General features: G+C 41.0%; 1 protein-coding gene across 1 annotated transcript; it reads right to left on the bottom strand.

Annotated features, from left to right (window-relative positions):
* Positions 1-24,334: 24,334 nt before the first annotated feature.
* LOC132601455 (uncharacterized) lies at positions 24,335-62,546 on the bottom strand. Its single transcript, XM_060314535.1, has 6 exons — positions 62,459-62,546; positions 25,928-26,073; positions 25,580-25,846; positions 24,791-25,228; positions 24,449-24,698; positions 24,335-24,390 (listed from the first exon to the last, which is right to left on the bottom strand). The coding sequence occupies exons 1-6, from the start codon at positions 62,544-62,546 to the stop codon at positions 24,335-24,337; spliced, it is 1,245 nt and encodes a 414-aa protein (XP_060170518.1).
* Positions 62,547-72,089: the final 9,543 nt, after the last annotated feature.

Below are 72,089 nucleotides of genomic sequence, written 5' to 3'. Positions count from 1 at the left end.
TAGGTCCAAAAATGGTGAAATAATAAGTGAGGGTAGAATTGGGTCTATTTATAGTAAATCTAGAAAATTCTGGACCGACATAACCTGCAGCGAGGTTTGCAGCGTCGCATAGCTTGCTGTGAGAGCCGCATGCCAAGTCGCAGACTTTACAAAATAATCAAAATTCTTCTGTCACACTATGCTGCACCTTGTGCGTCTCTCAAACATGGGTCTGCATCTTAGAGAGTGTGCTCTGAGAGCCACATATTGCGCCATAATATGACACTTGGTCGAACTTTCGCTGAAAATTAACTCCGATGATCCGACAAGTCTTAGACCTCCCTTGTCACGTCCCAACTAGGGGCCGTGATGGGTACCCGGAGCTACCCTACCGAGCACCACCCATCATACTTTTCATCAAATTCTTCTTAAATATACATTACTCTCAGCACGGAACTCGTCATAATACAATCATTATCATTTCCAAAACATCTACCTTTGTGCACATAAGCCTGCGAGGCCATCAAAAATGATATACAAATATACACGGTAGTAATCACGAGACATCTACTACCCACACATAAGTATCTACGAGCCTCTAACCGGAATACTGGAGTCATAAGGACGGGACAGGTGTCACACCTTAGAAATTTCCCCCGTGAACGTACAACGAATAGACTAACGAAGAATACGAGTATATGGTGTTTTAATAAGAAGGGAACGACGTTTGACGACCCTGAGTAAGATTTCAAAGGTAATTGCAATAAGAGATAGGTTATGCTCCACAACGACTACTTATGGGTTCTGAAAATGTGAGAAAAAGTTGCAGATTTACACTTTGGCCCAGTCAGTCGTAAAATGAAATACGGACCGTAAAGTGGTATACGGCCCGTAAACCACCATGTCGTATTTCAACTTACAAAACTTCAACTTTCTGCCAAATGATCAAATGGTTAAATATGACTTGGAATACGGACCGTAAATCGAAATACGAACCGTAAACTGCGATTGTAAATCACCATGATCCCCAGCATACCTTTCTGGTTTTGTTATGCTTAAATACGACCACAAAATACAGCCTGTAAACTAGGTTTAAGACCACTGTACACTTCAACTATTGTTCATTCCGGATCAGATTTTAAGTCATTAAAATGAGACCCAAGCTCATTAAATTCATTTCATCTCCACGACATTTCTCTCTAGAAACTCTAGAGTACTCTCTACTCTTCATTACAAGAAAATTGAAGGAAATCCATGATCAATAACACCAAATCCATGAGACAAAGTGTATGAAACCTAGCTAAGGTTCATCTATCTCAAGAAAACCCAAAGAAAGTGAAGTAGGGTTTTGATAATAGAGGAGTAATTCCATTCAAGGCTTGTTCAACCATCATCTAAGGTAAGTTTCATGACTAAACCATGTTGTTTAATGTATTGTAAGGTTAAGATACTTGAAATGTAAAAAGACATAAGAAATTTGTCATTCATGAGTGAATAGTGTCATAGTTGGATGGTAGTTGGGTTGAATCATGAATGTTGGAGTGTTGTGATTATGAATACGTTATAAATGATATTTAGGCCATGAAATAAGTATTATATATGAGGAAACCCAATAGTAAGCTATAACCATAAATGTGGAGAAATTGAAGAGAAATGGAGGATTGTGGTCAATGTATATAAATGAAGATTGTTAATTTCAATACTGTGAATGTTGTTGTGAGCGTTTGGGAATTGATATAGAATATGGGAAAAGTAGTATAAACAAAGGAAGTGCTGCCCAAACTTTCCCTAGAAACAGTAGCGCGTTCTTATAGTCGAATTAACTAACGTCAGTGCGAATTCTCTCTTTAGGGTAGAAGACGTGATATCGAAGGAGAACAAGCGAACGATAGCTTAGTTAAATGTCAAAGGTATGTGAGGCTAGTCCTTTATTTCTAATGGCATGAATCTTGTAGCATGATTTTCCTTCCTCTTCGTGAGTTCCTATATTCCAGAAAGCTAAAAGCCTATGTATGTGAGTAACTATATAAGATAAGAGATACGTCATGAGTCCTATAATGAAAATGATGATATCTATTGCTTACACTCACCTTATATGCTACTTCCTTCAAGGTGAGGCAGAATGTCAATAATTGCTCCATAATGAAATCGGGGGATCACAACCTTACGTCACCCCGATAAAGTAAAGCTGTTTTAAGCCTTATGCATGTGTTATGATAAGTATGTTACGATAAGCATATTATAATGAGCATGTATGATGATGATATAACACCACGCCTATTGTCGGGCAGTCACCGCCAAGGCGGGCAGCTATACGATACATCATGGCCAAATGGAATGGGCAGACACCACTAGTGGGCGGCATGAGATCACCCCGGACGCGGGAGGCCTGGACGCAGGCTAATGTTATGATTATCACACCGATCCGATACGGACGGGAAGCTTATATATTACTACACCGCATCTATATGGGCGGGCAGCTTATACATTATGCATACATGATATGATGACCAGTATGAGTAAGACAGCATGACTTAATTCTTTTATACTTGACAGTCAAATATAGATGTTCCATATTGATATTTCCTTTATGTCATTGTTCTATTTCATTGTTTATGCCTCTCATACTCAGTACAATGTTCGTACTGACATCCATTTTCTTTGGACGCTGTGTTCATGCCCACAGGTAGACAGGGAGGAGAGCTCGACCCAGATCCGTAGTAGCTGTCAGCTGATTAAAAGCACTCCTTTGTCCCGGAGGTTCTTGATTATTCTTTTGTGTATTCTCATGTATATGTATTTTTGGGCATGACGGGGTCTTGTCCCGTCCTTATGTTTAGCACTCCAGTAGAGGCTCGTAGATACGCAGTGTGGGTTAGATGGTCTCACGAGATGCTACTATGTATATGTATATATATTATTTTGATGGCCGAGAGGCTTGTGCATATAAACGTATTTTTGTTCTCGAATGAAAATATAATTTTCTTATGTCCTCAGTATAAATTGAAAAAAAGCATTAAATGAGTGAGATGAGTAGTAGAGCGAGTGGTGCTCGGTGGCTAGCCCCGGGTACCCGTCGTGGCCCCTAGCTGGGTCGTGAAAATAGGACCCCGCCATGCCCCAAATATGTACACAAAAGAATATACAAATAGGTTGAACCTCCAGAGTAGTGGGGTGCTCCTGTACAACTGCTGAGTAAGCTCCTAAGCGTCTGTACCGTCTCCCTATCTTCCTGTGAAAATGAGTACAACATCCATAAAGAAAAGGACGTCCGTACGAATAATGTACTTCATATGTAAGGCATATATGGTAACATAATAAGGAAATATAGAAGGCATAAGATGAAAAGATAACTGTAACTACTTGCCTCTTGAGGCGGAATCATGCATGCCCACTTTTACCTTTAAATCCAGATTATAACACATATATACAGATATGAGTAAGCTGTCTGAGTCATATGTCATCACTAGCTCACGTTTGGGTATCCCGCGTCCGGGATAGTCATCTCACGCCGCCCACTAGTGGTGCTGCCCATGCCATATAGACACGGTGTAATCATCCATAAGTCACCCGCCTTAGCTGTTACATCCCGTATTTTCATGTGTTGGAAAGCGTGTGAGTTAAATGATATTAGTAATGGGCACGAGGTTATCCCCCAAGCTTATAAGTGGTTAAAGTGATGGTACGCATGTATCGTAAGGAATTGAAATTTAACCAATCGAAGAAAATAAATTTCGTCGAGGTTCAAAATTTATTTGAATGGAATACGGTCCAAGCTATAATATCCCGTATTTTTGGACTAGAAAATTTAATCGTCCAACATGAGCAAATTTACCCGAGCCCGGAGAATTAGATCATATCAAAGGATGAAAATCAAGAGCTTGGTGTATACGAGGAATGAAGTCCCAAAATTATTTAAGGCAAAAGATGTGACAACGATGATTGAAGATAATATTTTATGTGTGGCAAATGAGATTATGGACTAATGCTATATCTCATGAATATGATAATAAGTATATGAAGTGTGTTAAAAGTGGTTCGTAATTAAGTGAATTGAGATCAAGGAATTAATTATGGGTGTAAATGGGCTAGATGTTTAATTAGTAAAAGACATGGAATGATTGGTAATTTTGTGGTAAATGGCATGTGTATACGTGGCCCATGGAGATTACCCACCTGGTGACTATGTACGTTTGGTACCTTTGGTAATGACACGTTAAAGAATAATAATTCAAGATGGACCCAACGGACACAAATAGGAGTAGCTATCATTTTATTTTATTTGCTCCCACCTGTACTATCTCATTTTGGTTTTCACTTAATTAGTGAAAACATTGAAGGGAGCAGCAGCAAACGCATATAGATATATGCATACACACAATCTGCCATGGATAAATAAAGTTCACATGCGGAAGCAAATTATGGGGTGAGATGACACATAGGTCATAAGCACGCTAGTTTCCTCCGGATATTAGCAAATTAGAAATTTCTTCAAAGTGAAGTAAGGTGGAAGAAGATCATTTTTTCCATATTAGGTAAGAACTATTCTCTCCTAGGTATATTTAAATTCCCTCCAGTCATAGCTAAATTGTGAGATAGGAACTACGGAATTAATTGCGGGAAATCGGATAAATTGTTATTGGTATCATGTGGACTGTTTGGTGGTTGTTATAAATTGTTTGGTATGCTGGAATATCGTGGGATTAGCTGTAGTTGTCATTGTTGTTCTTGTTGTCATACTATATATATATACGAAAATAACAGAGTGTATACAAGTATCGGTATAGGAATATATATTGGGCTGTTGTGGAGGTAATTTAAGAATGGATTTAATTTTAAGGATTTGATATGAATATTTTTATTATTGTGTTGTGGGTATTGCTGTGATAACAGGAGGTTAATTGGAAGTTCGGGTTAGGCGAGTTATATAGAGGAAATGCTGCCCGATTTCCATTAAGTTCTTAGCTAACCAAAATCCTAATCAAGGAAGTATGAATTGAAGAATGGTTCCTATAGGTAATTGGCTACAGCTTTACGAACTAGAAAATATAGTTACTAACGATAGCGTTACTTTTATATTAAATAGGCTAAAGGGGCGACGAAGAGAACGGCTTTGCGATTAATCGTTAACAGGTATGTAAAGCTAACCCTTTCTTTCTTTTTGGCATGATCTTTATGAAACAAATAGACGACGTATATATATATGATTCCAAAGAAGCTCATATTCATAGAGCCACTATGATGGCTAAATTTCTTGATTTCCGGAAGCTATTTCATTATGTCTTGATATGAGTCTATGATTCCAGAAGTTCAATTTTGATATAATCCATAATGACATTCAAAGGGCACTTGAAATGGCTATTGTCTTGATTTTCAAATGATGGTCCATTTTGATTATTCTATTGAGTCTCATATATGATTTAATTTGCATATGGTTGCTCGCTACTCTGCTCGTGCATGCCTCAATATATCTTTCACTGAGTCCCGGGCCAGGACAGGCTTTCGTGCACATTTTCACTGCATTGTTCACCGAGTCCCTTACTAGAGTGCCGGAACACGTTATATATATATATATATATATATATATATATATATATATATATATATATATATATATATATATATATGATAATATGATGATGTGATGATATGATGATATGGTGATGTGATTATGGCGCCAAGGATGACTTTATTCACCGAGTCCCTCACTAGAGGGTCGGGACACGTTATATATATATATATATATATATATATATATATATATATATATATATATATATATATATATGATGACAATATGATTATGTCACCGAGTCCCATAATGGGCCGGGTATGATATATGATATTGACATGCATGATTTATGTTTCAAAAGGCAAGTGTTTTGGTATTCTGGATGTTATCCTTGTCTTCTGTACCCCCCTATTTCAGTTATGATCCTTTTTACTGTATTTCGTGCTTTATATACTCAGTACATATTCCATATTGACCCCCTTTCTCCGAGGGGGCTACGTTTCATGCCTGCAGGTACAGATAGTCGGTTTGGTGATCCTTCAGCATAGGACATCTACTCAGCTGTCTTGGAGAGCTCCGTTGTTCCGCAGTTTAGACCTGTGGTACATATCTTATGATATATATATGTATGTTTATCCAGGGGTACGACGGGGCCATGTCCCGTCATATTTCACTGTTGGAACTCTTAGAGGTCTGTAGACATATGTGTGGGTTGTGTATAAGTTATATTCAGCGGTGTTTATACGATGTGCTATGATATGATGTCCGTCTGTAGTGGCAACCTTGTCGGCTTGCATATGACATGATATTGATGTGTAGTGGCAGCCTTGTCGGCTTGCGTATCATTTTATGATTTGATCAGTTGTGACTCCTCAGGAGACAGTCGATCTGAATATACATATATGATGACATTATGAACCGTTGGAGTTCTTTTGCAAGTTTCCATATTGTTCATAGATTCAGTTTAATTATATTTAACAGGTACGTATACGGGTGTCCAGGTCGGGCACTAGTCATGGCCCACGGGGTTGGGTCGTGACATTAGCGGTGCTGCCCGGCCGTATAGGCGCGGTGTAATCTTACATGTACATAAGCCAATGCATGCGTGGGAGCTCAAATAAAAGCTATCAATCTATCGAAGTGACGTAAGGTCGGGAATCTCCTATTAGGTTATGGAATAATCATGATCATCATGACTCAACTTGAAGGAACTAAAAACATGAGGTGAGACTAACAACAAGAAGCAACATTCATGAAATCATAAAAATAAGAATATCAAACTGATCATAGCATCATTATCATGGAACATATCTCATCTCTATTCATAAGAAGCTCTTAAAAATCATTAACTTCCCTCTTTTATAGTGTAAGAAGATCATGGAAATCTAGAGAAGAAATCACAATATAAGAGTCATGCCTTTGAAAGAAGGGGACTAGGCTCACATACCCTTATGTCTTCTTAATGACTAAGAGTTCTCCTTCCAAGCTCGCGATTCTGCATTCAAGAGAATCCGTACAAAATTAGCTCACTGAGAACATGCTTAAATCCAGACTAAAATGACTTAAAGGCTAACAAAAATTGGGTAGCATTTCCTTTGTTCCCGCAACTTTCTCCATATAATCAACAACTCCCAACTATCATAAACAATGCCCAAGACATCATAATCAATAAACTTGCTTAAGTTAAACATTATTCGATTCTTAAAATGCCCTTCCAATGTCATTCATAAACATAAATATGGCGTACCACCATATTCGTTCACATGTAATGCTTCTTCAACATTCTTCATTCATCACAAGATCATACTCATGGAACATCAAGAATTATGATTCATGTCAAGTTACTATTCAAGAATGCCATTAATTCCACCTTTGAGCTTTATATTCTACTCCTTTCCTTTATTCAAGTAATTCTACATCCAAATACTCTTATTAACATGGATTAAATGTGAAACTCACCTTTTTATCACATAGGAATGGTCCTTGGATGAAAATACTCCATGTGATAAAACCCCAACTTCAATTCCAAAGGGCTTTTTGGCCTCTAGCAACCCTAGAGAGCATCCCTGCACTTGAATTCCTTGGATTAATGATGTTTGATCTTTGATTTGCCTTGGAATTATGTTAGTAGGATGTATAGAATATTCTAGAGCTCTGAAGAAGTGTGGAGGAAATGAGAGAAATGAAAAATAATAACTTGGGTCTAATACATATACTTGCAAAAATCTAACCCGACATCGTTTTATGCGACACTTATACGGTCCGTATAATTTTATACGGTCTGTATAAGTGACCGTATAAGTCCATCAGAGACTGGTCCATTCTAAAACTGTTATACGGACCATAATACGGACCGTATAAAGTTATATGGATAGTATAAATGGTCGTATAACCCACTTTTCTCCCGAACTTGTTCTCGTCAATTCGTTTGATCGTCAATCCTTATGGAACCTTCTTAGCACTTGTTTAATACTTCATTAACAATCTAAACATCCTTACAACTCATTCACAAGACTTTACTAAATAATCTTTAACTCGATGCTTATGAAACCTTTTCCCCAAACGCGACTTATACCTCACTTTCGTTCGATGAACTTTCTTTCTCCGATTCATACACTTCAAAATCTTATCGCATACACTTTAAAACTACCAAATACCGTCGTTAATGTCATAAGAACTTCATGATCACCTTAAGCTAATGTTATTCTACGTACGACACAACGATATGAAATTTCGAGGTGTAACACTCTTCCCCCCTTAAGAACATTCGTCCTCGAATGCTAAGCTCTCGGGGTTTTTACAGAAATTTGGCTAGAGTTTCCCCTAAAATATTACACTACCATCCTCTCACAGTAACCCAAAATAACACTGCCACTCAGGGCTATGATATCACAACACACAATATGGCCACACACGACCAAAAGCATTAAAAGTAAAGCATTGCATTGCATACCTGGGGGCAATGGTGTCTCATAATGAACCTCTTCTGGGAGTGGAGATAAATGCGTATACTTGGACTTCGTACCCTCTTTCATTTGCCAATGCATCTCTTCTACTTCCGCGTTATTTCCTAATATCTTCATCAAGCTTACATCAGTTCTTCCTTCACTACTTCAAAACCCTTTGATAGGGCAGCAAGAAATTCTCATAAAATCTTTCAATAATCTTCCCCAAATCTTGTCGAAATGAAATTTTCGCATTCCAATGATTTAATACCCTCTCATTCTTGCAAGCTTTATACGACCACCGATATATATATTAATTCCAAGCCATCTTATAGGTCTTTTTCATCTTTCTTAAAGGCTTAACGTACACATCCTTAACATACCTTCGGAAGTTAGAAAACGAGATTTATCCGCTTATTTATTCCAAAATGGAGGTTTACTAGAATGACCTATCTTTCCCAAATCTCTCAAAATGTATCGATCTTCAAACACTGGTAGAGAACCAAGCATTTTGAAAAAATTTCATAGATATCTTATATCATTCTTTACAATTGCCACGCCTATTTCAGCTCTACATTCATCCCATTCTTGACTAGTACCACGAAATTGTTTTACACAAGTTTACTCTTTATTTCATTCTTTATCCACACTGCTCGCTTCCAGTTTCTTACATAATTCTATCTTACTGCATTTACTTCGCTATGCGGCCTTAATTTCTTCATGTTTGAGTACTCTAAGCTTGAAATTCTCGTATCACCCATACATTCCCTCTTCTACACGATCATACATATTTGTTCCTTTTCATTGTAGGTCGCTACTGTCAGGTATTCACATGCTTCCAACTAGTTCATTTCCATTTCAATCCTCTCCTATTATAAGCCCCGCACCTTTCCGTTAGCAAACGAATTACTAAATTCTGAGTCAAGCACTCTGCCTTTATGGCTTTCCCTGTACAATGCTTCTTAAATTGTGATGCGACATTGGAACATCGAGTCCATGTAACTTACTTGCGGTGGCTATTTCATTTGACTTCTTGTTTCAGTCCATCAATCCATTCCCCCCATAATCAAAATCTTACTCTCACCGTTTGTATCTCCTTACTATAAATAATTCACATGAGCCCTTATTATATTGAAATACAATTTTATTCTTGTCTACCTTACATTTGAGTCGAAACCGCAATACTCATATAATGTATCTTCTTAGGATCAATACTGCCCTTCCATCATATGCTCATCCTTTAACTCTACCTTGTAATCTACCTTATTGTTGTACGACTGCCGTGTTGGGTCCCTCTGTCACGACCCAGCCCCGTGGGCCGCGACTGGCACCCTACCTGGGTACCCAGACAAAATCACATATTCATTTACCAAATCCGAACGTATTTCAGAATTTCATAAAAGTCATATCAACATAGGTTATATCAAAATATGTCTTAAGCGGTCGCACAAATCAAAATGTCATATCGAATCCAAACGGAGCGGCGGAATAGACATCGCCGGTCATAAGTGCAAATATAAGCATAAGGGTCATTTAGGGCCATCATAACAAACTGACCGCTGTAAGACCATAAAACAAAATCAAACAGACATACATAGGACCCTCGCCCCACATATATGACTACAGGCCTCTACGAATTCAAAACAAAGACATATGGCGAGACAGGGCCCCGCCGTACCCAAATAGTCAAATATACAAAATATATACATAGCAAAAGAAGACTATACCAAAAGTGGACTCCGAGTCAAGAAGGAGTACTCCGAAAGAGCAGAGAGTGAAGCCTACAGTGGAGGATCACCAATGTCTGTACCTGCGGGCATGAAACGCAGCCCCCGAAGAAAGGGGTCAGTACGAAATATGTACTGAGTATGTAAAGCACGGAGTACAGAAATATGAGCCAAAACTGAAAGCAAACCGGATATCAAAGGGAAGTACCAATCAGTATATCAAAATCCGTATCAAATCATATACATATACATAATGCAAATGAAATCATGCAAACGCTCAAGAACGTGGTCGCCACTCCGACGCTGGCGTTACACACAGCATAACACCAGAAGGTTTCGAATCTCCGTACATCCCCGAACACAAACATAAGTGAGCGTATCGCATCACTATCCATATCACAGCATAACTCCAAACGGAACCCGGCCCTATGGCGAGGCCTCGGGAACCGTAACACAGTATACGGCCGAATTATCATAGGGCGCACGAATCATAACCGGCCCGGGAACCGGCGAACGAAGTCATAAGGAGGCACGAGCGGAGTCGTGAGCAAACAAATGCAAATCATATTTCAAAATAGCCTTTCAAAACATAATGATTTCATAAGTCATTTCATAACCCAAAATAATCGAATACTTAGCTGATACGAAGGTTTATTTCACAAAATGTTCCCAAAGTGGTACGTATGGCTCAAAACAAAACTTTACATATCATAATAGTCAAAACATGATTCATAGAGGGAAGTTTCAAGGTCGAAGATCTCATATCGAAGTTTATCCAAAAAGGGAGCCCAATAGGACAAATAGGGCGTCTCGGGGTTAGCGGGCCCACCTCGAGTCAAATTGAGGTGGCGAACATAATTTACGAACATTTAAAGGCCAAAAGATCATACATAATGATTTCAAAGTAACCCGATCACATTTCGATAGGTTTCGAACATTTGGTTGCATTCTAGCCAAAATAGAGCCTTTAGGCTTCAATTGAATTGAATGAATAGTAGTCGTTTTGTAGATCGGGTTTCGAGGAGCAGAAATGCTCCGGAGGTTCCAATTTCACCTAACATACTAAGACATGCCAAACGAAGAAGTGGGAAGCTTTACATACCTTATAGACGTCTTATGCTCTCCCAAAAATCATATCCCGTTTCGTCCGAAATCTGCAAATGGTCAAAGTTACCAATTTGAGATTCTTAGGCTTAAAGTTCCATTAACTTGATTTTTGTCTACCGAAATTTCGGCAGCATTTCCCCTATAAATCTAGCATCCCAGAGACTTAGCTCGGCTCCAAATACACCAACAACAACAACCCAAACATCACAAACAACATAAATCACAATCAAATCATTCTAACTTCAAAGTTCTACCTTACTACACAAGTTGACAATCTTTCATTCAAACTTCACAATTCCAAATCTATATCCACATTATTGTATTCATTCACTCGTTCAAGATTATGCAATCACATCCCAAATATATTCCAAACCATGTACAAAATTTCCCTAAATTCATTACTTTCCATATTTCTTTCTAAACATCAAAACTTACAACGAACATTCTAACTTGCGTCGTTTCATTTCGAATTTACTAACATCAACCATAAGTCATATTTAAAGTCTTTAGTATCATACATATACAATGATATACGCAAATATACAAAAGGTATACACTTTCCCGTAATGATCCGAAATCTTTTCCAACGCCAATTCAATTCCTTAAACGTTCATTTACGACATAAAGGCCACAACGACACATTGAACAAACTAAACAAGATCAAATTCACTACTCCTTCCACACCAATATGGCTCACGGCCAAACACACCCTTCACACACACACACGGCCATGCTCAACACAACACAATTCCATAATCTTCATGCAACTTTAATCACTACCACATATATACCCATTTCATAACATAAAAACAGAGAAATCATACCTTATTCTTGAAATTCCGATTTGCCGCAAACGTCGCTCTTTCGCTTAACTAATTATATCACGTCGGAGAGCGTCTTGCATACTCTATGAATACAAGAAGAACAAGATTTTTAGATTGGAAACAAAGCTAGGAATTTTTTTTTTCTTTCCTTGTTGCTCGGCCGAGAGCTGCTTTTGGAGGCTCTTCAATTTTTTTTTCTTGAACTTTCTAGGGATATACATGGTTAAATACATGCTTAAATGGTCCCATGCAAAGCACATGACCATTAATAATGGGGCTTGGGCCTTGGCCGGCCACCCATAATACTTGGGCCTCAATTTTTGTTAAATTTTTCTTGGCCCAATCCATTGAAGTCTCGTTTTGTAATTCCCGAAACTAATTTTTGAAATTCCAAATTTACCCTCGGCCTTCCCTGATGTCTTAACATTAATGATTTCATAACCAACATAGTCATGTCAACTAGAATCAAAATATTTCCTCATAACACACAAGTCTTAATTATTTCTCGATTTCCAATTATACGAAAACACGGAACATAACATTCTCCCCCCCTTAAGAACATTCGTCCCCGAATGTTAAATTAACCTTATAAAGTCTTATGACCCAGGCGGGGGAGTTCTTTATTATTAGTGGCATACAAAATTATTTTTATCAACCAACATAACAAACTGAAAGGTTTAGATTACCTGTGGACGTCGGGAACAAGTGAGGGTATTTCCTTTTCATCTCGTCCTCCGCCTCCCAAGTCATCTCCTCCCGATTATTGTTGCGCCACAGGACTTTGACGGAGGGCACTTCTTTAGTGCGTAGTCTCCGCACCTGTCGATCCAGAATAGATACAGGCTGCTCGTCATAAGATAACTGCTCCGTGACCTGAATGTCATCAACTGGGAATATCCTGGAAGGATCACCAATACATTTCCGCAACATAGACACATGAAACACCGGGTGTACGGCCTCCAAGTCGGATGGTAAGTCTAGCTCATAGGCGACCTCGCCTATCTTTCGAACGATCTGATACGGCTCAATGTACCGGGGCTCAACTTACCCTTTCTACCGAATCTCATGACACCCTTCATGGGCGACACCTTCAGGAACACCCAGTCGCCAATCTAGAATTCTAACGGTCGACGTCGTCTATCTGCATAAGCTTTCTGTCGACTCTGAGCAGCCAATAATCGTTCTCGAATAAGCTTTACCTTATCTACAGCTTCCTGGATCACATCTGGCCCAATCAGCTTAGTCTCGCCCACGTTAAACCAACCAATAGGAGATCTGCATTTTCTGCCATAAAGGGCTTCATACGGTGCCATCTGAATGCTGGAGTGATAACTATTATTATAGGCAAACTCAATAAGCGGCAAATGATCATCCCAGCTGCCTTTGAAATCAATAACGCAGGCCCGCAACATATCTTCCAGCGTCTGAATAGTGCGCTCGGCCTGCCCGTCGGACTGAGGATGAAAAGCTGTATTGAGGCTCACCTGAGTCCCTAATCCCTCCTGGAATGACCTCCAGAAATTTGTCGTAAACTGGGCACCTTGGTCAGTAATAATAGATATAGGGACTCCGTGAAGTCTGACTATCTCTCTGATGTACAATCTAGCATAGTCCTCAGCCGAATAAGTAGTCCGAACCGGAAGGAAATGGGCTGATTTCGTCAATCTGTCAACAATAACCCAAATAGAATCATACCTGCGTGGAGTGCGCGGTAACCCAACAACGAAATTCATATTAATCATCTCCCATTTCCAGGCTGGAATTTCCATCTCCTGTAATGATCCACCGGGCTTCTGATGCTCGATCTTAACTTGCTGGCAGTTCGGGCACTGACTAACAAACTCAGCAATATCTTTCTTCATGCCGTCCCACCAATACAAACACCTGAGATCCCGATACATTTTAGTGGAACCAGGATGAACAGAATACCGTGCATTATGGGCCTCGCCCATAATCTGCCGCCGTAAGCCCGCAACGTCCGGTACACAGAATCTGCCGTCATATAACAATACTCCTTCAGGCGAGATCTCAAACTCAGTCTTTGCTTTATTAAGGGCCACATCTCTGTACTGAATCAGGAGAGGATCTTCAAACTGGCGCTGCTTTACCTCCTGAATAATAGATGATTCAGCAACTGCACGAACAGAAATCCTAGAATCTCCAGAATCCGCCAAACAAACTCCGAGGCTGGCCAGCTGATGAATATCACGAACCAAATCTCTCTTATCAGATGGTACACCAGCCAGACTGCCTACGGACTTGCGGCTAAGCGCATCAGCTACCACATTGGCTTTCCCCGGATGCTACAGAATATCAACGTCATAATCCTTCAGTAACTCAAGCCATCTTCTCTGCCGCAAATTCAATTCTTTCTGCTTAAAAATATACTGGAGACTCTTATGGTCCGTATAAATATCGACATGGACCCCATATAAATTATGCCGCCAGATCTTCAAAGCATGAATTACTGCGGCCAACTCAAGATCATGAGTGGGATAATTCTTCTCGTGCGGTCTGAGCTGCCGGGAAGCATAGGCTATGACTCGACCGTGCTGCATCAATACACAACCTATGCCAATACCAGAGGCATCACAATAGACAACATACCCGTCGGGTCCCTCTGGAAGAGCCAAAACTGGTGCTGTAACCAATCTCTCTTTCAGCATCTGAAAGCTGCGCTCGCAGGCATCTGTCCACTGGAATTTCGCTGCTTTCTGAGTAAGCCTCGTCAGTGGTGCTGCAATAGAAGAAAAATCCTCCACAAACCTGCGATAATAACCAGCTAACCCCAGAAAACTGCGCACCTCTGTCGGTGTAGTATGCCTGGGCCAATTCTGCAAAGCCTCAATCTTCTGCGTGTCGACCCGAATACCATCTGCGCCGACAATATGGCCCAAGAATGCTACAGAAGTCAACCAGAATTCACATTTAGAGAATTTGGCATATAACTTCTGCTGACGGAGAATACCAAGCACCGTCCTCAAATGATCTGAATGCTCCTCGGCTGATCGCGAGTAAATCAGAATGTCATCAATAAACACAATAACAAACATGTCCAGAAAAGGCCGAAATACCCGATTCATCAGATCCATAAATACCGCTGGAGCATTAGTCAGCCCGAAAGACATAACTCTGAACTCATAGTGCCCGTACCGGGTCCTGAAAGCAGTCTTCGAGATATCTGACTCCCGCACTCGCACCTGATGATAACCTGAGCGCAGATCTATCTTTGAAAAATATTTAGCACCCTGCAGCTGATCAAACAAATCATCAATCCGGGGGAGGGGATATTTATTCTTTATAGTCACCTTATTTAGCTGCCGGTAGTCGATACACATCCGCAGTGACCCATCTTTCTTTCTAACAAACAATACCGGCGCTCCCCAGGGTGATGTGCTGGGTCTGATAAAGTCCTTATCCAACAAATCTTTCAGCTGCTCCTTCAACTCTTTCAACTCAGCCGGTGCCATCCTGTACGGGGGAATAGATATAGGCTGCGTATCTGGCATCAACTCTATAGTAAAATCAATCTCCCGCTCAGGCGGAAGGCCAGGAAGCTCGTCAGGAAATACATCTGGAAACTTACTGACGACCGGAACAGACTGAAGGGTAGGTATCTCCGCTGCAGTATCGTGCACACGAACTAAATGATAGATATAACCCTTCTGGATCATCTTCTTAGCCTTGAGGTATGAAATAAACTTACCCCTCGGCGATGCTGTGGATCCGAACCACTCTATAACCGGTTCCCCTGGAAACTGAAAACGGACTACCTTTTTCTGGCAGTCAACATTAGCATAACAAGAAGACAACCAGTCCATACCCATAATGACGTCAAACTCAAGCATGTCTAACTCTATCAGATCAGCCCTAGTGCAACGATCACAAATAGTCACAGAACAATCCCTATAGATCTGTCTCGCTATAACAAAATCCCCAACTGGCGTAGCTACCTCAAATGGCTCTATAGGCTCAGACACTATCCCAATTTTACTAGCAACGAGCGGGGAAATATATGATAAGGTAGAACCAGGGTCAATCAATGCATATACAGATCTGGAGAAAACCAGTAATGTACCTGTGACGACGTTTGGCGAAGCCTCCTGATCCTGGCGGTTGGCCAAAGCATATATGCGGTTCGAGGGACCGCTAGAACCTGAAGTACCACCGCGGCCTCGACCGCGTCCTGCCGGTGCTGGCATGCCTCGCCCTGCCGGGCGTGCAACAGATGGAGCAGATGATGAACCGGCGGCTGACCCTGTCGGCTGAGCCACACTACCAGAACCGCTGGCCAACGGACAATCTCTCATAAAATGGCCCTGACCACCACACGAAAAACAAGCTCCAGTGGCTCGATAGCACTCCCCAGGATGAGACTTCCCGCAATGAGAACAACGGGGCCTGGGTGGTCTGGCCTGGCTGGGGCCTATGGATACCTGTGAACCTGCCACTCTGGAGCTCTGACCGGCCCCAGACGGTCCCGCACTATCAAATCTCCGGCTGTCTGACTGAGTACTCCGGCCGGACGGAGGTAGTTGTCTGCCTGACTGCTGCTGCTGAGGCTATCTGCCTCGAGAATCCCCGGAATAACCTGCGGACCTAGCCCTCTTGGACGGCCTCCTGTCCCGGTCTCTACCAGAATGATCAGACCTGTGACGATCCTCCATACCCATCGCATAGGCCTGAAGTCAGGCAATGTCCATATCTGTCTGCAATGACACTGCCATACAGCCGTCGATCAAATACCGATCCAATCCCATAACATATCTGTGCATCCGATCGGACATGTCTGCTACCACGGCCGGTGCATATCGGGCCAGAGAATCAAACTCAAGATTATACTCGCGAACACTCCGACCCCTCTGCTGCAAATGTAAGAATCGGTCGGCCCGTGCCCGCCGCAACTCTGGGGCAGAAAGTGGCGGGTGAAAGCAGTCACAAACTGATCCCACGTAGCTGGGGGAGCACCCTCACCCCTAGATAACTCCCAAGTCTCGTACCAGTGAGTGGCAATATCTCGAAGTCTGTGCGAAGCCAGCTCGACCGACTCGGTCTCTCAAGCCCTGACCAAGTCCAGTGAGCGCCGCATCCCCCGAATAAAGTCATGGGGGTCCTCATCGGGCTTAGACCCGAAGAACTCTGGAGGGCCACATAATAAAAACTCCCGAACTCTCAGGCTGTCCCGCCTGTCATCATCATCATCGTCCCTCCGCCCGCGTCTGCGAGCCTGTCCTGCTACCAGTGTAGTCAGCAACTGTACCGCCTCTCTCAGGGTCCTGTCCTCCGCCCCTGGCTGAGGAGCTGGAGTCTCAGGAGCGGGTACTCGGGCCTCTGGAGCTGCTGAAGGTCCTGCTCCAGGCTGTACTAGTGGGGGTGTAGCAGACCCCTCAGAATGAGGCACCACCTCAGGCAAATCATAAACACGAGCCCGGGTAGATCGTTGTGCCTGACTAGTCTCTCCCATCCTCGCTTTGCCCTTCTGGGCCGCCGTTGCGTTCTTCGGAGGCATCACTGCAAACACAAGAACGGGTCAGATCAGAATCATCCTAATAGCACACCTCTATCGCACGATCTAAGATTCCAAAGAAAGTAACATCCTAAATGCCCTGTAGCTTCCTGTGTATAGATGTGGTGCACAACACATCGATAAACAAGACTCTACGAGACACGGCCTGTAGACATTCCGAGGACAAACTGCTCTGATACCACTTTTGTCACGACCCAGCCCCGTGGGCCGCGACTGGCACCCTACCTGGGTACCCAGACCAAATCACATATTCATTTACCAAATCCGAACGTATTTCAGAATTTCATAAAAGTCATATCAACATAGATTATATCAAAATATGTCTTAAGCGGTCGCACAAATCAAAATGTCATATCGAATCCAAACGGAGCAGCGGAATAGACATCGCCGGTCATAAGTGCAAATATAAGCATAAGGGCCATTTAGGGCCATCATAACAAACTGACCGCTGTAAGACCAGAAAACAAAATCAAACAGACATACATAGGACCCTCGCCCCACATATATGACTACAGGCCTCTACGAATTCAAAACAAAGACATATGGCGAGACAGGGCCCTGCCGTACCCAAATAGTCAAATATACAAAATATATACATAGCAAAAGAAGACTATACCAAAAGTGGACTCCGAGTCAAGAAGGAGTACTCCGAAAGAGCAGAGAGTGAAGCCTACAGTGGAGGATCACCAATGTCTGTACCTGCGGGCATGAAACGCAGCCCCCGAAGAAAGGGGTCAGTACGAAATATGTACTGAGTATGTAAAGCACGGAGTACAGAAATATGAGCCAAAACTGAAAGCAAACCGGATATCAAAGGGAAGTACCAATCAGTATATCAAAATCCGTATCAAATCATATACATATACATAATGCAAACGAAATCATGCAAACGCTCAAGAACGTGGTCGCCACTCCGACGCTGGCGTTACACACAGCATAACACCAGAAGGTTTCGAATCTCCGTACATCCCCGAACACAAACATAAGTGAGCGTATCGCATCACTATCCATATCACAGCATAACTCCAAACGGAACCCGGCCCTATGGCGAGGCCTCGGGAACCGTAACACAGCATACAGCCGAATTATCATAGGGCGCATGAATCATAACCGGCCCGGGAACCGGCGAACGAAGTCATAAGGAGGCACGAGCGGAGGCGTGAGCAAACAAATGCAAATCATATTTCAAAATAGCCTTTCAAAACATAATGATGTCATAAGTCATTTCATAACCCAAAATAATCGAATACTTAGCTGATACGAAGGTTTATTTCACAAAATGTTCCCAAAGTGGTACGTATGGCTCAAAACAAAACTTAACATATCATAATAGTCAAAACATGATTCATAGAGGGAAGTTTCAAGGTCGAAGATCTCATATCGAAGTTTATCCAAAAAGGGAGCCCAATAGGACAAATAGGGCGTCTCGGGGTTAGCGGGCCCACCTCGAGTCAAATTGAGGTGGCGAACATAATTTACGAACATTTAAAGGCCAAAAGATCATACATAATGATTTCAAAGTAACCCGATCACATTTCGATAGGTTTCGAACATTTGGTTGCATTCTAGCCAAAATAGAGCCTTTAGGCTTCAATTGAATTGAATGAATAGTAGTCGTTTTGTAGATCGGGTTTCGAGGAGTAGAAATGCTCCGGAGGTTCCAATATTCACCTAACATACTAAGACATGCCAAACGAAAAAGTGGGAAGCTTTACATACCTTATAGATGTCTTATGCTCTCCCAAAAATCAAATCCTGTTTCGTCCGAAATCTGCAAATGGTCAAAGTTACCAATTTGAGATTCTTAGGCTTAAAGTTCCATTAACTTGATTTTTGTCTACCGAAATTTCGGCAGCATTTCCCCTATAAATCTAGCATCCCCGAGACTTAGCTCGGCTCCAAATACACCAACAACAACAACCCAAACATCACAAACAACATAAATCACAATCAAATCATTCTAACTTCAAAGTTCTACCTTACTACACAAGTTGACAATCTTTCATTCAAACTTCACAATTCCAAATCTATATCCACATTATTGTATTCATTCACTCGTTCAAGATTATGCAATCACATCCCAAATATATTCCAAACCATGTACAAAATTTCCCAAAATTCATTACTTTCCATATTTCTTTCTAAACATCAAAACTTACAACGAACGTTCTAACTTGCGTCGTTTCATTCCGAATTTACTAACAGCAACCATAAGTCATATTTAAAGTCTTTAGTATCATACATATACAATGATATACGCAAATATACAAAAGGTATACACTTTCCCGTAATGATCCGAAATCTTTTCTAACGCCAATTCAATTCCTTAAACGTTCATTTACGACATAAAGGCCACAACGACACATTGAACAAACTAAACAAGATCAAATTCACTACTCCTTCCACACCAATATAGCTAACGGCCAAACACACCCTTCACACACACACACGGCCATGCTCAACACAACACAATTCCATAATCTTCATGCAACTTTAATCACTACCACATATATACCCATTTCATAACATAAAAACATAGAAATCATACCTTATTCTTGAAATTCCGATTTGCCGCAAACGTCGCTCTTTCGCTTAACTAATTATATCACGTCGGAGAGCGTCTTGCATACTCTATGAATACAAGAAGAACAAGATTTTTAGATTGGAAACAAAGCTAGGAAATTTTTTTTTTCTTTCCTTGTTGCTTGGCCGAGAGCTGCTTTTGGAGGTTCTTCAATTTTTTTTTTTCTTGAACTTTCTAGGGATATACATGGTTAAATACATGCTTAAATGGTCACATGCAAAGCACATGACCATTAATAATGGGGCTTGGGCCTTGGCCGGCCACCCATAATACTTGGGCCTCAATTTTTGTTAAATTTTTCTTGGCCCAATCCATTGAAGTCTCGTTTTGTAATTCCCGAAACTAATTTCCGAAATTCCAAATTTACCCTTGGCCTTCCCCGATGTCTTAACATTAATGATTTCATAACCAACATAGTCATGTCAACTAGAATCAAAATATTTCCTCATAACACACAAGTCTTAATTATTTCTCGATTTCCAAATATACGAAAACACGGAACATAACACCTTCACCCATCTTCCTTTCCACGGTTCGTATCTTGTATTATCTCATTTTTACGCCCCAAGCGGCTATGTTGCCTCAGAAAATCGAAGACTACCTCTTTGAAGGTCTCTTTGGGTTACCATTTTGTTACAACGACTATCAAACCATGAGGGAATTGCCTTTAGCCCTATGCTCCTTTCCTTAATTCTATTTAAGACCTCTAGATCGTCTTGCATATTAATCATTTCATCGATGTAGCTTATATCCGCTCTATACTCCCTATACCGTATCGTCCACAAACTCGCCCTCTCTTGGCTTACCTTTCCTCAATAATTACTCCCTGGGACCTTTACCGTGTAACTCACCGGGGGTCCAATTCCATTTGTTACTGTCTGGAGATACATACAAAGTCAGTCCATTGATCGTTCATAATCAAACTTTGTTTCTTCTTCCGTCTTACCTCTCATACTTTCCTTAGAAGATTTCATCCATATAACAATCGTTCTAAGCATAGTTCAGAGTACCATTGACTACCCCTCCTCTTTTTTTTTGAACTGCAACTTAAGGTTCAACGCCAATCCTTTCATACTCTTCTTTGATCATGTCACACTGCTATAGGAGCATTGTCCCCCGCCATCTCAACATTTTAATAACAGGGTAACGCTTGGCCCTTTTAAAATTCTTGGGAGACATGTCCTGTAAACTCACTCCTTATGCATAAATGTCCTAATCCTCAATTGGTTCCACATTCCTTGTCATCATTTAATCAGTCACACCTTTCCCACGGTAAGATTCAAAACTTCAACCACTCCATAACACCTATTAACATTCCTACTTAATGTTTGGATATCCACAGGGTGTGGTTCTCTTCCACCCTCTGTTTATCAAGTTTCTGCTCTAGTAGAGATTTTTCCTGTTTACCTCATTTTTGCCCTTCCTTCTCTATTTCCAGTACGTCTCTCTTTCTTCTCTTCTCTTTTTTTCTACTACATGCATCACACATACCGGGCATTCGTCATTTATTGTTCTTTTGTTTCGTTGATCAACCATATTTTGGTTTCGCTTCCCTTCATGTCAGTAATAACAACTTCTGTTATGTAACTGCTCGAGTAAATTCCTAGATAAATAACCCGAACTACAACAAAGGATACAACTACAGTGTCACGCCCCGAACCTGGGCCTGGACGTAACACGGCACCCGGTGCCTGATTGCATGTGACAGAGCGAACTAACTGGTTGGCTGAATCAACTTGTGATACAAAAATATAATTAATTTATAAAATAAAACTAACACATGCTGATTAATTAAACGTCTGACTGAAATGTCATAATGCGGAAATACTTAGACAATCTGAACATATCTGACAGTAGCCAACATGGCTAAACCAAAACAACTGAACGACTGAGTATAACTGTCAACAAGGCTAACATAACAAATATCTGACTGTCTGAACTGTGTCTATGAAGCCTCTAATGAATACAAAAAGGTAATTGTCTAGAAAACTGTGATAATTGCATGACTAATATCGCCCCGAAAGAAACTGGGGCTCACCACAGTAGCTGATACGAACACTCCTAAGTAGCTGGATCGTCAACCTGTATGTCGTTACCTGCATCGCGAGATGCAGGCCCCCAAGCAATAAAAAGGGACATCAGTACATTTGAATTATACTGGTATGTAAAGCAACTGAAGCAATAAAACACTGGAACTGAAATTGAAACTGAACTAAACAGGAAAGCAAGAAGCTGAAGTACACCCTGTTTTGGATGAAGGATCACCTGTAAAACTGTAAATATAACTATGGCCTAAGGCCCAAATAATGTGCACAAAAACTGTGGCCTCAGGCCCAAGCAATACGTATGCATAAACTGTGGCCTAGGGCCTAAAAATACAAATACAGGTGTTCAACATTAACAATTTACAAGACTGAGACTGGCTATAGCTGATAGCATGATAACTGTTTCTGATTATGGGACTCATGCAAATAACGAGTTATACACTAACTGAGACTCATGTGATAACAATGCATAAGTCTATAAAGATTACGTGCTGAGTTCATGATGTTCAAAGTGACAACCATGAACGAATTCTGTAGCTGCAACCCTAGAAAATAACAGTTCTATATCATATCATGAAACTAGGGCTAAACTATATTCTGAGTCAAATTGCTGACAAGTATGAAGAATGAGGCGTAGGGAGAATCATGAATATTCCCTAACGTAGATAGTTAGCCTCACATACCTTAATTCCAGCTTTTGAGCGTAATACAATGTTCGTCAACGCTTTCAACTTTGATCTATATGAATACAAGTCAAAGGGATTTTATATTAGCAATAATATTCATGCTTTGGTTATCTAAGCATTTTATCAAATGCTTAATGGGCATAAAGCTCCACAATCTCCATTAATGGTGTTTCTTCACCCAATTCCCATTCTATTACTTCTAGGTGATTCTACAATCTCAATTAGATGTAATTAACATCATTCTCCATCACCCATATCATTATAACAATCTCAAGTCAACAATTCAAATCCCTACTATAGTTCGTGTAATTCTCTTTACTAAACCCATTTATTATTCTCCCAAGAACTCATCAATTCACTATTATGAATGATTAGAGTGTAGAAACATTACCTTTTTGCCGTTCAATCCTCTTGATTCAAGGGTTTTCACGCCCAAAAATAATGTTTCATTCACAACTCTATTGATTAGAAGGGTTTACTCAAGTTAGAAAGAGATTAGGGACTTGAATTCAACCTAGAATCATGATAAAACTTACCTTGTAGGGTTCTTGAGGCTTGGGACTTGTTCTCCCTGACTTTAGAGTAATTTTTCGTGACTAGGGGTGTTATGAAAATAAACCCCAAGGTTAAATATAACATAAACGCGAAATCCCGACTTTTAACCCAAAACCCGACCTGTTATCCGATGGGTCTGTGACGCACATGCATCGCGCGACATTCTGCAGGTCGATACTCAGAGTTATGCGATCGGCCCGCGACACGGGGCCATCACACGCACCCTGAAAAGCGACGTGTGTCGGTTCTATGCAGTGTTCGGTAAAATGGTCATAACTTCTTGTACGGAGCTCTGTTTGGGCTCCACAATATACCGTTGCAAAGATATTTCAAAGAGCTACAACTTTCATGTTTTAGGTTTTCTCAAATTCCCAACCGATTTTCACGACATTTGACCGTAAGGCAAACATATCAAAAACTTAGCCGATTCTATAGAATTTTAAGTGCCATACTATTAGCCATATTGAGACGATCATATCTCTTGCTCCGATCTCTCATTGGCCTGGTCCATATATCGTTACAAAGGTATTTCTACATACTACAACTTTCATTAAGGTACTTTCCCTAATTCCCAACTAATCAAGGATTTATGGCTGCCCGAAGTAGGCCTATCAACCATTTTCGCAAAATGTTCAAACCTTCATTTTTTCCAATAAAGATCTATTGGCATGAGTCTAACCTTAGTTCTAAGATACATGGTGTAACATTATCTCCCCTACGGGATCATTCGTCCTCGAATGATGGTCTTGGTTATAATCGTGGTTAAATCTGAGACTCTATGGAAGTTTGGCAGCGTTTATTTTGTAACTAAGATACCTAAAACTAACTGACCGAGCCACATGATCACTGAACTGACTGAATGAATACATGATTACTGAACTGAATGTCTAATGAATTGTCTGAATACTGAAAACATGGAGATTATACTATAAGGATCTAAATGAAAAGGTTAGTTACCTTCAGCATTTTCTTCTTGCTCTTCAAAGAGATGGGGATATCTAGACTTCATGTCCTCTTCGGCCTCCCACGTAGCCTCTTCAACTTTCTGATTTCTCCATAGTACTTTCACTGAAGCAATCTCTTTAGTTCTCAACTTGCGGATTTGACGATCAAGAATAGCCACTGGGATCTCTTCATAGGACAAACTATCTTTAACCCCTAGGATTTCTGTAGGAACAACTAGAGACGGGTCTCCCATGAACTTCTTCAGCATAGATACATGAATACTGGGTGTACAACAGCCAAATGTTGTGGAAATTCTAACTCATAAGCCAGTTGCCTGATCCTTTGCAGGATTCTATATGGCCCAATATAGCGGGGGCTAAGCTTCCGCTTCTTCCCAAATCTCATAATGCCTTTCATAGGCGAAACTTTCAGGAACACCCAATCATCAACTTGGAACTCCAAGTCTCTGCGCCGCATGCCCGAATAGGACTTTTGGCGACTCTGAGCCGTCTTCAAATGCTCTTGAATCAACTTGACTTTCTCCATAGCCTGATAGACCAAGTCTGGCCCTAACAACTCTGCTTCACCAACCTCAAACCAACGAATTGGCGACCTACATCTCCGCCCATACAAGGCCTCAAACGGTGCCATATGGATACTAGAGTGGTAACTATTATTATAAGAAAACTCAAAGAGGGGCAAATGGTCATCCCAATTACCTTTGAAATCTAGGACACATGCTCTCAACATGTCCTCAAGAGTCTGAATAGTACGCTCTGCCTGGCCATCTGTCTGAGGATGAAAAGCTGTGCTGAGCTTCACCCTTGTGCCCAATCCTTTCTGAAAGGATTTCCAAAAGTCCGCAGTAAACTGAGCACCATGGTCTGAAATTATGGACAAAGGAGTCCCGTGCAACTGGATGATTTCTTGAATATATAACTTGGCATAATCTTCTGCCGAATCTGTAGTCTTCACTGGAAAAAAGTGAGTTGACTTGGTAAGTCAATCTACAATCACCCAAATCGAATCATGCTTTCGAAAAGAGCGAGGTAAACCTGTTATGAAATCCATGTTTATCATCTCCCATTTCCAAACAGGAATGTCTATGTTCTGAGCTAACCCACCTGGCCTTTGGTGTTCGGCTTTCACTTGCTGGCAATTTAGACACTTAGCCATAAAATTTGCTACATTATTCTTCATGTCATTCCACCAATAAATCTCCTTAAGATCATGATACATCTTTGTGGAACCTGGGTGAATGGAATACCTGGAATTATAGGTTTCAGACATAATCCGATCTCTGAGCCCATCTATGTCTGGAACGCATAATCTGCCTCTGTACCTCAAAGTACCATCATCTTCCCCTTGTTCAAAGGCCGTAGTCTTGTGTTTGTGAATTCCCTCCTTCAGCTGTAATAGGCAGGGATCACTAAACTGTTTTTCTTTCACTTCTGCTACTAAGGAGGATTCAGCCCTGTTCTGAACAACAACTCCACCATCTCCACAGTCTAGAATTCGAACTCCTAGGCTTGCTAAGCGGTGGACTTCCTTTGTCATAGTTTGCTTGTCTGCCTCGACATGAGCTAAACTTCCCATGGAACGCCGACTGAGAGCATCAGCTACATTATTCGCCTTCCCTAGATGATAGAGAATATCCACATCATAGTCCTTAAGCAATTCGAGCCATCTTCTCTGCCTAAGATTCAACTCTCTTTGCTTGAAAATATATTGCAGGCTTTTATGATCGGTGAAAATATCCACATGTACTCCACACAAGTAGTGCCGCCATATCTTGAGTGCAAAAACCACATCTGCTAACTCTAAGTCATGGGTTGGATAATTCTTCTCATGAGTCTTAAGCTGTATAGACGCATAAGCAACAACCTTACCATGCAGCATTCAAACACATCCGAGACCAACTCCCGAAGCATCGCAATAAACAACGAATCCCTCGGTTTCCTCTGGTAGTGTCAAAACTGGAGCAGAACTCGTTCTGCTACTCATCTTACTCATTTAATGTTTTTTTTTTATCAATTTATACTGAAGGCATAAGAAAATTATCTTTTCATTTGAGAACATAAAAATACGTTTATATGCACAAGCCTCTCGGCCATCAAAATAATATATATCCAAATACATAGTAGCATCTCGTGAGACCATCTAACGCACGCTGTGTATCAACGAGCCTCTACTGGAGTACTAAACATAAGGATGGCACAAGACCTCGTCATGCCCAAAAATACATATACATGAGAATACACAAAAGAATAATCATAAGCACCTCCGGAACAATGGAGTGCTCTCAAATTAGCTGACGGCTACTATGAATCTGGGTCAAGCTCTCCTCCCTTCTTACCTGTGGGCATGTAACACAGCGTCCAAACAAAACGGACGTCAGTACAAACATTGTACTGAGTATGAGAGGCATAAACAATGAAATAGAACGATGACATAAAGGAAATATCAATATGGTACATCTATATTTGACTGTCAAGTATAAAAGAACTAAGTCATGCTGTCTTAATCATACTCGTCATCATATCATATATGCATAATGTATAAGCTACCCGCCCATATAGGTGCGGGGTAGTAATATATATAAGTTGCCCGTCCATATCGGATCGGTGTGATAATCATAACATTAGCCTGCGTCCAGGCCTCCCACGTCCGGGGTATCATCTCATGCCGCCCACTAGTGGTGTCTGCCAAAGCCATTTGGCCATGGTGTATCGTATAGCTGCCCGCCTTGGCGGTGACTGCCCGACCAAATAGGCGCGGTGTTATATCATCATCATACATGCTCATCATAATATGCTTATCATAACATACCTATCATAATACATGCATAAGGCTTAAAACAGCTTTACTTTATCGGGGTGACGTAAAGTCGTGATCCCCCGATTTAATTATGGAGCAATTATTGAAATTCTGCCTCACCTTGAAGGAAGTAGCATATAAGGTGAGTGTAAGCAATATATATCATCATTTTCATTATAAGACTCATGACGTATCTCTTATCTTATATAGTTACTCACATACATAGGCTTTTAACTTTCTGGAATATAGGAACTCACAAAGAGGAAGGAAAATCATGCTAGAAGATTCATGCCATTAGAAAGAAAGGACTAGCCTCACATACCTTTGACGTTTAACTAAGCTACCGCTTGCTTGTTCTCCTTTAGTGCGTACGTTCTACCTTCAAGAGAATTTGTATCGATATTAGCTAGCGATTATAAAAACGGCTTAATAGCGCTAGAGAAAATTGGACGACATTTCCTTTCATTTATGCAACCCTTCCTATATTCTATATCAACTCTCAAACGCTCACAACAACATTCACAATATTGTAATCAACAATCATCATTTATATACATTAACCACAATCCACCATTTCTCATCAATCTCCCCACATTTATGGTTATAGCTGTCACGACCCAGTTAGGGGCCGTGACGGGTACCCGGGGTTGACCACCGAGCACCGCTCGTTCTACTACTCATCATACTCATTAATACTCCTTTTTCGTTCATAAACTCATAATCATAAGAAACTCATTTTCATTAAGGAACATAAATACTTTTATATACATAAGCCCTTTGGCTATCAAAAGATAATGTACACATATCTACATATATACAGTAGTGACCTTGTGAGACCATATAACCCACACATACATATCTACGAGCCTCCACTAGAGTACTAGACATATCGACGGGACAAGAACCCGTCGTGCCCAAAATACTTATGCATATATATATACACAAAAGTATAGACTTGATTAGCTCCTCCGGAATAATGGAGTGCTTCTGCAAATCTGCTGATAGCTCCTAAAGATCTGCGTCGTCTCCCTGTCTACCTGTGGGCATGAACACAGCGTCCAAAGAAAATGGACGTCAGTATGAATATTGTACTGAGTATGTGAGTCATGAATGAAACAAACATAATAGAGAAATCATAAGTCATGAGGTTAAGGAAAAAAAAACCTGCGCGACCTCTAAGGATGAATGCATTTCATACATATATCATATATACATAATCGTCGTACATGAACCATCATGGCGTATACATCATCATGTCATATAATTCATCGTCGTAGTACCGTAGCTTCTCATACACATAAAACATTATCCGTATTCGGCCACGTAGGGCTCGACAACATCCGTATTCGGCCACGTGGTGGCTCGACAATATCCGTATTCGGCCACATAGTGGCTCGACAATATCACATACATATCTTCCGTATTCGGCCACGTAGTGGCTCGACCATATCACATGTAACATACAAGGATCAATATATCTCATCATTATCATTGCCATCACATACATCTCATAAGCTTATCGTAACCTTTCATTAATGCACACATTAAAATTTAAAGACAATCTATGAAAAACACATCATATTCGTAGCACGAATTTCGTATAAATATCGTATGATAGTCTTTTATAATCTTTGGGCTTAAGCTCGTCATTTCCATTATCATTTCTATAGCGTATCTCTTACCTTTATCTCACATGAAATCCTTTAAGAACATAGACTTGTATTTTCTCGAAACATTGGTCATAGGACATGCATTGAGGCTTATGAACAATCTACCACACTGTCGGGGTGACGTAAGGTCAAGAGCCCCCGCTTACATTATAGAGCATTCATAGGTAATCCGCCTCACCTTGAAGGAATTAGTATATAAGGTAAGTGTATACATCCAACATTACCAATAGATCGTAGTTAATGTCTTTAGCTTTGTTTAAACATTATACCATGAACTCTAGAATATTTAGTCTTAAGCTTATCATCTCCGTTATCGTGCTCATAACATGTCTCTTATTCTTATCTCACGTGGCTATCCATGAACATAGGCTCTTGGTTCCGGAATATAAGGAAGCCATGGAAATGTAAGGAAACAATATCATATCATGGGATTCATACCTTTGAAAGAAAGGACTAGCCTTACATATCTTTTCCTTTAGCTATTATACCGCTTGATCGTTCCTCTTCAATATTCGCGTCTTTACCTTCAAGAGAATTCGCATCAACGTCAGTTAATCGACTATAAGAACGCGTGACTATTTCTAGGGAAAATTGGGAAGCATTTCTTTCGTTTATACAACCTTTCCGATATTCTATATCGGCTCTCAAATATTCATAACAACATTCTAAGTATGATAGACAACACTCATCATTGGTTTACAATATCCGTATTTCATAATTTGTCTTCAATTTCTCCATAATCATGGCCATGGTCCATTGTTGCATTTTTCTCACATAGGATACTTATTCCATGTTATAAATGTCATTCATAGCATTTTTATAATCACAATTTATCAATGATCATGGCTCAATTTAACTATCATGCAACCATGACACTATTCACTCATTAATGACCCATTTCTTACATCCTTCTATAATCCAAGTGTTTCAACTCTTCTATACCCTAAATAACATGTAAAGGCCATAAAACTTACCTTAGATGTTGTAGGAACAAGCCTTGAGTGGTATTGTTCTTCTTACACCCAAAACCCTAGTTTGCTTCTCTTGAAATCTCTTAACTTGGATGAACCTTGATAGGTCTCATACACTTGATTCACTTAGACTTTTTATATTGATCCTTGATTTCCTTTGTTTTCTTGTAAGTGAATAGTGGAGAGTATTCTAGAGGTTTCTAGAGAGAAATGTCATGGAGATGAAATGAATTTTATGAGCTTAGGTCTCCTTTTAATGACTTAAAATCTGATCCGGAATGAACAGTAGCTGAAGTGTACAGTGGTCATAAACCCAGTTTACGGTCCATATTCCAGTTTACGGGCCGTATTTCATGGTCGTATTTAAGCATATCAAAACCAGAAAGGTAGGTTGAGGATCATGGTGATTTACGATCGCAGTTTACGGGCCGTATTTTAATTTACGGTCCGTATTCCAAGTCGTACTTAACCATTTGAACATTTAGCAGAAAGTTGAAGTTTTGTAAGTTGGAATACGACCTGGCAGTTTACGAGTCGTATACCACTTTACGGTCCGTATTTCATTTTACGACCGACTGGCTAAAATGCAAATCTGTAACTTTTTTTTCTCACATTTTCAAAACCTATGATTGGTCATTATGGAGCATAACCTATATCTTATTACAATTGCCTTTGAGATCTTACTTAGGGTCTTCAAACGTCATTCCCTTCTTATTCAAATATCATATACCCGTAGTCTTCGTTAGTCTACTCGTTGTACGTTCACGGGGAAATTTTTGATATGTATCATTCTTCCCCCCTTTTAGAACATTCGTCCTCGAATGTTAATCACTCGGGATTCTATGAGAATTTCGCCAGAGTTTCCCCTGTAATATGGTACTACCACCCTTCACACCCTACTTCCTTAAAGCTTGCGTAGTATCGGTAGTATTTCTTATCGGTAGTATTTCTAAATGTATTTCATATAGATTACCAGTTGTGGATCAATACTATCCTCAAGGATATACATATATAAAAACTATTAATACCACATATCGTACTTTACCGATTACCGTCGCTACACAGCATAAAACCTCTCAATTCATACTTGTTTAACATGATAAATATTTATTTCTCCTTTCACACATTATCAAAGGTTCAGATATACCTGTGACGGCATCGGGAAATGACTCTGGATCCTGTCGCTCAGCTAAAGCATATATACGGGGCTGAGTGGCAGCTGAAGTAGTTGCTCCCCCTCTGCCTCTACCTCGCCCTGCCTGAACCGGGGAAGTCTGCCCTCCCGAGCGCACCGAAGAAGAACCAGCCGCTGGTACTGCGGGCTGAATGGCGTGCCTACCGCCTCGAAATGGACACTCTCTCATAATGTGACCTAGATGGCCGCAAACATAACAAACATCCGAGCCCAATCGGCATGGTCCCCAATGTAGCTTAGCGCACTGGGTACATTATGGTATAGATGATCTGCTCTGGCCTAAATCACTCCTATACCCAGAGCCCGACTCGGTGAAACTTTGATCCGGTCCGGGATGACTAGAGAAGTCTGACACCTAGCCTGCAACTCGTGGAGGTATACTAGTCACCGACTGACCTGAGTGTCTAGAATACGTCTGCCTCGATCCCCTTGTATGGTCGCTACCAGCACCTATGGATATGGCCCTTTTACTTGGCCCCTGATCCATATCACGCTCGCCCCTTTGTGTATGTCATTGCTCTTCTAGATTTTGAGCAAAGGCTCGAATGCGGGAGATATCCATCCCGTCTTACAATGAAGCCGTTAAGAAATCTTTGAACAAATGTGGCCCTAGGCCACTCACAAACCTATGCACTCTATCTCCTATGTCGGCCACCATAGCCAGGGCATATCTAGCCAATGAATTGAATTTAAGGCTATACTCCCGGGCACTCATATTTCCTTGTTTCAAATTTAAGAACCTATCCGCTCTGGCTCGGCGGACCTCGGGTGGCAAATAGTGACGAATAAATGCATCCACGAATTCTTGTTAAACCGGAGGAGGCACATTCTCTCCTCTTGATAATACCCAGTTATTATGCCATAATACCGCCACATCTCGGAGTCTATAAGACGCCAACTCCACAGATTCAGTCTCGGAGGCATGGACAATCCTCAATGTTCTTAGCATCTCGTCAATAAAACCTTCCGGGCCTTCATCCGGTCTTGACCCAAAAACTCCGGAGGATTTAGGCTCATAAAATCACGGGCTCTGGTACTAGCTGCCCGATCAGTTGGACCCACATTTTACTACTGTGCCTGCGCAGCGACCAATTATGTCAATAAATGAATGTCCTCAGTCACCTGTTGACCCGAAGCAACCGGTGGAGGGATTGGAGCTGGAGCTCCTCCTTGTTCTTCCACATTAGGCGGGGTAGATGAAGTATTAGATGTAGCCTCATTTTGTGACTCGCCCTCTTCCACATTCATTGGCGGCTCTTTTCCCACCCGCCTCTTTGTCGTAGTGTTGCCCTTCTGGGCGGCTGTAAGCTTTCCCTTTAGCGGCATTCTGAAATCACAACATGCTATTAGGGAGGGTAAAATCTTATACATGGCTATATCGCACGATCTCATAGAGGAAAGATGGTCATTTTTCCTAAATGCCCTGTAGCCCCTTGTTTATTGATGTGGCGCGCAACACCCCATAAACAAGACTCTACCAGACACGGCTCGTAGACACTTCCTAGGACTGAACTGCTCTGATACAACTTCTGTCACGACCCAGCTAGGGGCCGTGACGGGTACCCGGGGCTGACCACAGAGCACCTCTCGTTCTACTACTCATCATACTCATTAAGCCTCCTTTTTCGTTCATAAACTCATAATCATAAGAAAATCATTTTCATTAAGGAACATAAATACTTTTATATACATAAGCCCTTTGGCTACCAAAAGATAATGTACACATATCTACATATATACAGTAGTGACCTTGTGAGACCGTATAACCCACACATACGTATCTACGAGCCTCTACTAGAGTACTAACATATGGATGGGACAAGACCCCGTCGTGCCCAAAATACTTATACATATATATATACACAAAAGAATAGACCTGATTAGCACCTCCGGAATAATGGAGTGCTTCTGCAAATTTGTTGATAGCTCCTAAAGGTCTGCGTCGTCTCCCTGTCTACCTGTGGGCATGAACACAGCGTCCAAAGAAAATGGACGTCAGTATGAATATTGTACTGAGTATGTAAGGCATGAATGAAACAAACATAATAGAGAAATCATAAGTCATGAGGTTAAGGAAAAACAAACCTGCGCGACCTTTAAGGATGAATGCATTTCATACATATATCACATATACATAATCGTCGTACATGAACCATCATGGCGTATACATCATCATGTCATATAATTCATCGTCGTAGTACCGTAGCTTCTCATACACATAAAACATTATCCGTATTCGGCCACGTAGGGCTCGACAACATCCGTATTCAGCCACGTGGTGGCTCGACAGTATCCGTATTCGGCCACATAGTGGCTCGACAATATCACATACATATCTTCCGTATTCGGCCACGTAGTGGCTCGACCATATCACATGCATCATACAAGGATCAACATATCTCATTATTGTCATTGCCATCACATACATCTCATAAGCTTATCGTAACCTTTCATTAATGCACACATTAAAATTTAAAGACAATCTATGAAAAACACATCATATTCGTAGCACGAATTTCGTATAAATATCGTATGATAGTCTTTTATAATCTTTGGGCTTAAGCTCGTCATTTCCATTATCATTTCTATAGCGCATCTCTTACCTTTATCTCACATGAAATCCTTTAAGAACATAGACTTGTAGTTTCTCGAAATATTGGTCATAGGACATGCAGTGAGGCTTATGAACAATCTATCACACTGTCGGGGTGACGTAAGGTCAAGATCCCCCGCTTACATTATAGAGCATTCATAGGTAATCCGCCTCACCTTGAAGGAATTAGTATATAAGGTAAGTGTATACATCCAGCATTACCAATAGATCGTAGTTAATGTCTTTAGCTTTGTTTAAACATTATACCATGAACTCTAGAATATTTAGTCTTAAGCTTATCACCTCCGTTATCGTGCTCATAACATGTCTCTTATTCTTATCTCACATGGCTATCCATGAACATAGGCTCTTGGTTCCGGAATATAAGGAAGCCATGGAAATGTAAGGAAACAATATCATATCATGGGATTCATACCTTTGAAAGAAAGGACTAGCCTTACATATCTTTTCCTTTAGCTATTCTACCGCTTGATCGTTCCTCTTCAATATTCGCGTCTTTACCTTCAAGAGAATTCGCATCAACGTCAATTAATCGACTATAAGAACGCGTGACTATTTCTAGGGAAAATTGGGCAGCATTTCCTTCGTTTATACAACTCTTCCCATATTCTATATCGGCTATCAAATATTCATAACAACATTCTCAGTATGATAGACAACACTCATCATTGGTTTACAATATCCGTATTTCATAATTTGTCTTCAATTTCTCCATAATCATGGCCATGGTCCATTGTTGCATTTTTCTCACATAGGATACTTATTCCATGTTCTAAATGTCATTCATAGCATTTTTATAATCACAATTTATCAATGATCATGGCTCAATTTAACTATTATCTAACCATGACACTATTCACTCATTAATGACCCATTTCTTACATCCTTCTATAATCCAAGTGTTTCAACTCTTCTATACCCTAAATAACATGTAAAGGCCATAAAACTTACCTTAGATGTTGTAGGAACAAGCCTTGAGTGGTATTGTTCTTTTTGCACCAAAAACCCTAGTTTGCTTCTCTTGAAATCTCTTAACTTGGATGAACCTTGATGGGTCTCATACACTTGATTCACTTAGATTTTTTATATTGATCCGTGATTTCCTTTGTTTTCTTGTAAGTGAAGAGTGGAGAGTATTCTAGAGGTTTCTAGAGAGAAATGTCATGGAGATGAAATGAATTTTATTAGCTTGGGTCTTTTTTTTAATGACTTAAAATCGTATCTGGAATGAACAGTAGCTGATGTGTAGAGTGGTCATAAACCCAGTTTACGGTCCGTATTCCAGTTTACGGGCCATATTTTGTGGTCGTATTTAAGCATATCAAAACCAGAAAGATAGGCTGAGGATCATGGTGATTTACGATCGCAGTTTACGGGCTGTATTTTAATTTACGGTCCGTATTCCAAGTCGTATTTAACCATTTGAACATTTAGCAGAAAGTTGAAGTTTTGTAAGTTGGAAAACGACCTGGTAGTTTACGAGCCGTATACCACTTTACGGTTCGTATTTCATTTTACGACCGATTGGCTAAAATGCAAATCTGCAACTTTTTTTTTTCACATTTTCAAAACCTATGATTGGTCATTATGGAGCATAACCCATCTCTTATTACAATTGCCTTTGAGATCTTACTTAGGGTCGTGAAACGTCATTCCCTTCTTATTCAAATATCATATACCCGTAGTCTTCGTTAGTCTTTTCGTTGTACGTTCACGGGGAAATTTTTGAGGTGTATCATTCTTCCCCCCTTTTAGAACATTCGTCCTCGAATGTTAATCACTCGGGATTCTATGAGCATTTCGCTAGAGTTTCCCCTGTAATATGGTACTACCACCCTTCACACCCTACTTCCTTAAAGCTTGCGTAGCATCGTCCTCACAATCCCCTTTAAGTCTTATCGGCAGTATTTCTAAAGTTATTTCATATAGATTACCAGTTGTGGATCAACACTATCCTGAAGGATATACATATATAAAAACTGTTAATACCACATATCGTACTTTACCGATTACCGTCGCTACACAGCATAAAACCTCTCAATTCATACTTGTTTAATATGATAAATATTTATTTCTCCTTTCACACATTATCAAAGGTTCAGATATACCTGTGACGGCATCGGGAAATGACTCTGCATCCTGTCGCTCAGCTAAAGCATATATACGGGGCTGAGTGGCAGCTGAAGTAGTTGCTCCCCCTCTGCCTCTACCTCGCCCTGCCTGAACCGGGAAAGTCTACCCTCCCGAGCGCATCGAAGAAGAACCAGCCGCTGATACTGCGGGCTGAACCGCGTGCCTACCACCTCGAAATGGACAATCTCTCATAATGTGACCTGGCTGGCCGCAAACATAACAAACATCCGAGCCCAATTGGCATGGTCCCCAATGTAGCTTAGCGCACTGGGTACATTGTGGTATAGATGATCTCCTCTGGCCTAAATCACTCCTATACCGTGAGCCCGACTCGGTGAAACTTTGATCCGGTCTGGGATGACTAGAGAAGTCGGACCCCTGGCCTGCAACTCGTGGAGGTATACTAGTCACCGACTGACCTGAGTGTCTAGAATACTTCTGCCTCGATCCCCTTGTATGGTCGCTACCAGCACCTATGGATATGGCCCTCTTACTTGGCCCCTGATCCATATCACGCTCGCCCCTTTGTGGATGTCGTTGCTCTTCTAGATTTTGAGCATGGGCTTGAATGCGGGAGATATCCATCTCGTCTTGCAATGAAGCCGTTAAGCAATCTTTGAACAAATGTGGCCCTAGGCCACTCACAAACCTATGCACTCTATCTCCCATGTGGGCCACCATAGCCAGGGCATATCTAGCCAATGAATTGAATTTAAGGCTATACTCTCGGGCACTCATATTTCCTTGTTTCAAATTTAAGAACCTATCCGCTCTGGCTCGGCGGACCTCGGGTGGCAAATAGTGACGAATAAATGCATCCACGAATTCTTGTTAAACCGGAGGAGGCGCATTCTCTCCTCTTGATAATACCCAGTTATTATACCATAATACCGCCACATCTCGGAGTCTATAAGACGCCAACTCCACAGATTCAGTCTCGGAGGCATGGACAATCCTCAATGTTCTTAGCATCTCATCAATAAAACCTTGCGGGCCTTCATCTGGTTTTGACCCAAAAACTCCGGAGGATTTAGGCTCAAAAAATCACGGGCTCTGGTACTAGCTGCCCGATCACTTGGACCCACATTTTGCCGCTGTGCCTGCGCGGCGATCAATTATGTCAATAAATGAATGTCCTCGGTCACCTGTTGACCCGAAGCAACCGGTGGAGGGATTGGAGCTGGAGCTCCTCCTTGTTTTTCCACATTAGGCGGGGTAGAGGAAGTATTAGATGTAGCCTCATTTTGTGACTCGCCCTCTTCCACATTCATTGGCGGCTCTTTTCCCACCCGCCTCTTTGTCGTAGTGTTGCCCTTCTGGGCGGCTGTAAGCTTTCCCTTTAGCGGCATTCTGAAATCACAACATGCTATTAGGGAGGGTAAAATCTTATACATGGCTCTATCGCACGATCTCATAGAGGAAAGATGGTCATTTTTCCTAAATGCCCTGTAGCCCCTTGTTTATTGATGTGGCGCGCAACACCCCATAAACAAGACTCTACCAGACACGGCTCGTAGACACTTCGTAGGACTGAACTGCTCTGATACCACTTCTGTCACGACCCAGCTAGGGGCCGTGACGGGTACCCGGGGCTGACCACACAGCACCGCTCGTTCTACTACTCATCATAAGCCTCTTTTTTCGTTCATAAACTCATAATCATAAGAAAATCATTTTTATTAAGGAACATAAATACTTTTATATACATAAGCCCATTGGCTATCAAAAGATAATGTACACATATCTACATATATATAGTAGTGACCTTGTGAGACCATATAACCTACACATACGTATCTATGAGCCTCTACTAGAGTACTAAACATATGGATGGGACAAGACCCCGTCGTGCCAAAAATACTTATACATATATATATACACAAAAGTATAGACCTGATTAGCACTTCCGGAATGATGGAGTGCTTCTGCAAATCTGCTGATAGCTCCTAAAGGTCTGCGCCGTCTCCCTGTCTACCTGTGGGCATGAACACAGCGTCCAAAGAAAATGGACGTCAGTATGTAAGGCATGAATGAAACAAACATAATAGAGAAATCATAAATCATGAGGTTAAGGCAAAACCTGCGCGACCTTTAAGGATGAATGCATTTCATACATATATCACATATACATAATCGTCGTACATGTACCATCATAGCGTATACATCATCATGTCATGTAATTCATCGTCGTAGTACCGTAGCTTCTCATACACATAAAACATTATCCGTATTCAGCCACGTAGGGCTCGAAAACATCCGTATTCGGCCACGTGGTGGCTCGACAGTATCCGTATTCGGCCACATAGTGGCTTGACAATATCACATACATATCTTCCGTATTCAGCCACATAGTGGCTCGACCATATCACATGCATCATACAAGGATCAATATATCTCATCATTATCATTGCCATCACATACATCTCATAAGCTTATCGTAACCTTTCATTAATGCACACATTAAAATTTAAAGACAATCTATGAAAATCATATCATATTCGTAGCACGAATTTCGTATAAATATCGTTTGATAGTCTTTTATAATCTTTGGGCTTAAGCTCGTCATTTCCATTATCATTTCTATAGCATATCTCTTACCTTTATCTCACATGAAATCCTTTAAGAACATAGACTTGTAGTTTCTCGAAACATTGGTCATAGGACATGCATTGAGGCTTATGAACAATCAATCACACTGTCGGGGTGACGTAAGGTCAAGAGCCCCCTCTTACATTATAGAGCATTCATAGGTACTCCGCCTCACCTTGAAGGAATTAGTATATAAGGTAAGTGTATACATCCAGCATTACCAATAGATCGTATTTAATGTCTTTAGCTTTGTTTAAACATTATACCATGAACTCTAGAATATTTAGTCTTAAGCTTATCATCTCCGTTATCGTGCTCATAACATGTCTCTTATTCTTATCTCACGTGGCTATCCATGAACATAGGCTCTTGGTTCCGGAATATAAGGAAGCCATGGAAATGTAGGGAAACAATATCATATCATAGGATTCATGCCTTGGAAAGAAAGGACTAGCCTTACATACCTTTTCCTTTAGCTATTCTACCGCTTGATCGTTCCTCTTCAATATTCGCGTCTTTACCTTCAAGAGAATTCACATCAACGTCAGTTAATCGACTATAAGAACGCGTGACTATTTCTAGGGAAAATTGGGCAGCATTTCCTTCGTTTATACAACTCTTCCCATATTCTATATCGGCTCTCAAATATTCATAACAACATTCTCAGTATGATAGACAACACTCATCATTGGTTTACAATATCCGTATTTCATAATTTGTCTTCAATTTCTCCATAATCATGGCCATGGTCCATTGTTGCATATTTCTCACATAGGATACTTATTCCATGTTCTAAATGTCATTCATAGCATTTTTATAATCACAATTTATCAATGATCATGGCTCAATTTAACTATCATCCAACCATGACACTATTCACTCATTAATGACCCATTTCTTACATCCTTCTATAATCCAAGTGTTTCAAATCTTCTATACCCTAAATAACATGTAAAGGCCATAAAACTTACCTTAGATGTTGTAGGAACAAGCCTTGAGTGTTATTGTTCTTCTTGCACCCAAAACCCTAGTTTGCTTCTCTTGAAATCTCTTAACTTGGATGAACCTTGATGGGTCTCATACACTTAATTCACTTAGATTTTTGATATTGATCCGTGATTTCCTTTGTTTTCTTGTAAGTGAAGAGTGGAGAGTATTCTAGAGGTTTCTAGAGAGAAATGTCATGGAGATGAAATGAATTTTATGAGCTTGGGTCTCCTTTTAATGACTTAAAATCTGATCCGGAATGAACAGTAGCTGAAGTGTACAGTGGTCATAAACCCAGTTTACGGTCCGTATTCCAGTTTACGGGCCGTATTTCGTGGTCGTATTTAAGCATATCAAAACCAGAAAGATAGGCTGAGGATAATGGTGATTTACGATCGCAGTTTACGGGCCGTATTTTAATTTACGGTCCGTATTCCAAGTCGTATTTAACCATTTGAACATTTAGCAGAAAGTTGAAGTTTTGTAAGTTAGAATACAACCTAGCAGTTTACGGGCCGTATACCACTTTACGGTCCATATTTCATTTTACGACCGACTGACTAAAATGTAAATCTGCAACTTTCTTTCTTTTTTTTCTTTTTTTTTTCTTGTTTTTTTCACATTTTCAAAACCTATGATTGGTCATTTTGGAGCATAACCTATCTCTTATTACAATTGCCTTTGAGATCTTACTTATGGTCGTCAAACGTCATTCCCTTCTTATTCAAACCTCATATACCCGTAGTCTTCGTTAGTCTATTCGTTGTACGTTCACGGGGAAATTTCCGAGGTGTAACAATAGCTTACTATCGTGTTTCCTCATATATAATACTTATTTCATGGTCTAAATGTCATTTATAACGTATTCATAATCATAACACTCCAATATTCATTATCCAACCCAACTACCATCCAACCATGGCACTATTCACTCATGAATAACCCATTTCCTATGTCTTTCTACAATTCAACTATTTTAACATTCCAATACCTTAAACAACATGGTTTAGTCATGAAAATTACCTTAGATGATAGTTGAACAAGCTTTGAATGGAATTACCCCTTTAGCACCAAAAACCTACTTCACTTCCTTTGGGTTTTCTTGAGACAGATGAACTTTAGCTAGGTTTTACACACTTTGTCTCATGGATTTGGTGTTATTGATCATAGATTTCCTTTGATTTTCTTGTAATGAAGAGTAGAGAGTACTTTAGAGGTTTCTAGAGAGAAATGTCTTGGAGACGAAATGAATTTAATGAGCTTGGGTCTCCTTTTAATGACTTAAAATGTGATCCGGAATGAAGAGTAGCTGAGGTGTACAGTGGTCGTAAACCCAGTTTACGGTCCTTATTCCAGTTTACGGGCGGTATTTCGTGGTCGTATTTAAGCATATCAAAAACCAGAAAGGTAAGCTGGAGGTCATGGTGATTTACGGTCACAGTTTACGGTCCGCATTTCGATTTACGGTCCGTATTCCAAGTCGTATTTAATCATTTGAATATTTAGCAGAAAGTTGAAGTTTTGTATGTTGAAATACGACATGGTGTTTTACGGGCCGTATACCACTTTACGGTCCGTATTTCATTTTACGACCGACTGGCCAAAAACGCAAATTTGCAACTTTTCACATTCTCAAAACCTATTATTAGTCATTGTGGGGCATAACCTCTCTCTTATTGCAATTACCTTGGAAATCTTACTCAAGGTCGTCAATCGCCGTTCCCTTCTTATTAAAACACCATATACTCGTATTCTTCGTTAGTCTATTCGTTGTGCGTTCACGGGGAAATTTCCGAGGTGTAACACTCTTCCCCCCTTTTGGAACATTCGGCCTTGAATGTTAAGTCATCGGGGATTCTAGAAAAAATTTGCCAGAGCTTCCCCTGTAATATGGCACTACTATCCTGTTATCTCAACCCATAATATCATTGCCTCACAGGGCTTCATCACAATAGCGACATATCTATGGCCACACACGACCAAAAGCATGAAAAGTAAGCATATATATACCTTATATCATTGACGCTTCTTCTTGAATTTCTTATGGGGTTTGAAATAAATGCGGGTACTTGAACTTCATACTCTCTTCCGCTTCCCAAGTTATTTCTTCCCAGTTATTGTTTTGCCACAAAACTTTAACTGAAGCTACCTCTTTATTTTGGAGTCTTCGCATTTGCCCGTATAGAATAGCAATAGGCACTTCTTCATAGGTTAGCTTTCTGTTACTTGCACATCATCTATCGGGACAATCTTTGTGCGATCTCCAACACACTTGCGGAGCATCAAAACATGGAAGACTGGGTGGACTAGTTCGAGCTCCGGAGGCAAGTCCAATTCATAGGCGACATGACCCACCTTGCGGATAATTTTATAGGGTCCAATATATGTAGGACTTAACTTCCCTCTCTTACCAAATCTCATCACCCCTTTCATTGGCGACACTTTCAAAAATACCCAATCATCAACCTGAAATTCCAAGTCTCGTCATCGATTGTCTGCATAAGACTTTTGGCGACTTTGGGCTGTTAGTAATCGATCTCGGATCACCTTAACTTTTTCAACCGCTTGCTGGATCAATTCAGGGCCTACTAGTTGCGCTTCTCCTATTTCGAACCATCCGATTGGGGATCTACATTTCCTCCCATATAGAGCTTCATATGGAGCCATTTGAATACTAGAATGGTAACTATTATTATATGCAAATTCAATAGCGGTAAATGATTGTCCCAACTTCGACCGAAATCCAGTACACATGCTCGTAGCATATCTTCCAGGGTCTGAATAGTACACTCGGCTTGTCTATCGGTCTGCGGATGAAAGGCCGTGCTAAGCTTCACTTGAGTGCCTAGACCTTCTTGAAAGGACTTCCAAAACTTTGTTGTAAACTGTGCTCCTCTATCTGTGATAATGGATAATGGTATACCATGGAGGCGCACGATTTCCTTGAGGTACAACCTCGCATAATCTTCAGCTGAGTATGTAGTCCTTACTGGAAGAAAATGGGCTGCTTTCGTCAATCTATCCACGATCACCCATATAGAATCATATTTGCCGCGGGAACGAGGTAATCCCACAATGAAATCCACGTTGATTACTTCCCATTTCCAAGTAGGGATCTCCGTTGCTTGCAATAAGCCTCCTGGCTTTTGGTGTTCAACTTTTACTTGTTGGCAATTTCGACACTGTGCTACAAATTCCGCTATGTCTCTTTTCATGCCATCCCACCAATATATTAACTTAAGATCATGATACATTTTGGTGGTACCTGGTTGAATAGAATACCGGGAACAATGTGCTTCTTCTATAATTCGTCGGCACAATTCTTCTACATTCGGCACACATAGCCTGCCTCGGTGTCTAAGAATCCCATCCATAGAAACTTCAAATGAAGACTTCTCTTTTCTATAAGATGTGTCTCTGTAACGACACAATTGAGGATCTTCATATTGTCGTTCTTTCACTTCCATGTCCAAGGACGAAATTGTGGGTTCATTAATACTAATCCCCACATTACCCGAATCGATTACACGTACTCCAAGGTTAGCTAGTTGGCGGAGCTCATGCACCATCTCTTTCTTTTCCTGAGGGACTTCACATGAACTGCCCGTTGGTCGTCGGCTAAGCGCATCGGCTACTACATTCGCTTTTCCAGGGTGGTACAAAATGTTCACATCATAATCCTTTAACAATTCCAACCACCGCCTCTGTCGCAGGTTCAACTCCTTTTTCTTGAAAATGTATTGAAGACTTTTGAGATCTGTATAGATATCAACATGCACACCATACAGATAATGCCTCCATATTTTGAAGGCATGAATAACCGCAACCAATTCGAGATCATGAGTTGGATAATTCTTTTCATGTTTCCGTAATTGTCTCGAAGCATATGCAATAACTTTACCATGCTGCATCAATTCGCATCCTAGTCCGACACCGGAAGCGTCACAATACACAACATAGCCATCCGATCCTTCTGGGAGTGTTAAGACCAGAGCTGAGGTCAATCTGCCTTTCAATTCTTGGAAACTGCGCTCACAAGCATCATTCCACTGAAATTTGGCTGACTTCTGGGTTAGCTTCGTCAATGGGGCTGATATAGATGAAAAGCCCACTACGAATCTTCTATAATAACCTGCCAAACCCAGAAAACTACGAACTTCTGTAGGCGTTGCATGCCTTGGCCAAGTCTTCACAGCTTCAATTTTCTGAGTGTCGACTCAAATGCCATCATCTGAAATAATATGGCCCAGAAATGTTACAGAATTTAGCCAAAACTCGCACTTTGAAAATTTTGCATATAATACTCGGGCTCGAAGAATGCCAAGAAAAATTCGAAAATGATCTGTATGTTCTGATTATGTGCGAGAGAACCCCAGAATATCATCAATAAATATTGTTACACCTCAGAAATTTTCCGCGAGCCTACAATGAATAGACCAATGAACGGTATGAGTGTACGATATTCTACTAAGTAGGAAATCACTAATTATGAATTTTTGGAAATAAGAAAGTTGCGAAATTTTATTCCAGCCCAGTGGTCGTAAAGTGATTTACGGCCCGTAAAGTGATTTATGGACCGTAAAGTGCCATCGTCCTTCAACATTTCAAAAATTTCGACTTTCTGTTAAATGTTGAAATGGTAAAATACGACCCAGAATACGGACCGTAAATCGAAATACGACTCGTAAACTGAGTCGTAAACTGCCATGATCTCTAGCCAACCTTTCTGTTTCTGATATGCTTAAATACGACCGTGGAGGACGGACCGTAAAACAGTATACAGTCCGTAAACTGTGGCTTACGACCACTGTACACCCCGACTGTTGTTCATTAAAAATCAGATTTTGAGTATTAAAAAGGGACCCTAACCTCATTTTATTTCATTTCTCATCTCCACAATTCAAGAACACTCTAGAATATTCTCCAAACACTTCATCCAATAGAATCAAAGGAACATCAAGATCAACAACATTAAATCCATGAAGCCAAGTGTATGAAACTCAAGTGAAGTTCATCCAAACCAAGAAATCTCAAAGGAGGTGAAGTAGGGTTTGGTGAAAGAGGAAGGAATTCCACTCTAGACTTATTCCACCATCATCCAAGGTAAGTTTCATGACCATTTTATTTTGTTTAAGGTATTGGAAGGTTAAGATACCCGAATTGTAGAAGAACATAGCAAATGGGTCTTTCAAGAGTGAATAGTGTCATGAGTGAGTGGTAGTTGAATTGAATCATGAATGTTAGTATAGTTGATCATGAGCTTTACGCATGTACTATAATAATATGAGCATGTCATGATAATATTACATCGCGCCTAGTTGGCTGGGCAGTCACCCCTAAGGCGGGCAGCTATACGGATACAACATGACCATTTGGCATGGGCAGACACCAATAGTGGGCGGCATGAGATGGTACCCCGGACGCGGGAGGCCTGTTATTGATTATTACACTGTTCCATTTTGGATGGGCAGCTTACGTATTATGCATATATGATATGATGATGAGTATGATTAAGACAACATGCATTACTTCTCTTATGATTGTCATTCAGATCCAGATGTTTCATATTGATGTTCTCATTATATTATTGTTGTCTTCCTTCGTTGTTTATGCCTCTCATGCTCAGTACAATATTCGTACTGACGTCAGTTTTCTTTGGACGCTGTGTTTCATGCCCACATGTAGACAGGGAGGTGAGCTTGATGCAGATTCTTAGTAGCTGTCAGCTGATTGAGAGCACTCCATTATTCAGAGGTGCTTGTGATTCTCCTTTTGGTATATATGAATATTTTGGGCACGACAGAGTCTTGTTCCATCTATATATATACAGTCTGTCAGTAGAGGCTCGTAGATACGCACTGTGGATTAGATGTTCTCACAAAATGTTATTATATGTATATATTATTTTGATGGCTGAGAGGCAAATGTATATAAAGCATTTATATTTCTATCTAAAATATGCTTTCCCTATAATTCGCGTATGAAGTAGATAAAAGGGCCTTAAGTGAGTAAGATGAGTGGTAGAGTGAGTGGTGCTCGGTGGCTAGCCCCGGGTACCCGTCGCGGCTCCTAGCTGGGTCGTGACAAAAGTTGTATCAGAGCAGTTCGTCCTAGGAAGTGTCTACGAGCCGTGTCTAGTAGAGTCTTGTTTATGGTGTGTTGCGCGCCACGCTAATAAACAAGAGGCTACAGGGCATTTAGGAAAAATGAGCATCCTTCTTCTTATGAAATCGTGTGATAGAGCCATGCGTAAGATTTTATCCTCCCTAATAGTGTGTTGTGGTTTCAGAATGCCGCCAAAGGGAAGCGCTACAGCTTCCCAGAAGGGCAAAGTTACGACAAAAATACGGGCGGAAAGAAAGCCTCTGATGAATGTAGAAGAGGGCGAATCACAAAATGAGGCCCCGCCCTATGTTGAAGAGCAAGGAGGAGCCTCGGCTCCGATTCCTCCAGCGGGTGCTTCTGGTCAACAAGTGACTGAGGCCATACATTTATTGACCCAATTGGCTGCCGCCCAGGCACAACGACAGAATGCGGGCTCGAGTGATCGTTCAGCTAGCACGAGAGCTCGTGATTTTATTACCTTAAATCCTCCGGAATTCTTTGGGTCGAAACCGGATGAAGATCCACAAAACTTCATTGATGAGATGTTGAGGACCTTAAAGATTATTCATGCCTCCGAGACCGAATCCGTGGAGTTGGCTTCTTATAGACTCCGCGATGTGGCGGTATTTTGGTACAACAACTGGGTAGCATCAAGGGGAGAGAACGCGCCTCCTCCGGTTTGGTAAGAATTTGTGGATGCTTTTATTCGTCATTATTTGCCACCCGAGGTTCGCCGAGCTAGAGAGAACAGGTTCTTGAATCTAAAGCAAGGAAGCATGAGTGCTCGGGAATATAGCTTGCAATTTAATTCTTTGTCCAGGTATGCCCCGACTATAGTGGCCAACATGGGGGATCGAGTGCATAGGTTTGTGAGTGGTGTGAGACCACATTTATTCAAATATTGCTTGACAGCCTCATTGCAGGACGGGATGGACATTTCCCGTATACAAGCCCATGCTCAGAATTTGGAGGGACGACAGCCACCGCAAAGGAGTGATCGTGATACTGACAGGAGACAAGGTAAGAGGGATAGATCTATGGCAGCTAGCAGTGAGTAGAGAGGGGGACCGAGACAGACGTATTCTAGGCATTCAGGCCAGTCAGCGACTAGTGCGCCTTCCAGATTTCCACCTAGGAGGTTTGACTATTCTTTCCGGTCAGGACAGGGCCAGAGTTCGAGGGCCTCGGATTTTCAATCCAGTGGGGATTTTAGTCAGAGGGGACCCCCAGTACCGCGGTGCAGCTAGTGCGGTAGACTACATTTCGGACAGTGTCGTCGAGGTTTGGACGCCTGCTATGCCTGCGGTAAAGTTGGCCATATGATGAGAGATTGTCCCTCGATAAGAGATAGAGCCGGGACTCAGCCCACAGGTTCAGCAGCGGGTTCTTCTTCGGTACGCCCGACAACACCGATTCCTCAAACTTCAGCAGGTAGAGGTAGTGGCAGAGGGGGCACATTTACTTCAGGTGTCGTTCAGCCCCGCGTATATGCTTTAGCCGGGCGACAGGACCTTGAGTCTTCCCAGATGTCGTCACAGGTACATTAACTATATTTTACCGTGTTGTATATGATTTGATCGATCCGGGTTCTACGTTATCTTATGTTACTCCGTATGTTGCTGAGTGTATTGGGGTGAAACCCGAGCCAATTAGACCTTTTGAGGTATTCACTCCGGTTGGTGATCCGGTAATAGCGAGGAAAGTGTACAAAAATTGTGTAGTTATCATATGTAATCGCCGAACAAAAGCTGATTTGATTGAGCTGGAAATGCTTGATTTTGACGTAATTATGGGTATGGATTAGTTGGCCTCATGCTATGCTAATGTCGATTGTCGGATGAAGATGGTTCGATTTCAATTCCCGGGAGAGCCTGTGCTTGAGTGGAAGGGTAATACAGCTTCTCCAAAAGGTAGGTTTATTTCCTACCTTAAGACAAGGAAGATGATAGCCAAGGGATACATTTACCATCTAGTTCGAGTTCATGATACCGAGGCAGAGCCACCAACTTTTCAATCAGTTCTGGTAGTGAATGAATTTCCAGATGTGTTTCCAGACGAACTTCCAGGTATTCCTCCAGAAAGAGAGATTGATTTTGCCATCGATGTGTTGCCGGACACCCAGCCTATTTCTGTTCCTCCTTATCGAATGGCTCCGGCAGAATTGAAAGAGCTAAAGGCGCAGTTGAAAGACTTACTCGAGAAGGTTTCATTAGGCCTAGTTCATCACCGTGGGGAGCACCGGTATTATTCGTAAGGAAGAAAGACGATTCTCTACGAATGTGTATCGATTACAGGCAGTTGAACAAGGTGACGGTGAAGAACAAATATCCTCTTCCAAGGATTGATGACTTATTCGATCAATTGCAAGGTGCCAAATGGTTTTCTAAAGTATATTTACGATTAGGTTATCATCAGGGGAGAGTTAGAGAAGCGGACATTCCCAAAACAGCTTTCAGGACGAGATATGGCCACTATGAATTCCGAGTGATGTCGTTTGGGTTGACTAACGCTCCGGCAGTTTTCACGAATCTAATGAACAATGTGTTCAGGCCACTCTTGGACTTGTTTATGATAGTATTTATTGATGATATTCTGGTATATTCTCGCACAGAATCGGATCATGCAGACCATTTAAGAATTGTTCTTGGCATTCTTCGAGCTCGGGAATTATATGCGAAATTTTCAAAGTACGAGTTCTGGCTAAATTTCGTGACATTTCTGGGCCATGTTATTTCGGATGATGGCATTCGTGTCGACACTCAGAAGATTGAAGCTGTGAAGACTTGGCCAAGGCCTACGACACCCACGGAAGTTCCTAGTTTTCTGGGTTTAGCTGGCTATTATAGAAGATTCGTAGAGGGCTTTTCATCTATTTCAGCTCCATTGACGAAGCTAACCCAGAAGTCGGCGAAATTTCAGTGGAATGACACTTGCGAGTGTATTTTTCAAGAGTTGAAAGACAGATTGACTTCAGCTCCAGTGTTAACACTTCCCGAAGGGCTGGATGGCTATGTCGTGTATTGTGATGCCTCCGGTGTGGGACTAGGATGTGTATTAATGCAACATGGGAAGGTTATTGCATATGCTTCGAGATAGTTGCGGAGACATGAACAGAATTATCCAACTCATGATCTCGAATTGGCCGAGGTTATTCATACGTTGAAGATATGGAGACATTATTTGTATGGTGTGCACGTTGATATCTATACGGACCACAAAATCCTCCAATATATTTTTAAGCAAAAGGAGTTGAACCTGCGACAGAGGCGGTGGTTAGAATTGTTGAAAGACTATGACGTGAATATTTTGTACCATCCCAGAAAAGCAAACGTAGTAGTCGACACGCTCAGCCGCCGATCAATGGGCAGTCTATGTGAAATCCCTCCGGGAAAGAAAGATATGGTTCATCAGCTCCACCAACTAGCTAATCTTGGAGTACGTGTAATGGATTCGGGTGATGCAGGAATTAGCATCAATGATCCCACAGTTTCATCTTTGAATATAGAAGTGAAAGAACGACAATATGAAGATCCACAAATGTGTCATTACAGCAATGTCTCTCGTGAAAATGAGAAGTCTCCATTCGAAGCCTCCGTAGATGGAGTCCTTAGATATCGAGGCAGGCTATGTGTGTCGGATGTAGTAGAATTACACCAACGGATTCTAGAGGAAGCACACTATTCTCGGTACTCTATTCATCCAGGTGCAACCAAGATGTATCATGATCTCAAACTGCTATATTGGTGGGATGGCATGAAACGAGACATAGCAGAATTTGTAGCCCAATGCTTAAATTGCCAGCAAGTGAAAGCAGAACATCAGAAGCCAGGGGGATTATTGCAAGCAATGGAAATTCCTAAGTGGAAATGGGAAATCATTAATATGGATTTTATTGTGGATTACCCCGTTCATGGGGGAAATATAATGATTCTATATGGGTGATCGTGGACAGACTCACAACAGCAGCTCATTCCTCCCAGTTAGAACCACGTATTCGGCAGAAGATTATGCCAGGTTGTATTTAAAAGAAATCGTGCGACTCCATGGAATTCCACTAGCCATTATTACAGACAGAGGGGCACAGTTTACAACCAAGTTTTGGCAGTCTTTTCAAGAAGGTCTAGGTACTCAAGTTAAGCTTAGCACGGCATTTCATCCACAGACCGATGGACAAGCCGAACGCACTATTCAGACTTTGGAGGATATGCTACGAGCATGTGTGTTGGATTTTGGCGGTAGTTGGGATGAGCATTTACCTGTTATTGAATTTGCCTATAACAATAGCTACCATTCCGGTATTCAAATGGCTCCATATGAAGCTTTGTATGGAAGGAAATGCAGATCCCCGATTGGATAGTTTAAAATAGGAGAAACACAATTGATAGGCCCCGAATTGATTCAGCAAGCGGTAGAAAAAGTTAAGGTGATCCGAGATTGATTGCTAACAGCCCAGAGCCGCCAAAAGTGTTATGCAGATAATCGCCAACGAGATCTGGAATTTTAGGTCAATGATTGGGTATTCTTGAAAGTATCGCCAATGAAAGGGGTAATGAGATTCGGTAAAAAGGGGAAGTTGAGCCCACGATATATTGGACCTTATGAAATTATCCGTAAGGTGGGTCGTGTAGCCTACGAATTGGACTTGCCTTCAGAGCTTGAGTCAGTGCACCAAGTTATTCATGTATCGATGCTCCGCAAGTGTATTGGAGACCCTACAAGAATAGGTTCGGTTCATGATGTCCAAGTGACAGAACATCTGACATATGAAGAAGTGCCTGTTGCCATTTTAGATAGACAGGTGCGAAGACTTCGAAATAAAGACGTAGCATCGATCAAAGTTTTATGGCGAAACAACAATTTGGAAGAAATTACTTGGGAAACGGAGGAGAATATGAAAGCCAAATATCCGCATTTATTCCAATCGACAGAAGGGGTTCATGATGATACGCCGAGACTATAAGGTATGTATGCTTACTTTTTATGTTCTTGGTCGTGTGTGGCCATAGATGTGTTGATATTGTGATGTAGCCCTGTGAGGCGATGATATTGTGGGCCGTTGTGACAGGTTGGTAGCGCCAGATTACAGAGGAAACTCTGGAAAAAATTTCGTAGAATCCCAAGTGTTTAACATTCGAGGACGAATGTTCCAAAAAGGGGGGGAGAATGTTACACCTCGGAAATTTTTCGCGAGCCTACAATGAATAGACCAATGAAGGGTATGAGTGTGTGATGTTTTACTAAGTAGGGAATGACTAATTATGAATTTTTGGAAATAAGAAAGTTGCGGAATTTTATTCCAGCCTAGTGGTCGCAAAGTGATTTACGGCCCGTAAAGTGATTTACGAACCGTAAAGTGCCATCGTCCTTCAACATTTCAAAAATTTTGACTTCCTGTTAAATGTTGAAATGGTAAAATACGACCCAGAATATGGACCGTAAATCGAAATACGGCCCGTAAACTGAGTCGTAAACTGCCACGATCTCCAGCCAACCTTTCTATTTCTGATATGCTTAAATACGACCGTGGAGGACGGACCGTAAAACAGTATGCGGTGGTCCGTAAACTGTGGTTTACGACCACTGTACACCCCGACTGTTGTTCATTAAAAATCAGATTTTGATTATTAAAAAGGGACCCTAACCTCATTTTATTTCATTTCTCATTTCCACAATTCAAGAACACTCTAGAATATTCTCCAAAAACTTCATCCAAGAGAATCAAAGGAACATCAAGATCAACAACATTAAATCCATGAAGCCGAGTGTATGAAACTCAAGTGAAGTTCATCCAAACTAAGAAATCTCAAAGGAGGTGAAGTAGGGTTTGGTGAAAGAGGAAGGAATTCCACTCTATACTTATTGCACCATCATCCAAGGTAAGTTTTATGACCATTTTATGTTGTTTAAGGTATTGGAAAGTTAAGATACCCGAATTGTAGAAGAACATAGGAAATGGGTCTTTCAAGAGTGAATAGTGTCATAAGTGAGTGGTAGTTGAATTGAATCATGAATGTTAGTATGTTGTGAGTATGAATATGTTATAAATTACATGTAGACCATGAGATAAGTGTGATACATGGGAAAATATGATAGCGAACCCAAAACCATAAATGTGGGGAAAAATGAAGAGAAATGGTGGATCATGGCCATTGTATATGAATGATAATTGTGATTTGCTATATTATGATTGTTATTGTGGGTGATTGGGAGTTGATATGTAATACGGGAAAAGTAGTATAAACAAAGGAAATGCTGCCCAATTTTCTCGAGAAATAGTAGTGCGTTCTTATAGTTGGTTAACTAACGATCGTACGAATCCTCTTTTTGAAGGTAGAGGCGTGACATTTAAGGAGAATAAGCAAACGCTAAATTACTTAAACGACAAAGGTTTGTGAGGCTAGTCCCTTCCTTCTAATGGCATGAATCCTATAACATAAATTCCTTTCCTCTTCATGAGTTCATGTATTCCGAAGAAAGCTAAAAAGCCTATATCTATAAATGTCTATATGAGATAAGAGATATAATACTAAGATGCCATAATGATGAAGATGCTATTGATTACCCACACTCACCTTATGTGCTAATTCCTTCAAGGTGAGGCAGAATGTCAATAATTGCTCCATAATGAAATCGGGGGATCACGACCTTACGTCACTCCGATAAAGTATAGTTGATCTTGAGCTTTACGCATGTACTATAATAATATGAGCATGTCATGATAATATTACACCGCGCCTAGTTGGTCGGGCAGTCACCGCTAAGGCGGGCAGCTATACGGATACACCATGACCATTTGGCATGGGTAGACACCACTAGTGGGCGGCATTAGATCGTACCCCAGACGACAGAGGCCTGGACGCGGGCTATTGTTATTGATTATTACACCGTTCCATTATGGACGGGCAGCTTACATATTATGCATTTATTATATGATGATGAGTATGAGTAAGACAGCATGCATTACTTCTCTTATGATTGTCATTCAGATCCAGATGTTTCATATTGATGTTCTCATTATATTATTGGTGTCTTCCTTCATTGTTTATGCCTCTCATACTCAGTACAATATTCGTACTGACGTCCGTTTTCTTTGGACGCTATGTTTCATGCCCACATGTAGACAGGGAGGTGAGCTTGATCCAGATTCTTAGTAGCTGTCACCTGATTGAGAGCACTCCATTGTTCGGAGGTGCTTTTGGTATATATGCATATTTTGGGCACGACGGAGTCTTGTTCCATCTATATATATACAGTCTGCCAGTAGAGGCTCGTAGATACGGAGTGTGGGTTAGATGGTCTCACAAGATGTTATTATATGTATATATTATTTTGATGGCCAAGAGGCAAATGTATATAAAGCATTTATATTTCTATATAAAATATGCTTTCCCTATAATTCGCGTATGAAGTTGATAAAAGGTCCTTAAGTGAGTAAGATGAGTGGTAGAGTGAGTGGTGCTTAGTGGCTAGCCCCGGGTACCCGTCGCGGCCCCTAGCTGGGTCGTGACAAATACTATCACAAATAAATCCTAGAGAGGCCTGAATACATTGTTCATCAGATTCATGAACACAGCCGGAGCATTAGTCAATCCAAATGACATCACTCGGAATTCATAGTGGCCATATCTCGTTCTGAAGGCCGTTTTGGGAATATCCGCTTCTCTAACTCTCACTTGATGGTAACTTGACCTCAAATCTATTTTAGAAAACCACTTGGCACCTTGCAATTGGTCAAATAAATCATCAATCCTTGGAAGAGGATACTTGTTCTTTATCGTCACTTTGTTCAATTGCCTGTAGTCAATACACATCCGTAGAGATCCGTCTTTCTTTCTCACGAACAAAACCAGTGCTCCCCACGGTGATGAACTGGGTCTAATAAATCCTTTTTCGAGCAAATCTTTAAACTGTGCCTTTAACTCTTTCAATTCTGTCGAAGCCATTCGATACGGAGGAATAGAAATAGGCTTGGTGTCTGGCAACACATCAATGGTGAAGCCAATCTCTCTTTCTGGAGGAAAACCTGGAAGTTCGTTTGGAAACACGTCTGGGAATTCATTTACTACCGGGACTGATTGGAAAGTTGGTGTCCTTGACTCGGTGTCATGAACCCGAACTAAATGATAACTATAGCCCTTGGCTATCATCTTCCTCGCTTTAAGGTAGGAAATAAACCTACCTTTCGGTGATGCTGCATTACCCTTCCATTCAAGCACGGGCTCTCCCGGAAATTGGAATCGAACCACTTTCAATCGGCAATCAATATTAGCATAGCACGAGGCCAACCAATCCATGCCCATAATTACATCGAAATCAAACATTTCCAACTCAATCAAATCAGCTGTGGTCTGGCAATCACATATCACAACTACATAATTTTTATACACTTGCTTTGCTATCTCGGGATCACCAACCGGAGTAGATACCTCAAAAGGTTTGATTGGCTCGGGTTTCACCCCAATACAATCGGAAACATATGGAGTAATATAAGAAAGAGTACAACCCGAATCTATCAATGCATACACATCTCGGGAAAATATAAATAATGTACCTGTAACTACATCTAGGGAGGACTCAAGATCCTGCCGTCCTGCTAAGGCATATACACAGGGCTGAGTAGCACCTGAAGTAGACGCTGCCCCTCTACCTCTACCCCGACCTTCTGGCATCTGAGGAGTCTTCCCTACCGGGCGCACTGAAGAAGAGTCAGCTACTGAACTTGTAGGCTGAACTCCAACTCTACCACTCATCGACGGGCAATCTCTCATCATGTGCCCAACCTGGCCACAAGTATAACAAGCATCCAAACCCTGGCGACACTGTCCGGAATGTAATCTACCGCACTAGCTGCATCGCGGTACTGGGGTCTCCTCTTGCTATAATCTTCCCTAAACTGGGAATCTGAGGTCCTCGAACTCTGGCCCTGTCCTGGACAGAAGGAGCGATCAAACCTCCTACCTGTAAATCGAGGGGGCGCACTGGTCACTGACTGGCCTGAGTGCCTAGAATATGTCTGCCTTAATCGCCCTCTATAATCACTGCCTGCTCCCATAGATCTGGCCCTCTAACTTTGCCTCCTATCATTATCACGGTCACTTCTCTGTGGCTGTTGTCGCCCCTCTAAATTCTGAGCATGAGCCTGTGTTCGGGAAATATCCATCCCGTCTTGCAAGGAAGCTGTCAAACAATCTCTAAATAAATGTGGCCCTAGGCCACTCACAAATCAATGTACCCGATCTCCCTTGTCGGCCACCATAGCTAGGGCATATCTAGCCAAAGAATTAAATTACATGCTATACTCCCGGGCACTCATATTTCCTTGCCTCAAATTTAGAAATCTATCCACTCTAGCTCGGCGGACCTCGAGTGGCAAATAGTGTCGAATAAAAGCATCCACGAATTCTTGCCAAACCGGAGGAGGCACATTCTCTCCTCTTGATAATACCCAGTTATTATACCATAAAATTGCCACATCTCGGAGTCTATAAGATGCCAACTCCACGGATTTAGTTTCAGAGGCATGGACAATTCTCAATGTCCTCAACATCACATCTATGAAACCTTGCGGGTCCTCATTAGGCTTTGACCCGAAGAACTCCGAAGGATTTAGACTCATAAAATCACGGGCTTTGGTACTTGCTGCCCGATCACTTGAACTCGCATTTTGTCGTTGTGCCTGTGCGGCGACCAATTGGGTCAATAGATGTATGGCCTCGGTCATTTGTTGACCCGAAGCAACCGGTGGAGGAATTGGAGCTGGAGCCCCTCCTTGTCCTTCCAAATTAGGCGGGGTAGAAGAAGTAATAGACAAGGCCTCATTATGTGATTCTCCTTCTTCTATATTCATCAGAGGCTCTCTTTCTACCCGCCTCTTTGCCGTAGTCTTGCCCTTCTGGGCGGCTGTAGCTTTTCCCTTTGGCGGCATTCTGAAATCACAATACACTATTAGGGAGGATAAAATATTATGTATGGCTCTATCGCACGATCTCATAAGAAGAAAGATGGTCATTTTTCCTAAATGCCCTGTAGCCTCTTGTTTATTGGCATGGCGCGCAACACACTATAAATAAGACTCTACTAGACACGGCTCGTAGACACTTCCTAGGACTGAACTGCTCTGATACCACTTTTGTCACGACCCAGCTAGGGGCCGGGACGGGTACCCGGGCCTAGCCACCGAATACCACTCGTTCTGCTACTCAACTTACTCATTTAATGCTTCTTTTTTTTATCAATTTATACTCAAGGCATAAGAAAATTATCTTTTCATTTGAGAACATAAAATACGTTTATATGCACAAGCCTCTCGGCCATCAAAATAATATATATACATATACATAGTAGCATCTCGTGAGACCATCTAACCCACGCTGCGTATCTACGAGCCTCTACTGGAGTGCTAAACATAAGGATGGGACAAGACCCCGTCATGCCCAAAAATACATATACATGAGAATACACAAAAGAATAATCATAAGCACCTCCGGAACAATGGAGTGCTCTCAAATCAGCTGACGGCTACTACGAATCTGGGTCAAGCTCTCCTCCCTGCCTACCTGTGGGCATGAACATAGCATCCAAAGAAAACGGACGTCAGTACGAACATTGTACTGAGTATGAGAGGCATAAACAATGAAATAGAACAATGACATAAAGGAAATATCAATATGGAACATCTATATTTGACTGTCAAGTATAAAAGAACTAAGGCATGCTGTCTTACTCATACTCGTCATCATAACATATATGCATAATGTATAAGCTGCCAGCCCATATAGGTGCGGTGTAGTAATATATATAAGCTGCCCGTCCATATTGGATCGGTGTGATAATCATAACATTAGCCTGTGTCCAGGCCTCCCGCGTCCGAGGTATCATCTCATGCCGCCCACTAGTGGTGTCTGCCCATGCCATTTGGCCATGGTGTATCGTATAGCTGCCCGCCTTGGCGGTGACTGCCCGGCCAAATAGCCGCGGTGTTATATCATCATCATACATGCTCATCATAATATGCTTATCGTAACATACTTATCATAAGACATGCATAAGGCTTGACACAACTTTACTTTATCGGGGTGACGTAGGGTCGTGATCCCCCGATTTCATTATGGAGCGGTTATTGACATCCTGCCTCACCTTGACGGGAGTAGCATATAAGGTGAGTGTAAGCAATGAATAACATCATCATCATTATGGGATCATCATATCATGTCTCTTATCTTATATAGCTATTCATAAGCATAGGCTTTTAGCTTTCTGGAATATACCAACTCACGAAGAGGAAGGAAAATCATGCTAGAAGATTCATGCCGTTAGAAAGAAAGGACTAGCCTCACCTACCTTTGACGTTTAACTAAGCTACCTCTTGCTTGTTCTGCTTTAGTGCGTACGTTCTACCTTCAAGAGAATTTGTATCGAGATTAGCTAGCGATTATAAAAACGGCTTACTAGCGCTAGAGAAAATTGGACGACATTTCCTTTCGTTTATGCAACCCTTCCCATATTCTATATCAACTCTCAAACGCTCACAACAACATTCACAATATTGTAATCAACAATCATCATTTATATACATTGACCACAATCCACCATTTCTCTTCAATTTCCCCACATTTATAGTTATAGCTTACTATCGTGTTTCCTCATATATAATACATATTTCATGGTCTAAATTTCATTTATGACGTATTCATAATCACAACAATCCAACATTCATTATCCAACCCAACTACCATCCAACCATGGCACTATTCACTCATGAATGACCCATTTCCTATGTCTTTCTACAATTCAAGTATTTTAACCTTCCAATACCTTAAACAACATGGTTTAGTCATGAAACTTACCTTAGATGATAGTTGAACAAGCTTTGAAGGGAATTACTCCTTTAGCACCAAAACCCTACTTCACTTCCTTTGGGTTTTCTTGAGAGAGATGAACTTTAGCTAGGTTTTACATACTTTTTCTCATGGATTTTGTGTTATTGATCATCGATTTCCTTTTATTGTCTTGTAATAAAGAGTAGAGAGTACTCTAGAGGTTTCTAGAGAGAAATGTGGTGGAGATGAAATGAATTTAATGAGCTTGGGTCTCCTTTTAATGACTTAAAATGTGATCTGGAATGAACATAGCTGAGGTGTACAGTGGTCGTAAACCCAGTTTACGGTCCGTATTCCAGTTTACGGGCGGTATTTCGTGGTCGTATTTAAGCACATCAAAAACCAGAAAGGTATGCTGGAGGTCATGGTGATTTACGATCACAGTTTACGGTCCGTATTTCGATTTACGATCCGTATTCCAAGTCGTATTTAATCATTTGAATATTTAGCAAAAAGTTGAAGTTTTGTAAGTGGAAATACGACATGGTGGTTTACGGGCCGTATACCACTTTATGGTCCATATTTCATTTTATGACCGACTGGCCAAAAATGCAAATTTGCAACTTTTCACATTCTCAAAACCTATAATTAGTCATTGTGCGGCATAACCTATCTCTTATTGCAATTACCTTGGAAATCTTACTCAAGGTCGTCAAACGTCATTCCCTTCTTATTAAAACACCATATACTCGTATTCTTCGTTAGTCTATTCGTTGTGCATTCATGGGGAAAATTCTGAGGTGTAACAGAAACTCTGCTCACATACATCTGACCATTGGAATTTGACTTTCTTCTGAGTCAACTAAGTCAACGGAGCTGAGATAGAGGAAAATATCTCAACAAAACGCCTATAATAACCTGCTAGACCCAAGAAATGGTGGGTCTGGACCAGTTCTTAATAGCGTCAATTTTCTGAAGGTCCACCTTAACACCTTCACCTGAAATCACATGGCCTAGGAATGCCACTGACTTAACCCAAAACTCGCACTTTGAGAATTTTGCATAAAGCTCGCGATCCTTGAATGTCTGTAACACTATTCTGAGATGCTCTGCATGATCTGTCTCACTACGGGAATACACCAATATGTCATCAATAAACACAATGATGAATAAATTGAGATAAGGCTTGAAGACTCTGTTCATAAGATCCATGAAAGCTGCTGGTGCATTCGTCAACCCAAACGACATGACAAGAAATTCAAAATGACCAAAACAGGTTCTGAAAGCGGTCTTCGGAATGTCAACTTCCTTAACCTTTAACTCATGGTAGCCTGATCTGAGGTCAATCTTGGAATAACACTGAGCACCTTAAAGTTGATCAAATAGGTCATCTATTCTGGGAAGAGGATACTTATTTTTAATGGTAACCTTGTTCAACTGGCGGTAGTCTATACACATACACAAGGATCCATCCTTCTTTCGGACAAACAAGACCGGTGCGCCCCAAGGTGAGACACTTGGCCTTATAAATCCCTTATCAAGAAGATCTTTCAACTGAACTTTCAACTTCTTTAACTCTGCTGGGGCCATCCTATACGACGGAATAGATATCGGCTTAGTGCCGGGAAATAAATCAATTCCAAAGTCAATTTCCCTATCGGGAGGGACTCCGGGTAGGTCATCTGGAAAGACTTCTGGAAATTCACTGACAACTGGTACTGACTTGTCACGACCCAGCCCCGTGGGCCGCGACTGGCACCCTACCTGGGTACCCAGACCAAATCACCTAATCATTTACCAAAGCCAAACGTATTTCAGAATTCCATAAAAGTCATATCAACATAGGTTATATCAAAATATGTCTTAAGCGGTCGCAAAAATCAAAATGTCATATCGAATCCAAACGGAGCGGCGGAATAGACATCGCCGGTCATAAGTGCAAATATAAGCATAAGGGCCATTTAGGGCCATCATAACAAGCTGACCGCTATAAGACCAGAAAACAAAATCAAATAAACATACATAGGACCCTCGCCCCACATATATGACTACAGGCCTCTACGAATTCAAAACAAAGACATATGGCGAGACAGGGCCCCGCCGTACCCAAATAGTCAAATGTACAGAATGTATACATAGCAAAGGAAGTCTGTACCAAAAGTGGACTCCGAGTCAAGAAGGAGTACTCCGAAATAGCAGAGAGTGAAGCCTACAGTGGAGGATCACCAATGTCTGTACCTGCGGGCATGAAACGCAGCCCCCGAAGAAAGGGGGTCAGTACGAAATATGTACTGAGTATGTAAAGCACGGAGTACAGAAATATGAGCCAAAACTGAAAGCAAACCGGATATCAAAGGGAAGTACCAATCAGTATGTCAAAATCCGTATCAAATCATATACATACACATAATGCAAACGAAATCATGCACACGCTCAAGGACGTGGTCGCCACTTCGACGCTGGCGCCACACACAGCATAACACCAGAAGGTTTCGAATCTCCGTACATCCCCGAACACAAACATAAGTGAGCGTATCGCATCACTAGCCATATCACAGCATAACTCCAAACGGAACCCGGCCCTATGGCGAGGCCTCGGGAACCGTAACACAGCATACGGCCGAATTATCATAGGGCGCACGAATCATAACCGGCCCGGGAACCGGCGAACGAAGTCATAAGGAGGCACGAGCGGAGTCGTGAGCAAACAAATGCAAATCATATTTCAAAATAGCCTTTCAAAGCATAATGATTTCATAAGTCATTTCATAACCCAAAATAATCGAATACTTAGCCGATACGAAGGTTTATTTCATAAAATGTTTCCAAAGTGGTACGTATGGCTCAAAACAAAACTTAACATATCATAATAGTCAAAACATGATTCATAGAGGGAAGTCTCAAAGTCGAAGATCTCATATCGAAGTTCATCCAAAAAGAGAGCCCAATAGGACAAATAGGGCGTCTCGGGGTTAGCGGGCCCACCTCGAGTCAAATTGAGGTGGCGAACATAATTTACGAACATATAAAGGCCAAAAGATCATACATAATGATTTCAAAGTGACCCGATCACATTTCGATAGGTTTCGAACATTTTGTTGCATTCTAGCCAAATTAGAGCCTTTAGGCTTCGATTGAATTGAATGAATAGTAGTCGTTTTGTAGATCGGGTTTCGAGGAGCAGAAATGCTCCGGAGGTTCCAATATTCACCTAACATACTAAGACATGCCAAACGAAGAAGTGGGAAGCTTTACATACCTTATAGGCGTCTTATGCTCTCCTTAAAATCAAATCCCGTTTCGTCCAGAATCTGCAAATGGTCAAAGTTACCAATTAGAGATTCTTAAGCTTAATAATTCCCTTAACTTCATTATTGTCTACCGAAATTTCGGCAGCACTTCCCCTATATATCTAACACCCCCGAGACTTAGCTCGGCTCAATAAACATCAACAACAACAACCCAAACGTCACAAACAACATAAACCCCAACTAAATCATTCTAACTTCAATATTCTTCTTTACTATATAAGTTGGCAACTTTTTATTCAAACTTCACAATTCCAAACTTATGTCCAACTTATTGTATTCATTCACTCATTCAAGGTTATTCAAACATATTCCAATCATATTCCAAACGATGTACAAAATTTCCCGAAGTTCATTACTTTCCATATTTCATCCAAAACATCAAAAATTACGACGAACATTCTAACTCGCATTGTTTCATTCCAAATTCATTAACATCAACCATAAATCACATTTAAAGTCTTTAGCATCATAATTATACAACAATATACACAAATATACAAAAGGTATACACTTTCCCATAATACTCCGCAATCATTTCCAACTCCAATTCAATTCACTAAACATTCATTTACGTCATAAAGGTCACAACGACGCAACTAACGAACTAACAAATCAATTCCACCTTGCCTTACACACCATATGGCTCACGGCTAGCATACTAAACCCACATACACACACGGCTTCATACACATACATCAAAACTACGGAATTCTCGTCTATTATCAATCCTTAACATATTCATACCAATTCCATAACATTAGAATAGCAAAATTCATACCTTTACTTGAATTTCCGACTTGCCGCAAACGCCGCTCTTTCACCAAACTAATTGTATCACGTCGGAGAGCGCCTTGAACTTACTACAACACAAGAAGGACAAGATTTTTAGATCAAGATTGGAGGCTATAAATTTTTTTTTTCTTTTCCAAAGGGTTCAGCCGAGAGCTATCTTTTAGCTCAAAGTTGAATTGTGAATTTTTTTCTTGATAATTCCAAAGGCAATCTTGATATATATCTTCTACATGGTCACATGCATAACACATGACCGTTAAAAATGGGTCTTGGGCCTTGGCCTTTGGCCGGCCACCCCATTAATCTTGGGCCTAAATTGTTGTTCAATTTTCTTGGCCCATTTCATTAAAAGTCCCGTTTTGTAATTCCCGAAACTAATTTCCGAAATTCCAAATTTACCCTCGGCCTTCCCCAATGTCTTAGCACCAATAATTTTATAACCAACATAGTCATATCCACTAAAATCAAAATATTTCCTCATAACACACAAGTCTTAATTATTTCTCGATTTCCAATTATACGAAAACACGGAACATAACATGACTGAAGAGCTGGAGTCTGGGCATCTGCATCCCTGACTAGAACTAAGTGGTAAATATACCCCTTGGAGATCATCTTTCTGGCTCTAAGGTAAGAAATAAATCTACCCCTAGGTGCTACTGAATTACCTTTCCATTCTATAAGTTCATCGGGAAAATGAAATGTCACAGTTTTTGTTCTACAACCCACAGAGGCATAACAGGACTCTAACCAATCCATACCCATAATTACGTCAAAATCTACCATCTCTAATTCTATTAAGTCTGCTATGGTGCTGCGGTGGTAGATTAACACTGGACAACCCCTATAGATATGCCTAGCTATAACTGATTCCCCAACCGGTGTGGATACTTTGAAAGGTTTATGCAACTTTTCGGGTTCTATCCGAAATTTCTTAGCAATATACGGGGTTACATAAGATAGAGTGGATCCTGGGTCAATGAGAGCAAATACATCGAAGGTGAAGACTGATAGCATACCTGTGACAACATCTCCACGATCCTCTGTATCCTGGCGATCTGACAGTGCATACAGACGATTCTGACCACCGCCCGTATTACCGGACATTGCTGCTCCGCGCCCCTACTGGGCTTGGGAATTTCGGGGAGCTACTGAATTTGTGGACTGAGCTACATTACTGTTACTTCCGGTATTCTGTCTTGCGGACGGACAATCCCGCAGAAAATGACCCGGCTGACCATACCCAAAACAACCATCCATGCCCGAACGACAAACTCCTGAATGTCTCTTACCACAAGTGTAGCAAGTAAGGTGTTGAAAACCACGGTCGGTCATGCTAGCCTGTGAATGTGAGCCTGTCGTTCCGAAGTTCCGGCCTTTCTGGTTAAACTTGGACCTCTGAAATGGAGCACTAGCTGTAGAGGGAGCAGGTCTTGATGACCTATTCTTAAAAAACTGACGGTTGCCATCACCCTGAGATCCCCCATGACTAAAATTACCAGCAGACTTAGCCCTCTTGCTGAACTCTCTATCTTTTTGCTTCTGCAGGGCTGCTTCGTCCTTCATTCTTGTCTCGTTACCTTGCACGATTGCCAGTATCTTGGAAATAGTCACCTTGTTATTCTGAGCAGCTGTGTTGGCATCCCTGTGCAACTCGAGTTTAAGCCCAAGTACAAATCTTCTAACCACGGCTCTCATATCAGGAACCATGTGAGGAGCATGACTGGACAATGACACGAACTTGACGTAATAGTCCTGAACAGTCATGTACGTTTGCCTTAGATTCACAAACTCTATAGCCTTGGCTTCTCTAACCTCAATTGGCATGAAATGCTCAATAAAAGTGTTTGCAAATTCATCCCAAATAGCAGAAGGTGCATCCTCCCCTCGGGACTGTTCCCATGTCTCATACCAAATATGGGCCACATCTTGCAGCTGGAAAGCTTCGAGTTCTGCTGCCTCTGTATCAGTAGCATACATCACACGAAATATTTTCTGGAGTCCTTCAATGAAATTCTGGAGGTCTTCCTCCTTCTTTAACCCTGTGAACACTGGCGGCTTCATCCGCATAAACTCCTGAGTCTTAAAACTGTTTGACCCACTACTAGCACCTGATCTAGGGGCCGTTTCCTATCGCTGGGCCTGATTTTCCAAAATTTGAGTGAGCAGCTGAATAGCTCCTCTAACATCTACATCCGAAATATTGGGAGGCATTAGCTGTGGCGGCTGCCTGGGCCTGAGTGCCCCCTTCTGTTGCTGCGTCAACGGTAGCCCTCTGGCTAGTATCCGTATTTTTTTTGTTGTACTTCCCTTTTGGAGCCATTTCTGAAATACGTAATTTGCACAAGTTAGAAGAATTCCTAAAAGCATTACTCTATCTGCATGAACTAGAGTATCAAAGAAGTGAAACAAATCCTGAATGTCTTGGTGGTCAACTTTTTATATGTGTGGGTCCCTCACACATATAAAAGAGACCCCACTGGACACGGCTTCATAAAGTCCCTAAGACACTTGAACCTAGCGCTCTGATACCAAGTTTTGTCACGCCCCGAACCTGGGCCTTAACGTAACACGGCACCCGGTGCCTGACTGCATGTGACCGAGCGAACCAACTGACTGGCTGAATCAACATGTGATACCAAAACATAACTAATTTATAAAATAAAACTAACACATGCTGATTAACTAAACGTCTGACTGACAGGTCATAATGCGGAAATACTTACAAAATCTGAACATATCTGACAGTAGCCAACATGGCTAAACCAAAACAACTGAACGACTGAGTATAACTGTCTACAAGACTAACATACCAAATATCTGACTATCTGAACTATGTCTATGAAGCCTCTAATAAATACAAAAAGGTAATTGTCTAGAAAGCTGTGAGAACTGCATGACTGATATCACCCCAAAGGAAACTGGGGCTCACCACAGTAGCTGATACGAACACTCCTAAGTAGTTGGAACGTCAACCTGTATGTCGTTACCTGCATCGCGAGATACAGGCCCCAAGCAATAAAAAGGAACATCAGTACATTTGAATTGTACTGGTATGTAAAGCAACTGAAGCAATACAACACTGGAACTGAAACTGAAACTGAACTAAATAGGAAAGCAAGAAGTTGAAGTACTCTCTGTTTTGGATGAAGGATCACCTGTAAAACTGTAAATATAACTGTGGGCTAGGGCCCAAATAATGTGCACAAAAACAGTGGCCTCAGGCCCAAGCAATACGTATGCATAAACTGTGGCCTAGGGCCCAAAAATACAAATACAGGTGTTCAACATTAACAATTTACAAGACTGAGACTGGCTATAGCTGATAGCATGATAACTGTTTCTGATTATGGGACTTATGCAAATAACGGGTTATACACTGACTGAGACTCATGTGATAACAATGCATAAGTCTATAAAGATTACGTGCTGAGTTCATGATGTTCAAAGTGACAACCATGAACGAATTCTGTAATTGCAACCCTAGAAGATAACAGTTCTATATCATATCATGAAACTAGGGCTAAACTATATTCTATGTCAAATTGCTGACAAGTATGAAGAATGAGGCGTAGGGAGAATCATGAATATTCCCTAACGTAGATAGTTAGCCTCACATACCTTAATTCCAGCCTTTGAGCGTAATACAGTGTTCGTCAACCCTTTCAACTTTGATCTATATCAATACAAGTCAAAGGGATTTTATATTAGCAATAATATTCATGCTTTGGTTATCTAAGCATTTTATCAAACACGTAGTGGGCATAAAGCTCCACAATCTCCATTAATGGTGTTTCTTCACCCAATTCCCATTCTATTACTTCTAGGTGATACTACAATCTCAATTAGATGTAATTAACATCATTCTCCATCACCCATATCATTATAACAATCTCAAGTCAACAATTCAAATCCCTACTATAGTTCGTGTAATTCTCTTTACTAAACCCATTTACTATTCTCCCAAGAACTCATCAATTCACTATTATGAATCATTAGAGTGTAAAAACATTACCTTTTTGACGTTCAATCCTCTTGATTCTAGGGTTTCCACGCCCGACAATAATTTTCCACTCACAACTCTATTGATTAGAAGGGTTTACTCAAGTTAGAAAGAGATTAGGGACTTGACTTCAACCTAGAATCATGATAAAACATACCTTGTAGGATTCTTGAGGCTTGGGACTTGTTCTCCCTGACTTTAAGGTAATTTTTCGTGACTAGGGGTGTTGCGAAAATAAACCCCAAGGGTAAATATAATTTAAAACGCGAAATCCCGACTTTTAACCCGAAACTCGACCTGTTATGAGATGGGTCCGCGACGCACGTACATCGCGCGACATTATACAGGTATATACTCAGAGTTGTGCGATCGGTCCGCGACCCAAGGCCATTGCACGCACCCTCACGCGCCCTGAAAAGCGACGTGTGTCCATTCTATGCAGGGTTCGGTAAAATGGTCAAAACTTCTTGTACAGAGCTCTGTTTGGGCTCCACAATATACTGTTGGAAAGCTATCTCAAAGAGCTACAACTTTAATTTTTACGTTTTCTCAAATTCCCAACAGGTTATCACGAAATTTGACCGTAAGGCAAACGTATCGAAAACTTAGCCGATTCTATAGAATTTTAAGTGCCTTACTATTAGCCATATTGAGACGATCATATCTCCTTGCTCCAATCTCTCATTGGCCTGGTACATATATCGTTAGAAAGGTATTTCTACATACTACAACTTTCATTAAGGGTACTTTCCCAAATTCCAAAATAATCAAGGATTTATGGCTGCCCGAAGTAGGCCTATCAACCATTTTCGCAAAATGTTCAAACCTTCAGTTTTTACACTAAAGATCTGTTGACATGAGTCTAACCTTAGTTCTAAGATACGGGGTGTAACATGCAGTAATACTATCGACCAATATCTAGGCAAGGGGCTTTTGTGAACACATCTCTTTTAATATCTTTCCTCGAGGTCTCACCGAGGTCAATAAGGCTTGCTTATAGTGGCATGAAAAATTTCTCCCACTATGATCATCAGGTAAAGCCTAAATTAATAATATAATTTGGTGTTACATGAATATACGTATACATCAAGCTCATTTTTTAATTCGATCTTCCAAGCATAAACGGGCTAACCAAATTCTTCTAACTTACGACTTCTTCTGGAAGGCCTATCTCTTTAATTCTCCTTAGTATATAATCTTTCTATTTCAAGCACACCAATCTCCCTTCCCATGTTTTTTATTCCATCCTAACCTATTCATCATTCCCTTAGTTTAATACGTACTTTCTATGTTTATCCTGCATTTTAACTGCTAGTTTTGTCCTTAATCACTCGTTGCTGGTCCTCTCTTCTTCTTATGACAATTCTGTCTACAGTTCCCACAATTTCCTTTAGATTCCTGGGAGAATTTTGGCAGAGTTTCCCTTGTAAACATAACAATCCCAAACCTACACATAGCCCAGAAAACACATCCCATGCCTTAATAGGACACATATCGAAACACATATAATACGCAACTCAGCAACACAAAATTGTTTACCATAAAAAGATATAAGTAATAAAGCTTGTCTCATAAGTTGTACCGGCACACTCTTTCTAGAATTCCATTATATATATTTTTCTACACACTATGTCAATCAACTCCCTTCGGGGAGGTTTACATACTTATTAATCATAACTCTAGCTATCACTGGGTCACTAACAAGCATAGACATTTCAAATTGTTTGATTGGCTCAGATTTTCACCTCAACACAGTCAATAACATCCGGAGTAATATATGGCAGCGTAGAACCCATATCAATCAATGCATACACATTATAAGAGGATACTGACAATATACCTGTGACAATATCAGGGGGAGACTCAAGATCCTGTCGCGCAGCTAACGCATAGGCATGTTGCTGGGATCCACTTGGATCGGGCATTCCTCTTCGATCTCTATCACAGCCTGCTAATATCTGCGGTCTTTCCCTTAGAGGGTGTACCGGTGATGAAGAGTCAACTACGAACCCCATAGGCTGAACCTTATCTCTACCGTGCATCCATGGGTAGTTGCTCCTAAAATGGCCTGACCGAGCGCAGGCATAACAAACATCTATGCCCAAATGGCATGGTCCCCAATGTAACATATGATACTGAGTACATCGTGGTACTGGTGATGTCACCTGACTGGAACCACTCCAAATCCAAGAACCGGAATCTCTAAGACTCTAGGGTGGCCTAGAATAAGTGGATCTATCAAACCTGGGTGGAGGAGAACTAGTTGTTGAACGAACTAAGTTCCTAGGGGATTGCTACCTCGGAGCGCCCCTAAACTCATGATCAAACCCTGAAGACCTGACTCTTTTCCTCCAACTCCTGTTACTATGGCCCGCATCCTGCCGCTGAGCTTGAGCGGCTACTAACTGGGTCAGCGAAAGGATGGCTTGCCTCATCTCCTGGCTTGAGGTTTCTGGTGGAGGAACTGGGGGTGCTGGGGCCAAGGTTGAGACTCCCCTTTGATCCTCTAAAGTGGGCGAAGTATGGGAAAATTAAAATACGGCCTGACTTTATGGTTCGCTATCCTCCATATCCATAGATGACCCCCCTTCAATCCCCTCTTCAACCACTATCTTGCCCTTCTGGGCTGCTGTAGCTTTTCCTTTCATCAACTTTTCTGAAAACATTACGCACGATTAGGAAAAAGGAATTCTTATATTATAGCTCTTTCGCACGATCTATGAAGAAGAAAGACAGTCATCATTCCTAAATGCCCCACTGCCTTCTGTTTATAAATGTGGCATGCTTCACACCCATAAACAAGACTCTACTAGACACGGCTCATAGACACACCCTAGGACGGAACTGATCTGATACCACTTTTGTCACGACCCAACTAGGGGCCATGACGGGTACCCGGAGCTACCCTACCGAGCACCACCCATCATGCTTGTCATCAAACTCTTCCTAAATATACATTACTCTCAGCATGGAACTCGTCATAATACAATCATTATTATTTCCAAAATACATCTACCTTTGTGCACATAAGACTGCGATGCCATCAAAAATGGTATACGAATATAGGGTAGTAATCATGAGACATCTACTACCCACACATAAGTATCTATGAGCCTCTAACCAGAATACTGGAGTCATAAGGACGGGATAGGACCCCACCATGCCCCAACTTTGTACACAAAAGAATATACAAATAGGTTGCACCTCCGGAGTAGTGGGGTGTTCCTGTACAACTGCTGAGTAAGCTCCTAAGCGTCTGCACCATCTCCCTAACTACTGTGGGTATGAGCACAGCGTCGATAAAGAAAAGGACGCAGTACGAACAATGTACTGAGTATGTAAGGCATATATGGTAACATAATAAGGAAATATAGAAGGCATAAAAAGAAAAGATAACTGTAACTGCTTGCCTCTTGAGGCGGAATCATGCATGCCCACTTTTACCTTTAAAACCATATTATAACACATACATACAGATATAAGTAAGTTGTCTGAGTCATATGTCATCACTAGCCCGCGTTCGGGATAGTTATCTCATGCCGCCCACTAGTGGTGTTGCCCATGCCATATAGACACGGTGTAATCATCCATAAGTCGCTCGCCTTAGCGGTGTTGCCCGACCGTATAACCGCAGTGTAATCTTACATGTACATAAGCCAATGCATACATGGGAGCTCAAATAAAAGCTACCAATCTATCAGAGTAACGTAAGGTCCGGAACCTCCGATTAGGTTTTGGAATAATCATGATCATCATGTCTCACCTTGAAGGAACTAAAAACATGTGGTGAGACTAACAACAACAAGAAACATTCATGAAATCATAAAAATAAGAATACTAAACTCATCATAGCATCATTATCATGGAACATATCTCATCTCTATTTCATAAGAAGCTCTTAAAAATCATTAAGCTCCCTCTTTTGGAGGGCAGGAAGATCATGGAAATCTAGAGAAGAAATCACAATATAAGAGTAATGCCTTTGAAAGAAGGGGACTAGCCTCACATACCTTTATGTCTTCTTAATGACTACGAGTTCCCCTTCCAAGCTCGCGATTCTACATTCAAGAGAATCCGTACAAAATTAGCTCATTTAAAACATGCTTAAATCCGGACTAAAGCGACTAAAAGGCTAACGAAAATTGGGCAGCATTTCATTTGTTCCTAAAACTTTCTCCATATAATAAACAACTGCCAAATATCATTAGCAACACCCAAGACATCATAATCAATAAACTTCTTTAAGTTAAACATTATTCGATTCTTAAAATGCCCTTTTAATGTTAGTCATAACCATAACTATGGCGTACCACCATATTCGTTCACATGTAATACTTCTTCAACATTTGTAATAGCATTCATCACAAAATCTTACTCATGGCACATCAAGAACTATGATTCATGTCAAGTCACTATCCAAGAATACCATTAATTCCACCTTTGAGCTTCATATTCTACTCCTTTCCTTTATTTAAGTTATTCTACAACCAAATACTCTTATTAACATCTATTAAATTTAAAACTCACCTTTTATCACGTAGGAATGGTCCTTGGCGAAAAATACTCCATGTGAGAAAACCCGAACTTCAATTCCAAAGGCTTCTTGGCCTCTAGCAACCCTAGAGAGCATCCTTGAACTTGATTTCCTTGGATTAATGATGTTTGATCTTTGATTTGCCTTGGATTTATGTTAGTAGGATGTATAGAATATTCAAGAGCTCTCAAGAAGTGTGGAGGAAATGAGAGAAATGAAAAATAAGAACTTGGGTCTAATAGATATACTTGCAAATATCTGACCCGACATGGTTTTATACGGACACTTATACGGTCCGTATAAGTGACCGTATAAGTCCATCAGAGACTGGTCCATTCTGAAACTATTATACGGACCATTATACGGACCGTATAAAGTTATACGGACCATATAAATGGTCGTATAACACACTTTTCTCCTGAACTTGTTCTAGTCGATTCGTTTGATCTCCAATCCTTATGGAACCTTCTTAGCACTTGTTTAACACTTCATTAACAATATAAACATCCTTACAACTCATTCACAAGACCTTACTAAATAAACTTTAATTCGATGCTTGCGAAGCCTTTTCCCCAAACGCGACTTATACCTTACCTTCCTTCGATGAACTTTCTTCCTCTGATTCACACTTCAAAATCTTATCACATACAATTTAAAACTACCAAATACCCTCCTTAATGTCATAAGAACTCCATGTTCACCTTAAGCTGATGTTAGTCTACGTACGACACAACGATATGAAATTCCGAGGTGTAACATCCCTGAAGCTTACTAAACATGATTTTATTCTCTTATATACCCAAGATGGACATGCCTATCCTCATGACCTCAAAAAATTAGTCCTGTTTCCCATAACTAGGATAACTAGTACTCGGTGAAACTCAACATACAAAATGTGAGGTGTAACAATTTATGACTTCGTGTTATGTTCTGTTCAGTTCCCAATGCACTTGAGAGCATTTTGGGACTTGGGTAGGAAAGTTGGCTTTAGGCCATTGGGGTTTGACTTGGTCAAACAGACCTCCGATAGGAAATTGCAGCCACGAGTGAGTTGCGTTGCGCATTTTTATGTGTGTTTGCATGTTCGTTATGTATCTGTGGGGCCCCTATAATAGTCGGATATCGGGTTGAGATTGGTCCAAAATAAAATAAAAAATTGGTATCTGGTGCATCCGGCATAGCGGCACCAGAATCGTTGTGGCAATCCCACCATAGCAAATGGATAGACAGATATAGTGGATTGGATATTTTGGTGACTAGCCACCAAAGCAGCAGCCAACCGCCATGGATTGCTCACAATAGCAGTCATGCGTGCCACTATAGCGGCCTTACGATTTTAGGTGATGGCCTTCTGCCTTTAAGTGAAAACTGTTTGAATCACAATAGAATTTTGGATAAACATACCTTTTTCAGAATTCGTTCAATTTCGAGAGGTCCAGATGGTCATTTATGACTTGGTGGTATCTTCGGTTCGATTCCGAATGCACTTGAGAGCATTTTGGGACATGGGTTGGAAAGCTGGCCTTAGGCCATTAGGGTTTGACTTGGTCAAATAGACCTCCGTTGGGAAATTTGATGCCATGGGTGAGTTCGTAGCGCATTGTTATGTATGTTGGCATGTTCGTTATGTATCTGTGAGGCCCCGATGATAGTAAGATTTCGAGTTGTGATTGGTCAAAAACCAGAAATTTCTGGTATCTAGTGTATCCGTCGAAGCGGCACCAGAGCTGTTACACCTTAGAAAATTCCCCGTTAATGTACAGTGAATAGGCTAGGGAATATCACGACGTATACAATGAGTTGATAAGTACAAGATAGCATTTGATGATCCAAATCAAAATTCAAAGGCATTTGACCAAAAGGATATGTTATGTGTCGGGTAGGAATTTTAAGCGATGAGTTAATGATGGCTTAATGACGTCTTAGAGAAGAGTAATAACGTCCCTTATCTTGGTATTGAGGTTTTAAACAAGTGTCAATAAGGTTCCATAAGGATCGGAGATCAAACGAGTCGACGAGAACAAGTCTCGGATAGCTGGACATTATAAGGCCAGACATACTGGCCGTATAAAATACATGGACCGTATGTCCAGCCATAGGTTCAGCCCAGAAT

This window comes from Lycium barbarum, chromosome 7, assembly GCF_019175385.1.
Source record: "Lycium barbarum isolate Lr01 chromosome 7, ASM1917538v2, whole genome shotgun sequence".
In the NCBI taxonomy this organism is placed as follows: domain Eukaryota; kingdom Viridiplantae; phylum Streptophyta; class Magnoliopsida; order Solanales; family Solanaceae; genus Lycium; species Lycium barbarum.
Note: the sequence above shows the minus strand (reverse complement) of the source record. Positions and strands in the feature narration are given on the sequence as shown.

Excerpts from the sequence above, each read along its gene's own strand:
- LOC132601455 (XM_060314535.1), bottom strand. The coding sequence starts at position 62,546 with ATGTCCGGTAATACGGGCGGTGGTCAGAATCGTCTGTATGCACTGTCA. Across the intron at positions 26,074-62,458 it reads TCGTGGAGATGTTGTCACAG|GGAAGGCGAATAATGTAGCT; the intron begins GTATGCTATCAG and ends TCTATCATCTAG. Across the intron at positions 25,229-25,579 it reads TAAATTGCCAGCAAGTGAAA|ACAGATGGCCAGGCAGAGCG; the intron begins GCCGAACACCAA and ends TTTCATCCTCAG.